This window comes from Strongylocentrotus purpuratus, unplaced genomic scaffold, assembly GCF_000002235.5.
Source record: "Strongylocentrotus purpuratus isolate Spur 01 unplaced genomic scaffold, Spur_5.0 spur5_scaffold_2, whole genome shotgun sequence".
Lineage (NCBI taxonomy): Eukaryota > Metazoa > Echinodermata > Echinoidea > Camarodonta > Strongylocentrotidae > Strongylocentrotus > Strongylocentrotus purpuratus.
The window spans coordinates 998,181-1,070,269 of NW_022145605.1; the positions used below are offsets into that span (position 1 = coordinate 998,181).

Here is a 72,089-nt window from a genome sequence, read left to right on the forward strand (position 1 = left end):
GGAAGGGGCATTTCTTACAAAGTAAAAGAAACACTTTTGGAGTACTTGAAAAAGTGGGGGCACTTTCCCCTTCACCCCTGCCGCCCTCCCCATCATCCAAAAATCCAAAATAATGTGCCCTTTTCAAATTTCTCACCAAAGAGTGATGACCTTTGTAGCGCAGGGGCTGTTTTAACGTTTAACTTCGAATCCGCGGCTCGGGATTTTATGCACTAATGTCTCCCAAGCCTTCAGGAATGACCCCAAATCTCCCGATTACAATTCCGCTCTTCTCAGTTGTAGGGGCCGGGGGCGGCTGTATCGTGAGTGCTTTTACGTGAACCTCTTTAAAAATATAATTATGCTGGATTCCGACCCAGATTGCACACCCTAAAATGATAGGATGATCATCCCCAATACGCTTGCAGTTTACATGTGCACCCCTTCCTCTTTAACCATCGTTACCGTCACAGCCATTTACGTGTAGCCGGCCCCCTCTTCAATAACGGCTCCCAAGCCTTCGGGAATGACCCTAACATTTCCTTACTATACCATTCTGCCGCTCTTTGGAGGGGCCGCGGGTGGGTGCGGTGCGGCCTTTTAAGAATTGTTTTTACACTAACCTTTTCAGGCACTAAGGCTTAACATAAACAAGCTTGCTTAGAATTTTTGAAAAATAAGCTGAATTCCGACTCTATTTAAATCGATTTGCACAACCTAAAAATTAGAACACGATCAGTCATCCCCCTTCCTTGCGCGCGCATTTCACAAGCATTTCACAATGCACTTCTCAACACGAAATATTTCACTAAATATGTTTTGTTATTTTCACTCAAAATTAATTCAGCCATGCTCATTTTTAATCACTTCACTTATATCTTATCTAACATTGAATACAATGCAGTTGCATGGGTTGTTCTTTTATTTTGTTAACTCGGCAGAGGCCACGGTCATCTTCAAGCATTTACGCTTACGACATGTGGTCTCCTGCTTTTTCCTTTTGTATGAAACTTTTATTTTAACTGGAAACAAATTTACATGTTATTTCATTATATTTATTTGTATGTTTCTTTGTATTGATATGAAAAAGTGGAAATAAAACAAAACAAACAAACAAACAAGCGCATACCCCCTCCCCCCCCCCCCCCGAGTCCCAGTTTTTCCTTTAATCGTTGTTACACTGTCACTTAGTGCCATTTCCTTGTCTTTTACGCTTTTTCAACCGGCTTCTCTCTTCTCTTTCTTTTCTCGTTTTCTCTCTCTCTCTTTTTTTTCTTTTCTCCTCTCCGATTTTCTTTTCTCTTCTCCTTTCTTTTATCTTCTCCTTTTTTCTCTTCTTTTCTTCCTCTTTTCTCCTTCTCCTTTTTTTTAGCCGCCAAAAGAGGGGGCCGCGGCCGTTCCCCCCCCCCCCCCCCTCGGATCCGCCACTCACTTATCTATCCGAAGGGCAGTTCTATAGAAACGAACGAAGACGTGCCTCGATCATCAAAAGTAACAAAGAGAACATTTCATATTTGAGAGTTGCACTTATAATTATTAGCAAGTGGAAGGGCACTTATTATATAAATAAGAAAAGGGGCACTCATCAGGGTAACTATATGAGACGGGGCACTAGTAGAAAGAATGGGGGCACTGATTATATGAATTAATTAAAGGGGTTTTCGATCCTACAAAAGTTTCACTTTTAGGGTATTTGAAAAAGTATGGGGAACTCTGTGTCTGGCTCAAAATAATAAATGAAAATAGATATAGATATTCTCAACAAATAAAATGAACTACCCAGACGGGGATTTTTTTTTGTCTATCTGTCTACCCATTATAAGCATGCCACCTATACTATATAATATATACAGCTTGTCCTTGAAAGAGACTATAAACTTGTACCACATTTTTTAGGAGAGGAACTTCTGATTTTCTTCAAAATGCCTCGAATTTCCGAGTACTTCACCCCTCTAACAGTTAATGTATTGTTTAGTATGGGAGCTGGAGTCCTTATGGGATGGTTTATTAGAGGTAAATTCCAAAGACAACATGTTCTGAGAGCTCAGGAAGCTGCCAGATCGTCAATGGAGGTATGTACAGTCCCGTGTGTTGGGCTTCGTGTAATTCTACTAGACTAGTAGATCTAGTAGAGGTCTAACGTTAGTAATGGAAATCGAAATCCACTGTGACAATGTTAGTTACATATAATATTACTGTGCTGTTGACAAGTCTTTAGGGTTATGTGATAATCACTCCTTAAATGCATGAGGTCTAACCGTAAACGGTATGGACCTCACACCTGCATTAGTTTTTAAATGTATGGACGTTTCACACGTACAATGCCATGGCCATGATCCGATCTCTCTCTCTCTCTCTTGTATCCTTCCTCCGCTCAGGTCGGAGATCGTCGGCACTGTGAGTCTGCGAAGTTACATAAATGCTTTCTATAGGTCGTTAAAGATGATGTGTGAAGGTTGCGTAAAAATAAAATAAGGGTATGCAGCTGTGTTAGAACTTGAAATACTTTTATGAAATGTTTTGCAAAAAAAGTTTGGCATAACAATTGCTCATGGGATAGAGCCTGCTCTTTAGCAATTGTGTGCCATGTTACAAGAAACCAGACAAAGTGTGATTAGACTAGAGTCTAGGCCCTAGTCCTAGAGGCTAGATCTAGATCTAGAGTAAAGGAGGGGGTTTTCGGACACTTAAGACAAAATCCTATTTTTTGGACCCTTTACTTCCTATTTATTATCATTTCTTGTTCAAATCATGAAGCAAATATTATTATTATTTAAACAAAAAAAGAATCCCAGAAGAAAATCACGAATTGCCATGACAATATTCATTTCAATTTTCACTGTTTCGGAGTCAGTTATCGGCACAGCGAACTAGTTTTCGGCCGCATGTACAAAGTCAATAGGAAGCGCGCACGCACGCTGTGCGTTTCCGCGCTGATCTATAGTACTAGCTGGCGGAGCAGGTATCCCAGGCCGGAGCTCGCCAGGCCGAAAACTAGTACTGCAGTGATCGGAAATTGGAATCTGAATTAGACAGAGATATCGTGTGTGCGTTGCGGAGTCCGGCTGCATTGATTTAATACATGCGGTGAGATACTTTTGAGCTTGCGACTAGCACAAAATCGGGCTCTTTATCTGAAAAATACTTGAAATAAAGCTCATTTTATGGTACCCATATTTCTTACAGACACGCGTAAGATACTTGATTTTTCAGATTCGGGTAGCGGGACCGCCGATTACATCGCTAAAATGTGATATTTTAGGATATATTTTTCATTGGAAATGTGGTTCTTCAGTGAATCTGGCATGGTATGGTATGTGTGGGATATGTGATATGCTATTATGCGATGTATTTTAAGGGATTTTACCATGCATCCAACAAATCGGCCGAAAACTGAAGCTGGTCGATTACCCCCTCCTTTACTCTAGATCTATATTTTTTTTAGTACATTTTTTTTAAAGAATTTACTCAATCACGAATGGTTTAAATTAACTTTGGTTTGTAGCCCCATTCATAAGTTGTAAATGTCTTGCACAAACTTAAATAGTAAAGATCTTAAAGGGATGAAAATTATAGAGGCTTCCCCCTGTTTTATTTTATCCTGACAAAACGCAATCTCAAAAGAGTAAATTTTGTGAAAGTAATCTTGCATTTGTTTCTAATTGTTTTCCTACCTGCAGGGTACCCCTAGTGTCATGTCTGACAGCGGTGAATACAAGCTTGTTCTAGTTGTAAGAAACGATCTCAAAATGGGAAAAGGAAAAGTAGCTGCACAGGTAAGTAGGTTTATAGACCGAGCCAATCACTCTTTTACTTAGGCTGTATAAATGTGTCATTGTGGGTGAGAAAGCTAGAGGATGGATGGATGTTATACTTCCTACAGACTGTTGACCATGTTCTGAATGAGTTTGATGTAGTATGCCAGCCACCCCCCCCCCCCCTCCCTCACTGATTTAGAAAACACGCAACTAGTGTCATATTGTCAGTTTTAAATAGCTCTGGTTGATATATGAAATTATGATAATCCTACATTATTTAGTTCTATCATTTGGAACCTGTTCTGCCTTTTATATTTTCAGTCATTAGCTCTTACACTCAAATACAAAGGCCTCTCAAAAGGAAATTTTTAAAAAAAGTGCTCACCATCTATTGCTAGCTGGTCTTCATTTACAGGTGGTCACAAGCTCAATGACTTGCCCAAGGCCAGGCATAGTGAAATTGAGTAGGCTAGTTATAGAATAATGTATTTGGGATAATGGTATATATGTTTTCTGAATTACATATTCATAAAGTAACAATCATCACACATACATTATTCTATAATTAGAGATTTTTTCTTCTTAAAAGATCTCAATTTAGATCAGTGATTTAAATAACCATAATTTTCTGTTAATAGCCATCACTTTACCTCATGTATGACTTGTTGTTTGTATCCTGACAGTGTAGTCATGCAACACTTGGATGCTTTAAAAAGGGAACCAGAATCAGACCAGAATGGTTGAAGAATTGGGAGGTGGATGGCCAACCTAAGGTGGTCCTAAAAGTACAAGATGAACAGTCATTGTAAGTATACCAATATTTACATTCTATTTTGAAAACACAAAGGGTATATGTGAATAAAGCATTTTTCTATTTCATTATACTTTATGTCAATTTGATTTATGATAATTCAGTAAGTTATCGTTTTGATCAGGTACAGAATTCTGAAGTCATCAGCAATGTAGTCAATCATTTTCCACATTATTCTCACAGTAATAATCTTGCCTTCAACAGTACAAACCATCCAGGTTTCACTAATTGGTCACCCACCCCCCCCCCCCAAAAAAAAGTCTGACATCAATAGTGCACAGGAAGGGTACAGACTGTAAAGGTATCAGTAAATGATGCCGGTGGGGGGGGGGGGGGGGGGGGAGGTGGGGGCTAAAGTAGGAAAAAGGGTTTTGTGTGCAAACAAAAAAAAATATTTGAGGGTCTTGTGAGCGTACATGCAAAAAAATCCCTTTTGGCAGTTCAGAATTCTTTCAGGTTTCTTTGGAGGGTTTTGTGTGAAAACTTGCTACATAATTTGGTTTGACCCTGCCCACCCTCTTTTTTTTTCTTCAAGTGGTGAAATAACAATTCAAGGTATAATCCATCTCTTTTACAAAGATAAAGACTTGCTTTCATTCAAGTCAGAAACAGCAGTAATACTCCAACCGACTTTACAGCAGAGCTTTAAAGATTTACTCTATGAAATCCATTCGTTCTGTTGTATCTACAGATTAGTGTTATCTGGACAGGCCACAAGAAAAGGTCTTCCAACATCCATCATCCAAGATGCAGGAAGGACTCAGATAGCTCCAGGATCAAAGACGGTGCTAGGTATCGGACCAGGTAAAGCTAAAACATTCACGACAAGTTTTCTTTTTGAAAAGTATATCTTGTAAATTAGGGGTTCTCAAACTTTTTCCTGGATGGTCTAAATGTAATTTCTGTGAAAGCTAAAAGGTCTGAAACATTGGGCAAAATTACTTCTTTCAGTGTGGTAACGTGGTTAAGACAGTCATAAGTGGGAGTTCTGATACCTTACGCATGTCAGTGCTGTTCAAATCAGGGAAAAAATACACGGGGGCTCGGGGCAATTTAGCCCCCGAAAGTCTTTAAGGTATTACAAAGTTTTGGTAAATTTTGAACAATGGGTGGATAATGATTCTTTACAATTTTGATATATTTGGATGCCCCTGTGAATGTATTAAATACACTAGAAATTTTAGCCCCTAAAACACTTCTGCTTTCGAGAAAAACTAAATATAAACATTTACAGGTGCTCCCGGTAAATTTTGATAAATTTCAAATAGCTCCTATATGGCCGTACAATGGTAGCTGCGACCATAAAAATCTCAGAATATGTAGTTGTGCTATATAAATTCCAAACGGGAATAGCTAATCGGTCGATTTTAGTCAAGATACATTGTTTCATAGCTTAATTAATATCTTGACCTTGAGAGGGAGCTATACAACATAAAGTGTTAATTTTTACAATTTCATAAATTTAGAGTCGATTTCGACCTCGACAACGATCACTGAATATTGTAGGATTGCATATGCTTCCAATATGTTCATTTGAACCAAATTCATGACCCCATACCAAAACTTTGTATTACCTTTAAAAGAGCCCCCAAATCGTGCATAAAGTTCAATGCAAAACAAATTAAAGAGTATTATTTTCATGCAAGCAAGCTTGAAAAGTAGCCCCCGAAACGTTTAAAGTAATTTTTCCCTGGTTCAAATGTGCAATATCGATAATGCACTTGCCCTGCAGGTGCCTACATTATCACTATGGGCACTGATTAAACTTTGTGCACTGGCCCTGCCCTAACACACTCGCAACAGTGCATTATTATTTAATGTTGATAAGTCTGCATAGTAATGACTGCATTATCTACTCCTATTTTTCTGTATCTAGGGCCAGCAGAACTCATTGATGAAGTGACTGGAGATTTGAAGCTGTTTTGATGAGAACCTGATCATTCCATGAATAGTTTTATACTTCATCCACTCACTGGGCCTGACTGACTGGGGGTGATGTGACATGTGCAAGGGAAGATGTAATAGTCAAACGTTCAGGCTGACATTTTCAGTACCAAAATTACTATGTTCAGTTAGAAACCTGAGAAAGCTATTGGAAATGTGTGTTAACTGAAAGTGGACAGAAAGTCTAATCATGTTATGTGCATTTTTACCCTCCCCTCCAAAAATAATGAAATATTAGACCTTTGTAATGACCTGAATTGAAAGTGTTTATCTCTACATTCTTTGTTTTGGCAACACTTCTAATATTTCTATGTGAATGTTATTTAACGGTATGTCCATCTTCATTTAGACAATTGCTTCTAAAATATTTGATGTGAAGCCCAGTTTTAAATCACAGTAAAAATAGATGGATCTTTTAAATAACAACACACATTAGTCCATTACATCAATTTCAATGTTCAAGTTCCCTTTTTTAAATTGCCTTTTTTTTCTTCATGTACACCCCGAGTTTAAATAATGGATGTTTCAAATGTTTAAACAAATTAGGACCAGGAAATTTGTAAATGAACCAGTGCAAAAACGAAATGATGCACGAAATGATGCTGCTACAATTGTGTATGTAACTACTCTTTATAATGGGTGAATAAATGTGCACATCACTTCAATATGGATATGGAAGACAAGAAAGAAAACAGATTTTGTTTAGTGTCTTTTTAATAAATCATGGTAAAAACATCTACCTCATTTGTTCAATGATTCTTCAATTCAAAATAAGTAACATTCATTTTGAAAGTTGTTTCCTTACAACCTTTCCCTACGTCCATATGACCACATGTCATCATTGGTATGCCAGCACATGAATGTCAGCACAGCTTTGACATAAGAATGATGTACATCTAAATTGATGCCATACTCTGAATAAGGAAATAAATAAAGGTTATTCAATATTCATTGTAGGCATTTCACATGTATATGAATCATAGTTGCTGCATTCCTCAAAAACACATGTATATATATAATGTATTGTTCTGTGATTCATACATTCTTCCAATACTGCACCTTTCAAAACCCTTAAGAGTAACGATTCACTGAAATATATGCAAAACTTTTACAGGACTTTGCATTTATAGGAATTATTTTCAAGTCCTTTACTCTTTCACAGCATGTATTGCATTATAGGAACTAAATAAATAAGTTGTTTCTTGTAAATTACTTTTAACTTGACCTGAACAGTTTTATGACTTTGGTGAACTTATTATAACAGGATTTTTCTGTGCATTTCCTTGTACATTCAGTTAGCACAACTTGGAATTTAGGGCCTGCTATGTAAAGCTACGGTCACAAAGGTTTGTACGAACGATGGGTTCGTACAAATCTTCCCGAATTTCCATTGTCAAAATCGTTCGTACGTGGTTCGTTGCAGTTCGTAATGGCATTTGTGACCGAGGCTTTATACATACGATCCCATAAATTTTTTAAAAAAACATTCATGTTAAAAAATATAAAATAAAGCACCCGTTTCTTGAACTGGTAAAGCCATCTTTTCTTGGTGTGCATGTATGATGTTGTCAGGTGTTTGATGTTGGATGGTATTTTGTTTTGTTTTCAAAGTTCAAGTGACAAACTGCAATTAAACACAAGTCTAATTGTGTGCAATGAAGATTGGTTAAACTCAAGTTGGCATTTAATCACAACTTTCTATGCAAAAGACCATTTGACTTTCTTATCAAAAGAAGTACAAAATTATCAGTAAACACAGATTTGAATTGTACCTCAACATTCTAGTCAATTAATACATGTACATACTATAAAACAATAGACCAAGGCCCTGTTGCACAAAACTTATCATTGATGGTAACTTTGCCATCAATGGTAACCACCATGGAAACCTTGATTTTGATTGGCTGTTTAGCCCTGTTACCATGGTAGTTGCCATTGATGGCAAAGTTACCATCAATGGTAAGTTTTATGCAACGGGCCCGGTTTACTAATGCATCTAATCTCAGGCAAACTTCTTAATGTATGATGATTACCCAACATAGCAACGATTAGTGAACAGGGTATACAAGATGGATTCTAACAATAGAGATTCTATCACACATGACATGAGAATAGTTAACCCAAATGGATTAAGAGAAGTTGCATCCATAAGCTTGGCTTCAATAGAAGATTGATCTATAAACTCCAATACTGCTACTTCACTCTGCATTACACATGCATAGTATCAATCATAATCCCCTCTACACAAACAAATGATATCTGTAATTCATCCAGACATCTATTCCAATATAACATCCGTTTCAATTTAACTCCTTAAAATATGTTATCTATTCCAATACTAATCCTTATTACGCCACACAGTTTTCAATAAATAATTGTACTGTACCTGTATCACAGAACGCCAGCTCTGTCATTGTTTTAATGTGTGTGTGTGTGTGTGTGTGTTTTAAGTTACATTAAAATGCTTAACCTTTTCCTAGTTGTGTCCTAACTTTTGGTGGATGTATGTCCTGCTAAGGATCATGGAATTTTACCACGATTGGTCTCTGTGCATTCAGTATCTAGTACTAAGCCTTTACACTGTTAAATGCAATAAAGCATAAAATGGTGTTGATCACATCAATGGCTTTGTGAAGAGGTAATACACACCGTGTTCATTTTAGTCATAAGTCACACCTATAACTGAGATATAGCTAACACACAAACACAAATTGTGATGCTCTGGCACTGCCCTTTTCAAATTCATTGGCAAAGCTGGCAGATCTATTTAGCTCTAACATTGTGCTTTCATGTTAAGCATCCTGCCCCTAGACCCGATTTGAGGAATGCCGATACATCTGGACAAAGTTCCTTGTCATAGAAAACTGTAGAACAAAATTACACTGGGGAGATGTTCATATTCAAAGGATACACATAAGTGCTTATATTGTAAGAGCCTAATTCTGAATAATTTCACTTAAATAAGACTTTCAGTAGCAATAAATCTACATAACATTCTTGGATAGTCCACAGGTTGCTTACAGGCTTGTGGGAGTAAAAGTACATCTTCTTGAAGATAGCCCACGTTCAGAATGAATTTGACTGTCTCTCCACCGGAAAATGACACTTACTAACAATAATTGACTGTGCTTACACTAAATACCTACTGTGAGTATCTGAAGTACGATACAAATGACCAATACAGGTCACTCCAATCCCAATCAACCAACCATGGATTACCAATCAACAAAATGTACGCACTCGCACATTTTCTCTGCAGCCACTCTTTCATACAAATAAGTAAATAAAAAAGAAGACACATCTGGAACAGACATTATCTTTCTGATGTTTAAAGCAAAAGACATTGACATCATCCTCAGGTTTAGTTTAAACAATCCATAGCCCCTTTCTTCATAGTCTCACTGCATAAGCACAAAGGTGGAAAACTATGAAATTCTTCATTGAGAAGCCCGTTGCTACAGACAAATCTCCATGTCCATAAGAAGATTATTAAGCTTTCATGTTCAAGAAGAAAGCCTATCATGCCTCTGGTTAACTGGTGTGTAATCCGCATTAGAAGAACACACAACATCCATTCAAAGCAATGTGTCTACAGTTCTATGGCAGGGGATTTCCCCTACAGAGAAAGGGGGGATTCCCCAGAAAGTCCTGGTCTGATGGGGTCCTTCATCATAACTTGAGAGAGACAAAGTACTCTATTTTGCCCTTGAGGGCATCCGACATCTCCTTACAGGATTCTTGGTAGCTCTCTTCAACCTTGGACCAAATGGCTCTCTCTTCTTCTTCTGTGAACTGCAGAGATAGAGGATGAGAGCGAGAGAGAGAGAGAAAGAGAGAGAGGGGAGGCAAGGAAAGAGGGAGAGTGAAAGAGAGGGAGGAAAGAGCAGGAGTCGAGGAAGAAAAGGAAAGAATGAGAAGGAAAGTGAGATGAGAGAATGGGAAACAGAGTGAGAGAGAAAGGGGTGTTGTTAATTGATGCATATCTATAGACTGTCGAGAATCTGATAATATCTGTTATTACAGTCAATTTACCTAAGTGTGCTTGGTGTGAACCAGTCTGTAAAGTGTCTTTGCGTTATTTCACTTGAATTGTCTTGGTACGTAAGTTTGGACATGCACCAATATTACCATCATTATGAACCTTCTCTTTTTTTGTAGTATATAGGTGTTTGGTAAGTAATAACACCAAAAAAAAACTGGTATTGGTGAAAATAAGTGAACATATGTATTACTGACAAGTCAGTGAGACTGAGAGAACGGCGCCTCCATTTCACTGGTCATTGCTGGAGGAGCAAGAGTGAAATAATTTCACAAATGCTCTTCTGGTATTCTTGAAGGCAAACACACCACAGGTCACCCAGCAAAGACTTACATGGATCAGTAAGATAAAAACATTTGTCTATCGAGGCAGGAAATCCCAAAGATCATGAAGTATAGAACTGAATTGTAAAAACTTGTCAAATCAGTGGGAATACGCTCAACCTACCAGACAGATGTTATGTATTGATGTACTTACACACTCATGATCTCCATCAGTGAGCTGCATGTGGTCTAGTTTGAGAGCAAGGAAGACCATATCAGTATCCATGACAGCCATATGAAGACCTTCTAACAGTATATGAAACTCCTCCATGTAGGACTTGAACTGATCTATCACTGCCGGCTGTGGAATGGGGAGAAGAGGGAAGGGAGACATATAGAGATAAAATAGTGAGAGAGATAGAGAAAGTACAGGGAGAATTTAATAAATAAACCTGATTTCAAACAAACATGTGCTGTGGAAACGTCTTATGCTCTTCTACATCAAAGATCAGAAGCTTTTTAACAAGTTGGGGAGGAATATCATGTAACGTATTCAAAAATAGATACAACATCATTCAACTTTCCAATATGCAAACGATCAGTGTGATATACGGGTCATATTTTGTGTTAATTACCAACAAAAAACAAAAAAACAAAAAATTCCCTCTTCCTCACTCTTTCTTATTTAATGCTTTTACAATACTGCTCTGTGTAATCAGTAAACTAGGATGAAAGCTTGTGGACTTACATCTACCACTCAAGGACACTTTAAGAGGCCTAACATCGTTGAGTGATCATGATTATATCACTGCATTTCTATCGTAACAAATATTGATGTGAAAACATAAACCACAGAATAACCCCTGGTCCATATGCAATTGTAACTAGATTAATAGCTTAAAGCTTATCTGTACTAGTTTATAGGAAGGATTAGACCGCCCTGCAAGGTCACTGGACAGGTGGTTATCTCATAAACTCAGCTCTCAATTAACATAAGAAAAAGAGGATCATGGGGGACCAATGGTCACCGATTAGGCATTGTTTTCTATATAGAGGGAGCTAGAAGCTACAAGTAGGACAGTGTGGCTTTAATACAGGTGTAATTATGAATGGACTTTACAAGGTAACATACCAGTGGTTTTGGAGGTGCTCCCTTCTTCTTCTTGCCTCTTTTCTGAGCTGCTTGCTTGACTTTCTTCATCATCTTGAAGCATACACTACTCAACAGGATCATGAAGATGAATGTCTGTGGGATAGAGAGAGTGGATAATAGCACTCGTTTTATTAGCAAGGACTACTCTAACTACTTCATTTGAGATTCCATACATTGTGACCCAACGAAAGATTAATTCAGTATTAGCTCTTCTTCATTTCACATTACCGGCAAAGCAACATCAGCCCCTAATTTTTATTTTCTCTCAAGTACTAGTTTGATCCAAAATATTTTGGATCTTTGAATAGATCTAAATTTCTTTGTTCATTTAAAGAAAGCTCTCAATATAGTTTAATTAGCTAGTTAGCTATTAGCTGTGAAATGAAGCTACTTTCCCCATAAACTTTTTAACTGGGAGGTCAGAAACCTCAATAAAACTAATGCTGCTCATTGTCTATTGAAAAAAATCCTGAACATATTTATTTAAACAAATCTGAATCAAGCAGAAAATTTATTTAAAAAAACATATTCACGCATGACAAATATTTAGCCTTTATGAATGCAATCTTACCTCGACCAATTGGACAGTCTCTGGTAGTATATGTCTGTCAAAGGTCTTCTTACCATCCTTCTCAATGATCAAGCTTCTTCTACTTCTCCTCAACGACTCTGTAAAACAAAAACAATAAATCATTATGTGTCAAAGAAATATTGTCTATCCTTAATTGGTAAAGTTACTGACACAACGAGGCATTGTTTTATATGATAGCTTAGACAGATACCGAGATGTGATTGGTCCAGACCTCGTCACCTGATATCGATTGCGAGGATCGTAATTGTTATATTTTCCTGGCCGGTTATATTTTACCAGCTGGTGAAATTAATATATTTTTAATAAATGCATGTCGCCCTCTTGAGGACTGTATGCATTTTTTTTTTTGATGTTGTTGTTTTTGTTGTAGAAAAAAAATGGAAAAAATATAACAGATATTGATTGGCAGGGGTATATAACGTTCTTCTGACCTGACCTTCGTGAAAATATAACTGCCTTCAGAGTTCCAAAGAATGTTATTTTACACCCCCTGTCAGTCAATTTCTGTATAATAACATGCCCCCAACAGCACTCATTCTTTGCAGTCTAAAAGTAGAGTAAATTGAGATAAATATCTTGAAAAGGCTTCTTCGCGCGTACAGTTAATTGTTCAAACCACTAAACTATGACAACTCTGAATACATGCTGAGTAACATTCAAAGCAGTCATATAATCTTACCTTGTAAGTTTGACAGGATGTCCTTCATTGCTTGTGATATCATAGTCTGTGTCTCCTCATAGGATGAATCGTCTGAGCAAATAAACATGAAACGTCTTTATTAAGAGGTGGTCATAATAACAGTTTGAATTTGTCTTTAACGTAAATTTTCAATTCAGGTAAAAACTAAATAATGAGCCACACTAATGAGAATATTCTGTTAGTTTGTGAAGCCAAAATGAAATAAAGTCCAGCATACAGACCCTGAGGGTAAGGTCAATTTAGACAGTAGGTGGTAAGCTGCCTAGAAAAAGCAGATTTAAATGACATTTGCTTTCTGCGATTTACATGTCTCTATCATTTACAGCACAAATCAGGGATTACACATTGGGGCCAATATTGCGCCTAGCATTGACTTTTCATTTGTTCACATGTTAAGTTTTGCAGTGCTGCTCACCGCTTTCTCCTCGTAGGTGGGGGGAGGGGGGGGGGGGGGGTTACATAGGAATTTTATGCCAGAATGTCTGAATGGGGTTTCAAAGGTATTGGAGAGTTACCTGAGCTGAGATTGGAGAACTCATGAGAACCAAGAACCATCTTTAAGCCTGCCGTTAGAATGACATCATGTTTCCCGGCTAAGTACTCGGACAGATTCGTCTTAGGTGGACCTTGGGTGCAGTACTAAACAGTAGAGAGAAACAAAATAAAAAAGATTTAGTTACTCTGTTTTAACAGCTAACATATCAATATTCTTTAGGCAAATTTCTTGAGTTGAGATTGATTTGGAACTGATAAAAAACTGAAGACTATTTTAAAATTTAATATAGAAATATAATGTAAGGATCGGAAAAAAGACAAACATGAAAAATAACGATTGTCACCACCGTATGATACATCATCATAATAATACATTTGTAGAGTGCAGAAACTATCCAACATTAAGTATATATTCTACTGTGCTACAAGAGCTCCTGATATGCTTAGGTTGAAAAGATCGCTTTCAGTTTTGATTTAAAGATATTCACAGATGGTGATTTCCTGACGTCCAATGTTAAGTTATTCCAGAGTTTGGGGCTGAACAAGCAAATGCTCGATCACCTAGCATTATTTTTGTTTTGATAGATGGGATCTGCAGCAACAAAGTGTCATCATCAATACCCTCATTGCAAGCACTATTATCACAATCAATACCTGTCTAAGAAAATCATAACACTACCCAAAAGCATCATTGGCCTTGAGGTTTTTTTTTAAAGTTAAACTTTCAACTCGTCGGGCGTGTTCCCGATCAGCAAAAACAGCCGGGCAGCCCTCAATAATAATCTTGACTAAAAAAAAAAATCACCTTCTGATCCAGATGTGGGTCTTCTCTGATTGTTCCGACATGGCTAGTAAGATCTTCTAGCAATCGTTTCAATATGTCACTCTTGTCCACAGACTCTCCGTTATTGCTGGCAGCCATGGTATTAGTCTCTGCTTGCTGGGTCTCATTACTGACCTGCTGAGGTGAGAGATGGGCTGCGGCTGCTAGAGATCTCAATGAGAGGCTACGTAACCTCAGCCATGATTTCTCCTGTTGGGACGATATCTCAATGTCTTCATCTGACAGTTGCCTGTGCAAGGGATGAAGAAATAGGCTAAGATTCCTTTCTTTAAAGAGACTTGGTAACATGAGAGAAAATGGTGCTAAGGCAATGTTAGATGTACAATTAAGGATAAACTGAAATAGGCTAAGATTACTTTCTGTAACAGATAGAAAACCGATAATGGGATAATGTTAACCCTATCTGGGTTTTGTTTTGGTTACAAGGGACATTTAATTTCTTGGGATAATGTCAAAATTGTATTTGCTAGTAATGATGGGTTTACAAGTTTATGTACTTGTACTACAGCAAATAAGCACCCTGTTACAACTCTAGTCATTTTTTCCTCTTTTACTTTCACTTTTGTTCCAACTTCAGCCACCTCATCTATCCATGTGTTATCTTCTCTCTCTCTCTCTCTCTCTCTCTCTCTCAACCTCTCTCTGGGTCTCTCTCTCTCTCTCTCTCTCTCTCTCTCTCTCTCTCTCTCTCTGTCTGTCTGTCTATTGCTGTCTCTCATTTCCATATTCTTTATTGTGTTGTTTCCATGTATGAAAATAAACTGAATCCTTACCTTTCCTGAGGAGACCACGTGATGAAAAATTTGAGATCTCTGTTATCACGGAGGTCATCCCAGTCTGTGTCATCTATCGTAAAGAGATCAATTATATGTTTTAAATGGCTTTATTATTATCAAATGAGATGCAGTATATGCAGTATGTCAGTCACACTACCAAAACCACCTCTAAAATGACTGAAGCAATTATTATTTCATATTCACCCTGGTTTTGTCTGCCTTGTCACTGTGACTAAGCTTTAATCGTATATAAGAAGTTATTTATTCAATGATTATATAAACATCCTATTCAGTTGACATTAAATGACTAACAAATAATGAGTAAAGAGCACATTAATCCTCCATAACCTTGCACTTCGCCAATAACAAAGGTCAAGGTAAATCTTTATCTCACACACCGGGCAAGTATCAGAATCACAGAAACGTAGAGCAGCAGAAGTGAGAGCAAGACGTCCTCACACACAGCCTGGCGGAAATCATCGGAATCGATGGATAGCGCTGATAGATTCAACAACAACAACAACGACATATTACATTTTTGAAATGTAAAACAAAAAACTTACCATTTGCAGGAATGATTTCCATGTCTTGAACAATGTCTTCAAATGTTTTGCTATTACTGCAATAAACAAAATAAATGACATGTTCATATTCCTTTCAAAGACACATGTCCACCTTTCAATATCGGCACACATGATTGCATCAACTGATACATCATCCAAACTGTAATTATCACTACCATGCTGGTCAAAATTTACCTGATATAGATATATCCAAGTAAGCATCCTCCTGGATACTATCTACACCTGCCCAGACCCCTTCCTTATAAAGACCCCTTCCCTACCAAGACCCCTTCATACACTAAGCCTGTGCATGCGAGTGTATTTTTGTAGTTGTGTACACGTCTGGACATACGGTCGGAAAACACGGTCATGTTTTGCATTATCAAGACAAAAAATATATATGTAAGAAAGAATAAAACACCCTTTCAATCACACAAACCGCTCTGATACTATTGCCGCAAATGACCGTAATAATTCAGTTCCATAATTTCCAGCTGATTCACAGCTCAAAATCATGTAGAAAAACTTAAGAAACCGCCACTGATCTTATCACAAACTTGCATGCACCCTACCATAACATAAAGACCCTATAAAAACCCATATAACCCTACAATACACCCACATAGATCCTATCACAAAATCACATACACCCAACCATACACATGTAAATACCACTGTCCTTCACCACAAAGACCCTGTCGGGTATCCACAAAGACACTTTCATACTTACTTCTCTGATTCTAGCATGAGATCAAGCAACATCTTCTCCACGGTGACCTGAGCAAAGTGAAGCGAATGCTTTACTCGTTTTCTGAAAGACAGAAACTCAGGGATCTTGTGAAATGATCCAAACTTGTATGCAGCTATGATGTGTTCTGTTGTCTGTAAAAAAAAGCAAGCAATTTGCTCTACTTCAAATTTCCTTGAACTAAATGTCATTCTCCAGCATAGATTGCGATTCTAAAGTATTATTTCAAAAGACATAGGCCCGTATTCTGAAGTCGTGTCTAACTTAGCCACGTCTAAAGTTAAACAACTGTTTAGTTAGACACGACTTAGACACGACTTAGACGCGAGGTCGTGTCTAAGTCCTGTTTAACTAAATTTCGTATTCTGAAGTCGTGTCTAAGTCTCGTCTAACTAAACAACTGTTTAAGTCCTGTCTAAGTGGTGTTTAACTAAACAACTGTTTAAGTTCTGCGCAAGTCGTGTTTAACTCTTAGTCACGACTTCTGGGCATGCCCAGTAGGCGTTAATTCTGACGAAAGACCCAATGCGCATGCGTGCGCGCACCGGATAAATAAATTAACGCGCACAGCTAGCTGTGCGCGTGCTGGTACCATGGTGATGTGATCGTGACGTAATGACTAGACTGCATGTACTTTGTGTACGTACGTACGTAGTACACGTACTGTACACTGAGATTGACAAACACACTACTTATCGGTGCCTCAGTGCTCGGAAGAACCACAAAAGAAACTTCTCCAACAGAATGGTTAGTTTATTATAGATTATGGAATTTCCAAGATGTCACCAGTAGATAAGAATAGTTGATATTATCGAGAAAAAAAATTAGGCTACACGAGAAAAAATCCTGCAAAACGTATTTGAAATTTTGGAGAATGCACGTACCATCGTTCTCCCCCGCAACTTCGGGGTCAGCAAGTACAGTGTACCGTCGACGTTGAAAAGCAGCAGAATCGCGCCCTTAAACAGGACTTAAACAACCCCTCGCAGTTGTCTAAAGTTAAACAGGACTTAGACAGGACTTCGTGTTTAACTTTATGTAAACACGACTTCAGAATACCAAAAAAGTTAGACACGACTTCGTGTCTAAAGTTAGACGGGACTTAGACAAGACTTAGACAACTGTTTAGTTAAACAGGAGTTAGACACGACTTCAGAATACGGGCCAAAATCAATGACATGACGTATACTTTACTCTGATACCCCTGTCAGACCAACAAGACCAAGACCAGACCAAGAAGACCAAGACCAGACCAACACGAGACTGAACAAACAATTACATTACTTACTATGGTCCACTAGAATGGTCCATTATTTAGAGTCGGTGTAGCCATGTGATTAATGCCGAAGTCATATTTAAACAATAAACAGCGACGAGTTCACGATTAGTTCAGGGCATATTTTGGCCCTTTTAGGTCAGTGCCCTAGGGTGACCAGAGGGTGGCCCGGCTGTTTTTGTTGATCGAGAACACGCCCGAAAAATTTTAAGTTTGACTTTTAAGAAAAGGCAAAGTATTTTTTTCATCCTCAAAAAAAAACTGTTTACATTTATCGTGGGGTGGCGCCAACTCATGTCAAATCTGTCGCCTGATTTCTCCCTGACCTGTACAGATCGCACCATGCCCGAAAATTGAGACATAAGGTATTACATCCTTATTCACCAGTTGGACATAATTTGAGTTTGGCGAGAAACATATTTTTCATAGACCCTAACCCAATATACTTAAGGCTTAGCACTCAACATATTAAGATTAAATCATTTTGTCAAATAATCTATCAAATATGAATAGAATGGTTTGAAAATGCTACTCATTGTTTATAATTATGTTATTTCGTGGTAGCATTGTCAGTTACAAAACTGCTTTCCACACTGGTCCAATCAATGCAATCATTCTCAGATAGAATTCAGATACACTAAAAGAAGAAGAAGTTTGATAAATCTTACATCTTTGTGATTTGAAGTGAAGAACCTAAGAGTTGAATTGTATAGTGAGTTGGCCGATGAAAAGTGGCCTAGTGACTTCACAAAGCTAGCTGCATTATATCTATAAAACAAACAGGTAAAAGAAAAGGAGAATGTATTGATTCAAAAGTCACCAGAAATATATAGCAATGTTCAAAGGTCAGTATTATTTAAAAACAAACACATGGTATAGTAATGGGATTAATGGTTTGTCACATAATTCTTGTAATTTATACATTCACAAATAAAATGAAGGCACAAAACTTTTCATTCCACGGATCTAGAAAGTGTTAAATAAAGGTATAAGGGCATAGAGAATTACGTGTTTAGTATCATGTGCTAAATAAATGGAAATTATCATTATTATCATTATTATAACAAGAAGAATGGTCACAATCATCAAGCAGGATGGTTAAGCAAAAAATCCTCTTTTTGTACTTATCCTACGTAAATAGAGACATTCTTTCTATAAAGAAACATAGTTATCATTCATTCATCTACATACAGAAATCCTTTGGTCTACTAGAGACGTGTTATCTAGGATAATGGAAGAATAACCTACATTACGAGGGGTCAGTGACAAAGACGTAACTCCATTTTGAGAAAAAGCGGTGTGTCACTGAGCACTTGGGCCTTAAGGAGTTAAGTCTATGTTTCACTAGCCATTGACTTCAGTGGGATGTTGGGTGGAGTTAAGTCTTTGTGTTTCCTGGAAAGCCCACATTTTTCTGAACATTTTGATATCAAATACTCATTTTGGCAAAATATGGAGTTACGTCTTTGTGTCACTGAACCCTTGATTGGATCTTACCCCAGAGTGTCTTGTTGTATGTGTTTGATATCTAAGCTGGTGAAGAGATCAGGGATGGGACCAAACACACCTGACAAGAAAACAATCAAGTATGAAAAGGTTTAGTCGAGAAGAGGGAATCATATATGTTTATCATTGTCATCATCATCGTCATCATCATTAACATCTCGGTCATCATCATCGTCATCATCATCATCAGTCCCTAATAACTGTAATTCATCATTAATAGGCAATGTGTGCAGCACTGTTTCGTAATTGTAAGAAAAAGGCAGGAAAGCAAATACTAAATTCATTTTGAATTGGAGGGATCAGAAGATATTCATCATTAAATCAAAGATATCAACCCCATCATTTTAGTTCCTCCTTCATATTTGTATCCGCATATCACAGGTACTATTGCTTTTACTCACTTGCTACACAGTAAAGTCTCATGAGAAGTAGTTTCATCTGACTGTTATTCTTGCTGTTTGTAATTCCCATCTCTAACATCATAATCATCTTCCATAGATGCTGGTCATCACCTGAAAAAATATTAAGTATTAATCCATCAGTAATCATAACCCTGAAAGAGAGGATTACCTACAGTAAAATCAAGATTTAAATTCTTGCTTCAGCTTCATCTAAGTGCCTGCAACCCATCATTTCTTGACATCTGTGCATATAAAAAATAATTACAAAACAAGGGATGGTTGTATTCCATGATGTGATAACATTTTGATTAAAAGTGATAGCTGGTAAATGGAGTAACTTAACAGCAATTTACAATTCATCTTGAGTAACACAACTCAAGAGAATTGACTGTTTAGAAGATCTGAAAAACCGTCACTCTTTTCCAACACATTCAATGATACAACAATTGTAAGAGGTAGTCGTCTGCATACTGATGATCAGCCGAGATGTATAACTACTCACTGTACCATGCACATATTAAAGTGACTTGGTAACATTGTTGAAGGTTGATGAAAAACTTGCTTGATTTTTGTATAAAATGTAAAAAAATTCTCAAACCACGAAGATATCTATGGTTTTCTGTGAAGGAGTCGATGTATGACACCCTCTTACAGTGAAAAACAGTAAATTCTCCCAACCATTTTTGAATTTTCCCAACCGTTTTTCCATGAAAAACAGAGACATAAACAAGGGAAACGCTCTCGGCGGTCTCGCCTGCATAACGCAATTCAATATGATAAACCAGAACGTCAATGACGTAGTGCTCATCCGCATCTTGCAACAACAAATATCGTAAATTTTATGTGGTACACTTTTGAACTGGACAAAAAATAAAAATTTGATGCCCTGGAAGGAACATAATTTCATTTCATTTGCATAAAGTACCATAAATAATCAATGGAGCAAAATCTCACAATTCTGTGTAGAAGTTTAGTGTTCCAAATTTAGCTCTACCAGATAAGGCAAACCAAATCAAAATCGGTCAAGAAATGAGGGAAAAGAAGCAATTTTTGTTATTTTTGGAATAAATTTACATAAATTACCATAATTAATTAATGGAGAACAATTTCAAAATTCTGTGTAGAAGTTTAGTGTACCAAAGCTAGCTCTACGATATAAAGCAGACCAAATCAAAATCGGTCGAGAAATGAAGGAGAAGAAGCCTTTTTGTGATTTCGAATAAATTTGCATAAATTAGCATAGATAATGAATTTCACGATTCTGTTTTGAAATTTTAAATCCCCCTCCTAGCCCTATCATATGAAACAATCAGAATCAAAATCGGTTGAAAAATAACGAAGAAGAAGCATTTTGAAAATCTTGATGTTGATGCCACAACAAAGTCTAAGTTTGTTGACCTTAAATGACCTTTGACCTTAACTTAGTGGCCTGAAATTCTACTCACATGATTGGGGAGACTTGATAACTCTATAGTCCAAGTTTCATTGACTAAGAACTTATACTTTCAAAATTATATCAAAAATTCAAAAACTTAACCTTTGGTTAAGTTTTCGATGATGATGCTACAACATAGTCCAAGTCTGTTGACCTTAAATGACCTTTGACCTTGACTTTGTGATCTGAAATTCTACTCACAAGATTGGGGATACTTGATTACCCTATAGTCAAAGTTTCATTGACTAAGAACCTATACTTTAAAAATGATATCAAAAATTCAAAAACTTAACCTTAGGTTAAGTTTTTGATGTTGACGCCGCCGCCGCCGTCGCCGTCACCGGAAAAGCGGCGCCTATGTCTCGCTTTTTGCTACGCAGGCGAGACAAAAAGGCTATAAAAAATCTGTCAACACTTAAATGTCTGGAATGGAATGTAGAGCCATTTTATTGCTTTGTGACGATTTCCATTCACCTAAAATGTAATTAAATTTGTAATAAAATAGTTAGGTGAATTAAGGAATCGATCAGGTCAGTTTTTCTCAATTTGTAACATGAATAATGGTTCTTTTTCACTCAATTTTTCAAATTATCTTTAATTGTACATCTAGCATTGAAGTCACTACCCTAGCACCACTATCTCTCATCTGAACAATGTTACCAAGTCCCTTTAACAAAGAGATGTGATAACTCACCAGTCTCCTCCCATACATCTAACAGTATATGTACAGTTAGTAGGAGGTAGTCATCAGCATACTGATGATCAGCCGAGATGTATAACTACTCACTGTACCATGCACATAATAACAAAGAGATTTGATAACTCACCAGTCTCCTCCCATACATCTAACAGTATATGTACAGCTAGTAAGAGGTAGTCGTCAGCATACTGATGATCAGCCGAGATGTTCCCTGCAGCAAACCGCAGACTCTGCCTGTGAGTTGCAGCCATCTCCATAGCAACGTCTAGTTTCTCTGCCGATGATAGAGTAGATTGGATACCCAATCTTCTGCTCAACTGAATGGTGCTAAGGTGCCTCTGAAGACCTTTGATCTGTAAAGGTAAAGATGACCAGAGTTCTCAAACTGTAAGGAATCCCTTTGATATTGATCAACTACTTTTGACATTATCTATATAATTTGTACAATACAGATAGAATTTTCATTATTGTATTCTAAAATTAATGTCCATTTTTCAATCACTCAATGGCCTTCGCTACTCACACCTTACATTAACTTCATCACAGTGTACGCATCTTTTGTCAATTGTATCTTTTGTCAATTTTCTGTACCATGTTGTTCTTAAATTGTTTATTTCTGCATACATTGTATTTCTAAGAGATGTAAATTAAATAAATTTGAAGACAAATCTCTCACAAGACCAAACAGGAACTTACAGAGGTAGCAATTGAGAGACCCTCCTCCTCATCTAAAGGCAAACGATCTTCCACCAGACTCTGAGTAAAGATAGCTCCATCCTCATCACCTAGGAGATCTGTGTATCTACTCAGATCACTATAGCAACAGAACTTAGCACCAAAGAGAGAGTGGTAATGCCTGATGTGATCTTGAGCTGAACCTGTGAGTCATAGGATTCACAAGTAGAACGGTGAGGGATTGAAAGATCATTAAACTCTCAATATAATGATAACTATCATACTTGAAAAGTTAAACTACAGAGAGAAATATTTCACCTTTCACAAACAGTACATAGTAAACACACCTGTTCCTCTGGTAGGTATATATCATTTAACATATCAGTGCAGAACATTTATCACAAAGCCATTGCAATGGCAAATATAATATCTTTTAAATGACTTACTCACAAGCAGTGTATTATTTTCTTTTTCTTTTTAAACATTTGAAATGAACAGGATTACAATAAAACATTTGCCATTCAAGTACACAGTCTTTCAGTATGAAGTACATCGCAAGCTCACCTATCCTTTCCCTTGCCTCTTCACCTGCCCCTCTCTTTGTAAGCTGTTGAATCAACTCCAGCCTAGCAAGGTAAGGTCCTCGAAGTGACCGGTCCACTCCTGCATCCCCTGAATTCTTAGACTTGGCTTCCTCTGTAACGATCTGCTCCTGGATGAAGCTGACCACCAGATCCAGGGTATGGTCAACCTCACCAAGCTTGGACTTCTCTCTATCAAAGAATAACAAACATATTTTATGAAATTTACAGGCATTGAAAATATCATTGACTAGTTCTAACATTTCTAAATGCTTTACCAGACTATCGTTGTTCCCAGATAGACACTGGGATTCAAGCCCCCATAGCATCAACATGTGTGCACCATCTCTACTCCTTGAAAGTATCCCGCCTTGTGCACACCCTTCAAATACTTGGATACCAAGCAATGGTAAATTGGCAATAAAATGCAATGCAATCAGATTACAGAGCTATCTTAAAGGCATCGTTTAACAATATAAATCTAGTATGCACGGCGCTACGTGTTATCAGTGTCTGTGATATGATGTAATATTGAAGTCCTGAAAGAATTGCGCTTCAAAATGATCATGAAGTGCCTCAAAAATTAAAAATCTTTGAGTGACCGGTTTTACCATACTCATTTTCCCCAATAGACTGTAGTGTTATAAAAACTGTTAGGATAACGAAAAATGGAATTTCAATTTCCAATCATAAATATCTTGATAATCAGACAGGCGATTGTCTTGTAAAATTCATGAGATTCCTGACCTAAAGGTTTATAATTATGAACGCAGCATTTTGTTACTGAATCTGAGGCATTGTTACAGAGTCACTTTAATAGGTTTGTTTTTTCTCAATATCTAGTGGCATATCAGAACTATTTTAGCTACCCGGTAAGTCTTTGGTGCTCTGACTGAAGTTTTAATCTCAAGACAATTTAGTCCATAGTCCTCTGACTTGTTCATTCGACCATAACACCTCGATCAAGAATCATTGAAATTATATCTAGTGGCTTTTTACTGATACCTAGCCCTAAACCAAGACATAACCTTATATATATCTGACAAACCCAAGCCCAAAGCAAACATTACCCAATCATATTTCATTTCCACTCAATGATTGACACAAAATATCTTTTGAACTTACTGTTCATCTTCAGGAGGGGTCCATGATGCATCTAGGAGCTTGAAGGCTGAAGTGAAGTACTGTTCATAGAAAAACCAATTGTCTGGCCTATTGCATAAAACAAAGAAGAACTGTTAGAGAAAACACACCTCCATCTAATAACTCACCGTCATTTGTATATAGTAATGACATACTCCACTCATGGTGAATCAGCCATACAACCAGAACTGTTAATACAAATTCAGAAATTAAAGTTAAACAAAGGAGTCAATACCTTTTTTCTCAACGACAAATGATTTGACGGACATAGACAATATAACTACTACTTAACAGACATACGTAAATAGTCAATTTTGACTGAACGCCAACAATACAAACAACAACAACACCTTTGCTTCTGACTTATAACCCATCAAGAAAGACCAAACTAATAATGTACTTACTGTTTGAGTAGCAATGATCTATAGGCGTTATTAGCCTCAGCACATTTCTCCATCTTGGTGAAGAGCTCTGCCTTGCGGATGAGTACTCCATCAATTTCACTGTTCATCAGCTCTGAAAGAAAGGAAGACAGTCTTACAATAAAATCATCTGTACATCAAACAAGATAATATGAAATATTGGGATCTTAGATCTTTAAGAAAGGGTGATGTTGACTGCCAACATAACTTATTTGCATCAAAAAGGATTACATTTACATACATGCCAACATTTGAAAATCAGAAATCTGTACACTATGTGCGCAAAGCGCACATCACGAGCGCGAAGCGCGAAGTCTTTTTAGCCGGGGTCCAGGGCCCGCTTTAGGGCCCTGGAAGCTCTGGGTTTCCAGATGCTCTCTGGTGCAATCTGAGCCTATTTTAGGGACCATTTCCCCTAAAATTCAACCCAAGTTTATGGGTAATTTTTGTGTCATAGGTCTAGACTAGGTCTAGGCAAATTCATGCAAAAAAATATATTCAAGAAATTGACTTGAAAACACATCAGACAATTAGTCTGAACCGAGTCAGGAGCAAATTTGAAGAAATTATATTTTTAAATGTTGTAAAACCAAAGATATTAGAAGAAAACTGACAAAGTATCTGTACTAAAAATCGTACATTCGACAGCTGAAAATGACGCGCACGGTTGTGGTACGTGCGTTCTCGAATCCAAAGTCGTATCTCACACACACACTCTCGCCATACCGCGAATGGTCCGTCGTGGGGAGCTAGCCGCCCGAGAGTTTGCCAGCGATACCAACGCACCCTCGGAGCTCCGCAGCGCACAATTTTAGCGGAACTCGAAAGGTTCGAGGTGGGAAGGTGGCGGGCTAGCTTTTTGCCATCGTTCCTTGTATTCCTGTTTGTACTTCTGAATTCGTCTTGCTGCTGTTCCGCTCATTTTGACAGATTTTCTTCCGAGACAAATCACAAATCACAAAGTATACGGTACCTCGAAACACGTACTTTGCATGGGGACCCTAGCCGCGATAGCCAATGCATGCTGCTGCGCTGTTATGCGTGCAAACGTATAGAAATTATACTTACGAGATTTGCCAGCGCAAGTATTTACGTACGGAAATGTTACGTACGGAAACATATATCAGAGTGCACGTGGCGCGCAGTAACACGCTGCCACTGTACGTACATATCAGTGCACGCTGCACGCACCTTGCGCAATGCAATCCGTTCAGCAATCGATCGGATCAATACTATGTATGGAAAGCCAAATTCCCCAAAATCGGAACGTTCCGTTTTTTAGGGCTATAAAAACTTCAAAAACGGAACAGTTCCGTTAAAATCGGAACGGTTGGCATGTCTGCATTTAACATATGTTCAGAGAAAAACAGGTATTTAAACGTTGCATTCAGTGATGCCGATGAGCCATTGCAGCCCTAGTCACACATGATGCAGGAAATTACTCTGAGATCAAAAAATAAAAAATAAAAAATGCTGCACAAAACAATGGCCTCACTACATATATAAACTCACTAATCTGTATGTCATACGATATAGAAATATGAAGCACAATGTGCTCTTTTTCATTTCACTTTTCAAGCATTCAACCTAATCATGTCTAAATGGGCTTTGGGTGTTGAAGGGGGTGTAGCACGACGACTACGTGTCTTTCCTTTGGCCTGACTCAGGGCAATCGGGTATAATACGACTATGGACGACGCGACCGCAGTATTCACGTGCGTGCAACATACATGAAACTAAAGTGAAGGAGAACTTCGGTCAAGGATAGAGCTGGGTTTGGGGGAAATGGTTCTCTTTTTTACACAAGCCCTTGGTTCCCAGTAAAACCTACTAACATGATATTGATAGGTTCATTTCAAATGGTAAGCAATCTTTACCATGATCTATTACATTGTACTGCACATGGTCAAGTTATACCTAACTAGCTTGACCACTGATTATTATATTGTACTGTACATGGTCAAGTTATACCTAACTAGCTTGACCACTGATTATTATATTGTACTGTACATGGTCAAGTTATACCTAACTAGCTTGACCACTGATTATTATATTGTACTGTACATGTACATGGTCAAGTTATACCTAACTAGCTTGACCACTGATTATTATATTGCTGTAGTACAAAAAGAGTTTGGTGAACATGTGCTTACTTCCTAATGGTCCATCCAGTATCTCTATGGCCTTGTCATGTTTCCCAAGATAATCTAGCACCATGAGATAGAGAATGACCTCCGCCTCAGCGTCCAGCTTATTCTCCTTGACCATTCTCTCAATCATCTTCTCTGAGAGAGGAAAGTACATAGTGGATGCCAGCTTGGTGTCAACACTCGTTAGACCCTGAGAAAGAAATGGAAGTTTAGATAAACTCAAATGAGTCAAATCGTACCATCAGACATTTTATATTAAGTAATTGATTTGAATACATAGTCATCATTCATAATGTGGAAATCAAACATGAAACTTTGAAAACTTTCAGTCATGATGGTAATTTTAAGAGGTTTGAAGAAAAAAAATTACTTCTGAAGGCATCTACAAAATTCCAGAGATGTATGCAACTCTGTATTTATTTTTCTCAATCATCTCACAATTCATATTAGACTGCAGATTTGTATTGGGTCCAAAATAACTTAATTAGTTGTGTTAATTGTAATATGATGTGGTATCTTTTGTGGTTGTGTTGTTGTTATGTTGTCACATTTGTAAGGTAGCTCGGCTAAAGCTGGGGATCTAATATGATTGCAGGGCCCTCAGGGAGAACAGCATTAATATTGATTAAGGCAGTTCAAAAATTGTATTTTGAAAATCGTATTTTATTGAGGAAAATCGTACTGTCGTATTTGCTTCTAAAAATCGTACTAAATACGACTAAATCGTACTGGTTGGCAGGTCTGTTTAGGGAACCCTGGGTAAACAAGACATATTTATATTATTATTACTATTAGTATTATGCTGATTGTAGCACTTTTCTGTTGCATTACATAGATATTGTTCGGTTGAGCTGTGCTGTATTGTATGTTGTGGCTATGAGCTTGCTTCTAATGGGGACACCAGCTAAGTAAGTCTTGTTCACAGTATCATATGAAACAGATTACTTTAGAAATCCAAATTATACTTCAAATATTTTCTTCATATATTTCTATTGAGATGTACGAAATAATGCTCACCTGCATCACAACACTCATGACACCCCAGAAGTAGTATGGATTCTTGGGAAAAGCTTTGTACAAAGCCATAGCAACCTGCAATGAACAATAAACAATTAAACATATATATTGATATAGGGCACTACAAACAAAAAGGTAAAACAATATAAAACATATCAAACAAATTAAATCAAATTAACTAATAGTAGGAATAATTAGGAACATGTCAATAGACCTTTAGAAGAAAGTGGAATAAGGTACTATGATGCAGTATCCACATACTTACAATGTTTGACAGTTTTAGTAGTTAGGATTAGGAAATGATTAAGTAAAGACATTTTTCACTTAAATCAACTTGATTTTCAACAAACAATTTTTTCTTAATGACTATCATTGATTCCCTTGTAAGATACAAAATCATTAAGGTGGGATATGCATGTGTGCAGCTGTAAACTGGCAACTAGCTGAAGAAGATTATTCTAATGCTGATTCTGTAATAACATAGTAAAGCACTTTGACAAGTTGCTTGGACAGGTGATAAATAACATTTACCAGTACTATGAATATTATTCTCAATAAAAAAAGTACATTTGTAACAAACCTGTTGTTGCCTCTTGCAGTTTCCTATTCTGACTAAGGCCATAAAGAGATAAGTGTGAAACTCTTCATTCTGTGGCTGGTTCTTTAGAGCGCTGCTGTAAATCTCTACTATCAACTCAGCTGTAAAGAAATATGTTATTGAAATGTTGAATCAGTCATTTACAAATCATAAAAAATAAAGTCATAACTGTTATGGGATGTAACATCAGCCTGAATATAACCAATATAATGAAAAATGATATATGTCAGAAGTAGTCAGGCATTTATAGGCATGAACATGTCAGAGATACTTTTTTCAGAATATTTCCTGTCATCTATGTGTATATATTGTAATCAAACTCTATATGCAATGTTGTTAAAATGATATAAAGTAATAAAGTGCCTCGTATGAGGAAAAGAGAAGGAAAAAAATCTCTCACGTTTCTGCATCTCCCTGAAGCAGATAGAAAGGGCTGATAATGTAGCCTCATCCGTTGGCTTGACCTCAATGACATCTTCTGTGATTGCTAGACTCTCTTTCCTACGACCCATGCGAAGGAGAGCTAGTGCCTTCAACACCTACAACATAACAAACATTAACATGAGATATCATGAGAAATATTCAATGAAATTTCATTTCCTTTTCACCATCTAAACTATAGATTATCTTTCATCTGTGACTGTGACAACACTGTGTCTCCCTATGCCTGGTCATGGACAATGATCTATGACACCAGATGACGAAAAAGGATTTTGTAATACTGTATAAGCATTCTTTTCAGAAGGGTTTAATTTTTGTAAAGGGTCGCAAATTTAAGAGCAAGCAACAATAATGCACTCACAAACATCATTGGTATGAAGCCCGTGATGATAATTCTGACAAACTAACAACCCACAAACATGTATGTGCCTGCGCAATTCACAAAAATATCTGATCCTATAGTATGTATACACATTTGTAGTTGAATTTCTCTTGGGAGTTTGGAGAGGTTTGAGGGAACCAATTAGATGTGCTGCAGAAAAGAAGACATGGATTGAAGAATCTGTTGGATACATAGAACTACTGTCTTACCTTAGCACAATGAAGATCCTTGTGTTTCTTGAGCAGTTTATCTGCAGCCTGCAGTGCCATTTTGTAGTTGCCATTATCAAGATTGTCTGCAGGAAAAAAATGAAACACTACAATGCAACATTCTCTTGGTGCAGGTATTTCTGTACAACATGCAGAGTTGATGAATGTAGCACATTCTTTGATAATTTTTCTGGTAACAGAACAAGTATTCATGAATCCAAGCTATTGAATAAAAAAGTAAAATTGCATGCATAGTCTCACCTGTGGCCAACAATATGCATTTTAGAAAAGTGTGCCAAAGATGTTCCAGAACACAACTGGCTGGCCATTTTTATTCTAACAGAGTGGTCCAACCTTAGAATAATCTACCAGAAAAATTTGTGTCTGCACCTACAGTGGTAACTTTTAAGAGTCATTTGAGAGCCCTTCCCTTGGCTAATCTACCAAGTACACCAACTAAGTATAGAATGAAGTTATGAACACTACAAATGGACGGTTCATGACAAAACAAAGTAGCAATCAGCAATTTAAACAATTGACAATGCTTTGAAACAGGTCAAGCTCCTGTCCACTTCCAGCATCTCTTATTTTTCTCCTACAACCTACATTATTTAATGTGGACTGTAATTTACAAGAGACACTTGAAAAAGATGTCCTGCGTCTAGAAACACACAACAAAACCATTATTATTGTATTTCTAGATCTAGACTCTAGATCTATTCGTTAAACTTTATTTAAAGTCAAAATTTAACAATGAAGCGGGAAGAACATAAATTAAAGAAAGAGAGGAGAAAGAGGAGAGTAACGATTATTATAGTTGGAAATCGAGATGAAGAAGAAGAAGAAGAAGAAGAAAAAGAAGTGGATCGCATTTTGGTTTGTCACCGTAGTTACAATGCCTCAAGCATGTTTTATCAATCATCTGCCTACATCTCTACATGAAACTCAATATGTGGGACAACATTGTAAATGTCTGCCTGGAGCACCCACATTCATATCCAAGAAGTCTGAGACAATACTATTTAGCGGCTTCACTAAAATAAAAACACCGTCCACTTAAGAATAGGGTTACGCATTTGGTAATTAATTTCATGAACAAAAATTCATTCTCTTCTCATCTCACTCACTCTCAAAATCCAATTTCGAGTCCCGCCTCTCGGACTCGGGTCGGACTCAGCCAAATTTGGCCTCGCTCTCGCAACTATATAATTCGAGTTCTTGTCATTTTAAACACAAAGAAAGGTCATGGAAAACATTTCATACACATATACCGAATCTCTCAACTATCAACTTTGAAGAAATAGTTCATATTCGTCATATACGCACCGTATAAAGGCTTCAGTCGCCTTTCATTGACGACATCCACATGGCCACTGCGACCCGCCATGTTGAAAACTGAGAGATGAAAGGTAACGCGATGCACGAGATAAATGCAGACGAGAGCCTTACACGAGACTATTTCTTGGTATGCAAATAGGCGTGGCATCGGCATTAGTGCCAATGTATAATGTTATCGTTATTTTTTATGTCACCCTCTCTCGATCCGGCCTCTCCCTCTTTTTCCTCTGTCTCTCATCCATTTCTCTCTTTCCACTCTATTTCCCTTCCTTCTCGATCTCTCTCAGTATTCCCTTTTCTATTTCGATCTCCATAAATAAGTCCCTATTTCCCCCCACTTTTTTCATATCTCTGCAGAGACTACTTTCCCTCCCTGGCATTATAATAATCAAAATTCCCCCAAAATGAAGAGTAATGCGATACATATGACAAACAATTCATCTCAATGTCACTGTTGAGCAATGAGCACCATATTACACTTTCAAATACAAAAATAATACGGTAACAAAATTAAGTGTTGCAGAAACTGTCTCACTTTTCTCGTTACCAATACTCATCATCACTCAGTCAGTCATACTTAAACCATGGACAAACCAACAACAACAACATGGACAAACCAACTGCGACGATGACTGGTCAAAAGAAGAAATATACAAAAACAATTTGAATTCCAATATTAGTTTTATTATATCGCTCGTATTAAATGTCTTAAGTTCATGGATTGGTCAAGAGCTCTGTGGTCATTCATAATTCTACGAGAAGATAAATTCCTTTGCGGGGGATGGGTGTGACGCAGGGGCGTACGCAGAGGGGGGGGGGGTTGGGGGTTCAAACCCCCCCTTTGGTATTTTTATGTGTGTAAACCCCCCTAAAAAAAACTAAACCCCCCCCCCCCCCCCCCCTTGAAAAAATCCTGCGTACGCCCCTGGTGTGACGTCAGTCACGTCACACTCCGTAAGATAATTTTGTTAACTATTTTCTCTTCGACTGCCCCGGTCAGTCCGAAAAAGAAAGTCGAGATTCTGATATTGTGTGGGCCTATACTCTAGTCATTGTATGAATTATAATCGGGGCGCTAGCAACTAGGGCATTGCGGCAGCAAAGACTACAAAAGAAGTTCCTCCGTTAGGTTTTTCTGGCTTTCATATAGAGGAGCATTATTTGTAGTCTACTGTTTTCGAGCAGGCCGACCTTCTAGTAACACGACCTCATGCAGTGACCTCAAGCTGAGGACAAAGTCTGACCTCAGCTCAGCTCAGGGTCAGCCGCCGCACGCGACTGCGAGTCTATCGAGAACCTGGAGTTATGTAACATGAGTCTATAGACTCGCTCGAGGACGAAAATGGGACGCGCAGACAGTGGCGTACCTGGGGTACTCCGTCAGGGGGGGCAAGCGACCGAAACAAACAAAAAAGGCGATGCTAATTTTCACTTCTGGCGAGCGAGCGAGCGAGCAAAAAAAAATCTTAAAGTAACGTTTGGTATATAAACTGGTATTGTTGCAAGTTGGGGGTGGGAACATTCACTTGTTAGCGACGTTAATTTCATTTTTTTGCAAACTAGTGTAGCGAGCAAGAAAAAAATCACTTATTTTTTAATAATTGCCACTTAAACTTGGTTCAATTGTCCCATGCAGGGCGCGGGAACAATATTGTGTTTACGGTGATTTTATACCCATTTTAGCTAGCGAGCGAAAATACATCTTTCTCTCAATGAATCGCTATATAAAATTTGTTTCATTGTTGCAGGTAGGGGGCGGGCACAATCGTGTTTAAGGCAATGTCAATCCCATTTTGGCGGGCAGGCAACCCCCTACATTTCTCTTTTTAATGATATTGTAGCAGGTTAGTGGTGGGCACATAATTCCACGAGCTAGCGAGCGTAGCGAGCGGAAAAAAATCACTTTTCTTTTATAGGGAAAATATGGTACATAAAACTTGGGTTCATTATTCCATGTCAGGGACGTGATTATTAAAAGCGGTGTTAATTCTATTTTGGCGAGCGAGCGTAGCGAGCGAGCAAAATTTTTGTAATGATAATCGGTTCATAAATTTCAGATTTTTTTGTTGCAGGGCAGGGCTTACACAATCATGTCTAAGGTGATGTTAATTCCGTTTTGGCGAGCACGAGCACACCAAAACTTCTTTGAATAACGTTTCGTACATAATTATTAACTGGTTGTTGCAGGTTGGGGCGGGCACGTAAGCGGTGTCAATTCCATTTTGGCGAGCGAGCATAGCGAGCAAGCAAAAAAAATAATTCTCTTTTAATAGAAATTAATAAATAAACTTGTTTTTATTGGTGCAGGTCAGGATGGACGCAATCGCGTTTAACGCGATTCAATTCCTTTTTGGCGAGAGGGCGAAAAAACTCTTCCATTTTTAATGATATTGTTGCAGGTCAAGGGTGGGCACAATTGTTTCCAAAGCAATGTCTATTCATTTTATTCGCGAGCGAGTGTAGCGAGCGAGAAAAATGAATTAGTCTCTTTTAGTAACATTTGGTACATTGTGTGTTATTGTTGCCATGGTTGCAGGTCGGGGCCCGTCGGGGCAGGCACAATTGTATTCTAGGCAATACTAATCCTTTTCTTTTTTCAGGGGGACGAGGAAGTGAAAACATTTAATACAAAATAGGCTAGCAAGCAGTTCGCGCCAGCGAAGAGTTTCAAATTTGTTATATCAATTATATTTTCCTATTTTCATTTGTTTTAATTTTTCAGGGCCGTATGCGGAATATTTTTCTGATGGGGGAAGGGGGAAAGATGCGTTAAAAGTTTTCGAAGAATCTCAAAAGCAAAAGGAGTGAAGGGAGTTCGAGCGACCTAACTGGTCATGAGGGTACTTTTGCATTTTCAAAAGTAGAATTGAAGGATTTGGTATAGGCCTACACTACATTTTCAGGAAAAAAACTGTACGATTTCAAAATATCTGGGGTCAACTGCCCCCCCCCCCCCTGGTGCTTACGGCCATGTTCTTTTTTTTTTCCCATTTTTATTCCTTTCCTTTTCTTTTCCCTTTTTCTTCCTTTTCTCTTCTTCTTCCTTTTTTCTTTCCCTTTTTTCCTTTTTTCTCTTTCTTTCCTTTTTTCTTTCCTTTTCCTTTTTTCTTTTTCTTTCCTTTCCCTTTCTTTTCTTTTCTTTCCCCTTTTTCTTTTTTCCCCTGGAGCCCGTCAGGGGGGGGGGGCACTCTGCCCCCCTGCCCCCCCCCCCCCCATAGGTACGCCAGTGCGCGCAGACAATAAATACACAGTAGCGAAATACAAGAGTTTGACCTGTTCGTCCGGTCGGGGAGATTGATTATGGGAAAATCAACTATTTCAAATGGAAATCTTTATCAAAATATTTAATACTGCGAATATAGTCATGTTTAAAATTCGTACTAATATATATATAATACAGTATAATTTGGATAAGCCTCCCTCACGGCAATACAAATAATAATTAAAACAATGGAAATATTAGAGGCCACTTATTATTATTTTCATTATATATTGTGTGTGTGTATTCATATTTATATATTGTGTTTTTATATGTTATCTGTATCTGACATTTTTGTGATTGTTCTACCATTATCATACTGAAGGGTTGCCCTAAAAAATGTGATATCGATTCCAATCAAGACTCGTACACTATGAGGTTACTGCTTTTACTTTTGACAAAGAGCTATCATAATCAAAAATGTTTGCCCATTTAATTTCTAACTCAATAATTGAGTATCATTAAGTTACCTAAATACATCACATAACAAACAAACAGTTCATTGTACTTGTAAGCGAGTCATTCGATGAATATGACTAAGATCCTCATCGTATTTATATGACTATAAATTACTGTTAGGCCTATACTCATGAACTATGCACAACTAATCTTCAGTTAGTTTTCTCCATATTACTTTCAATAAATAAAACAGAACCATCAATGTTGTAAGTCAAATGGTCTTCTTATCAGAAAGAAAAGCCATCTACGAACACAATCATATGGCATGTTTTAACTATACTATATGGCGTGTATGAAGATTGTTCATCGCATCAATCAGAATCAGATTGTCTCTGCAGAAGATAATTAGGCACACTGATGAGGTAATCTGGACTAATGGCGGCCAAGTTCCCGTGTCGATTTTTAGTCCCACTCTCCCTCTAGATTGACAGAAATCCTAAGGTTGGTTCAGCTCCCTCCTAACCCAATCAGCTGTGCAGTCTTAGGGTTCGAGACTGGGTAAACACGCTCTTGTGCTACATCGAGCAAATTCAATCTTTTCCTATCCGTGTTCTTGGACTGCTCTTTTACGAAATCGGTGACATCGCGTATGCTAACGATCCACTCCGTGGCGTACTTTCGTAGTGTCTGGGATTTGGATAAAAACAAACAAAACAAAACGTGAAATAATTATATAGAGTGTAGTAGTGCAGCTGCACATCTAGTTGCCAGGAGAATGAGATCCAAAGGTAGCGAGTAATAAGTTATCTTAGCCCCTCCCAACCACATGCAGGTGATGCCAAATAGATAAAAACGAATAAATAAAGGAATAAATAAATAATGATAATGATATTGTTAGTAGTCGTAATAATAGAAATACAAATAACAACAATAACTATAATGATAATACTACTACGAACTAATTCTTCTACTACTATATTTTAGTAATAGTCTACTACTATAGTGTACTACTTAGCCTTTTCCTATTACTGATATTATTAATACTGCCATAAAGAATAATAATAAACAGTGATAATACCAAGTCCGTTCCCACCAAATTGTTTAATTCCCCTTTTTATCTAGCTTTCTTCTTCTTCTTCTCTCTCTCTCTCTCTCTCTCTCTCTTTCTCTATTTCCGATGTCTGTCTACTAGGCTCTTGTTGTGTGACTCAGAACCTGATGAAAGGTAGGGGGTAGGTATTTGATGATGATGATTGTTTTATCTGCCTGCTAAGAAAGCATTTAATATATGCTTGTAAGTAAACAACCAGGGGACCGACGGCTGTGAGTCCTCCAGTAATGAGGATTAATGCCATTCTAAAGAACCGAGCGCATTGCCTTGGTTTCGAACCCCTGACCGCCAGGTTACGAGACCACTCACCACTGAACCTTCGCGCCTCCTTCGAAAAGTAATTAGGTAAGTAAAGTAGGTAAGGTAATCACCTCTCCTTTGAGTCCCATCTGTATAGCTCTCCTGTCCATCTTGTCACCGTTAGGGGCGTGGTCTGGGTCCCATTGTAGTCGCACTTCAATCTCCTCCTTCCCAAGGCCTGCTGTTGCCTGTGTTTGAGGAGTATACGCTTTGGAGAGGATCTCATCAAAACCTTCCCGAGTGATTCGAACAGCCAGGACTCGCTCCTGGTTAGGCTTAGACGCCCAGCCGCAACGATACATCATCCACAGGAAATTCGTCTTGATCCATGACATCCGACTGAACGAAAATTTGTCACCTCCAAACCTTCAAAAGCACACAAGTAAAAAATAAAATAATAATAATAATAATAATAATACATAATGAATGAATTAATTAATAAAATAATGGATATCAACCAATATTTGCTATCTTATCACACATTGTTAAAGCTTATCTGCCATAGTTTACAGGAGGGATTAGACCGCCCTGCAAGGTCACTGGACAGGTGGTTATCTCATCAACTCAGCTCTCAGTTAACATAAGAAAAAGAGGATCATGGGGGACCAATGGTCACCGATTAGGCATTGTTTGTTATATAGAGAGCGCAAGTAGCTACAAGTAGTGCAGTGGGCCTTTAATTCAATAGCCAAAAAGGCAATCAAGGGGCAGGCGGTCCGATCCGACCGAGTCGCGGACAAATAATAATTCAAACATTTTCAGGCATCCAGTGTTTCTGAACTTATCCAAACTGAAGAATGGGTGCGGGAAGAATTAAAGTCTCAAGAACTGAAAATTCTTGGTAATTTTGTTATCTAAAACGAAAATGATGCCAGTCCCTGGTAAGAAACTCTTCAGTGCACGCACCCCCCCCCCCCGACCGTCACAAACACACAATACACACACACACATACAAAAATATGAGTCTCATATATGAGTAGGCAGGTGTACGTTCTTATGTCACGTTAGAACTTAATTATTCAGTATAGTACATCTTTGGCACTTTATGCAACGTGTATACATTACTAAACAATATGGTTTTCTTAATAGATATCGTCACAAAATGCCCTAGCTGACTTGGTTAATAATAATATTTGATAATGATACATCAAGTGTGTAAAGACTTACCGTTGGTGGTCAACAGCGTACTTAGCGATTGCTGGACAAAACGCCTGGTACACGACTACACTATGTTCGTCAAACTGAGCGAGAATATGTTTTCCTGCAATAGGCCAACACACATTATTTTGATCACAATATTTTTCGGTAGCCCACTCCATTGCTTTCTTAGCATTCTGTGAACCGGTCGCCATGACTTGTAATAGTTGTTTTACACAGTCTAACGTTGAACATTTATACTGACTCTCATTCCCTTGTTCCCGAACAGAATGTAGATATATATTGCACGATGACAATGAAAGCAATATGTTTCACTGTATGGTGTAATATGCTATCGGTCATAAGCGGAAGTGTGTCATCTACACGCACGAACGCATTACCAGTACAGCAGCGTAATATCTATCGAGTGAAATTAAGGACTGGTCATCTCCCTGGTCATACGAAGTTTGCAGGCACAAACCCTGTTCAGTCGTAAAAGAGAGTCTGCACTATAAGACTACCATAGGCCATGTACTATAGCTGCTCCTGACACAACCAGTAGGTAGCTGGGCTAGGCTTCTCTCAAGGCACAATGATTTTTTTTGATATAGTGTCAAATTAGGGTCTGTGCTAGCAGACTAGGTCATACGTACGTAGAAATGATCCATTTCCATGTAAGAGGAGCGGTTCTAGGACACCTACCCCTGGACATCCAACCCCCCCCCCCCCCCGGGTAACCACCCCCAGTCAACTACGCCCTAGGACAAATATCCCCGAGGACAACTACCTCCGAGATCAACCACCCTCTAGGACAACTTCCTCCGGGACAACTACCCCCGGACAACTACCCCAGACAACTACCCAATATTACAACTACCCCATAGGACAACTTACCCCCCCCCCCCCCGGACAACTCCCCCATGGACATCTACCCCCGGACAACTACCCCTACGACAACTACCTCCCGGACAACTACCCCTTCGACAACCATCCTCTAGGACAACTACCCCGGGACAACTATCCTTGGTGTAGTTGTCTGGGTGTATTTGTCCGGGGGTAGTTGTCCTAGGGGTTAGTTGTTCGGGGGTAGTTGTCCTAGGGGTAGTTGTCTTGGGGGTAGTTGTCCTAGAGGGTGGTTGCCTTATAGGGGTATTTGTCTTTTGGGGCAGTTGACTGGGGGTGGTTATCCGTGGGTGGATGTCCAGGGGGTAGGTGTCCGGATCAAAGAGGCGCGCAGCGAGGTTCTAGGACAATAATTTTACCCCCTGGGCAATCACTCCAGGAAAATTCCCCTCGAACCCCCCCCCCCCCCCCCAGGACAATAACCCCTCGGAGAATTACCCCCCCCCCCCCCCGAAAAAAATCTCCTTTTATAAAAGCAACTCATTATTAGTCTGGACTTCCCCTTTGACGGTATTATGTCCCATTTGCAGGCCCCCAAAAATGATAAGGTTAAAATATAACGGCACTTGAAAGTTTAAACTAATTTAGAACTTCCCCAAAAAAGGGGGGGGGCTTGAAAATGTCATTAAGTTGAAAAATAACGACTATTAGTTGTCAAATCGACTTAAAAGCTAAAGAGCCAGTAAGTAATAGTCGGATTTTCAGACCATTTACCGAATGGTCGTACGTTTTATGCTGCGCAAAGATTCAATCAGTTTAATTTTGGCCATTACAAGAAGTGGGTTATTGATGTAGACAAATGCTCATGTACCCTTTACAGCTCATTTTATGGAAGTTATTACCAAAGAAGAAAAAAGCCAGTCAGTCACTCAATAGTATCTGGCAGTGAAGTCTAGCAAGTAAACGGGTTTCCTTGCGTAATTTGAATATTAGGACACTGCTAACGATTAAATTTCACAGATAGGATATTTCATGACATTATTTTTGCAAAGTTTTACAGAATTTGATGTTGGCTGCAAAAGGGAAATAGTATCTTTAAAGGGGAAGTCCACCCTGAAATTAAGTTAGTTTTAATAGGAGTAGAAAAATGAGAGAAACAAGTCAGTGAAAGTTTGAGCAAATTCCGATTAAAAATAAGGAAGTTAGGATTTTTGAAGTTGTGATCAATCAAACACAAATTGGCAACTCTATGACGTATCATGCGAGCTCAACTTCCATTTGCTCAGTACTAAAAAAAATCTAAAATTTTCATTTTCCCTCAAGAAAAATTTCAACCATACATGCACCCTAAATACACTGTCGCTCATAAAGGTGGAATATTTTTTTTTAATTCCAATTTATGGAATTATTTTAAAAATAATTTAAAAATAATAGATCTAGATAATAGTATACATTCTCAGATTTTATTGAATAATAACTTGCCAATGTGTATTTTGCGTGACTGCTAAAGCATGTGTATGCTACTATGCTTATCAACTAGGGGACCTATGCCCTTTAGTCATAAATGACAGTAATGAGTATTAATGCCCCACAAAAGGGCACTAATATAGCACATCGACACGGTTTTGATCCTGGGGCCTCACAGTTACGAGGTCATTGCTTTGTCACTGAACCAATTCTGTGTGCCCATGCCTTGAGCCATAATGCATGGCAGACCAGAGGATTTTTTTATGTTGGGGACCGGGGTAAAATGCAATAAATTATTGAAAATTTATTGCATTTTGTGCATTTTTTTTAATTTATGGAAACTGCCCCCTACCCTAGCCCCCGCTGCATACAGTCATGGTTCAGTGACAAAACAATGGCCTCGTAACTGTGAGGCCCCAGGATCAAAACCGTGTCGGTGTGCTATATTACTGTCATTTATGACTTGAGAGCGTAGGTCCCCTAGTTAATAAGCATAGTAGCATACACATGCTTTAGCAGTTCCGCAAAACACACATTGGCAAGTTATTATTCAATAGAATCTAAGAATGTATACTATTATCTATATCTATTATTTTTAAATAATTTTTAAAATAATTCCATAAATTGGGGTTAAACTAAAATATTCCACCTTTATGAGCGACAGTGTATAATAATTGCAAATATGTTTCTATACTCCCCCTGCATAGAACAAATATATATTCCGTCATCAATAACGAAGAAAACATGATTTTATGGAATATTATGCACAAAGCAAATGAAGGAGAGCTCGTATAATAAGTCACAGAGTTGCCAATTTGTATTTGATTGATCACAACTTCAATAATTCATAACTTTCTTATTTTCATTCAGAATTTGCTCAAACTTCCACTCACCTGATTTTCTTATTATTCTGCCTCTATCGAAACAAACTTATTTTGGGGGTGGACTTTCCCTTTAAGGAACAGAAAGGGGGTGATTTTCGGGGGGATTGTCCTTGGTTGTCCTGGGGGTGGGGGTAATTGTCCTAGGGGGTATTTTCAGGGGTGGGGGGTAATTATCTCCGGAGGTCTGTAATTGCCCTCGGGGAGTAATTTTCAGGGGGAATGTCCTTGGGTGTAGTTTTCCGGGGGTAATTTTCCGGGGAATTTAAATTTGAATTTTGAACTTGAATTTGAAATCGAATTTAAAATTCGATGCCCCTAATTATAAGATTTGTTTGGTATCGGAAAGAAAACATTGAAAATAAGCGGGAAAAGTCATGACTTGTAAGTTCTTGCTAATACCTTGACATTATCAAGGTTTGGAGAGCCGGGTAACGTATTTCATGGCATTTATCATTTGACTGGAGGTGACAAGCGAGAATTTGTAATTTATGAATTATATGGAAAAAAAATCATTTCATTCAAAAAATTCATGCGATAATCAACTGCTTCATGTTATTTTATATCAAACTTTTGACCACTTTATCTAATCAATTTATTCATTTATTTATTTATGTATTTATTCAGTATTTTTACTAATTTGTTTTTATTATTCATCTATTCATTCATTTATTCTTTAATTCCTTTGATGTATTTACATATTTGTTCATTTACTAGGTTTTGTTTGCAAAACTATCATAAGAGTAGATTTATTCAAATCACAAAAATGCGTGTGCATACTTTTCATCAAAGCCTTACATGCTTACATTTAAATTGAAGTTGACTGAATGTGTAAATACATAGCATAACAGCACAATGACCCTATGCTTATAAGGTGGCATTATGTAACAAAATGTAACATGTACATTTTCCGGTTTTTAATATTGTTATTTAAATAAAGACAAACAAACCAACAATCATGTATGTCTGAGTACTTAAAGACGGAAATGATATTGCCCCAAGTGGCACAACAACTCTTTTATTTCAAACTCTATTAAACAAACCAACGAAACAAACAAAAAACAAAGAACAAAGCAAAGAGGCCTATCTCATGATATTCGGAACGGTCTCTGTTCTATGATATTCTTTGTATTGAATTTATTAATGAAGTTTGTTTTTTATTTGCCTTATCAGAGGATTTATAAGTTATACATGGTTTACATTCAAAGATACAATAATACAAATCAAACTTACTTAATCACAAAAGCATCATACTTGGCATAACAAAGAAATGAATTAGGTTTTTGCAAAGCATACTGATAATTTTATTCCCCCCCCCTTTTTTTTTAAATAACACGTGACAACTTTTTTGGTAAAAAAACAGGTGCTTTCTGGTCGTATTGATATTTGACTGACCTTCCGACCTTTTTATAATTTCTCTTTGGAAAATTTGTTAGGAAGCAACGATTCTTGTGTCTACTCCTGTGACATTCCGATCGACAATCAATTTGTAAATGGTCCAAAAAGCTATAGATAGGAATAAAGTACAATGATTTTCACAATTAATATGAGCATTAGGTTTGCATTCCATAAATGCGTGATTTATATCATCTTATATATTACATTGTGGGCATACATCGTCATTAGATATTCCCCATTTGAAAAAAATACTTTTTACTGGCAATAGATTATTTAGTAATTTCAAGTTAAAGGTACTTAGTAACATTGTGATGGTTGATTTCACAAATCTGTTGAATCAGGATGCAAAACACGTAAAATTATGTTTGTATGTAAGGATTATCCAACTACGATGCCCCAAATCCGAAATTAATTCACGCAATATGAAGATTTTTAACAAAGTTCAACGGGTTTTCGAACGGGCGTCGATGTGCGGCGCTTCTGAATCTAAATTCTCCCAACCATTTTTGAATTTTCCCAACCGTTTTTCCATGAAAAAAAGACATAAAAACAGACTATAAAAAATCTGTCAACACCATTCACGTAAAATGTAATTAAATTGTTATAATATAGTTGGGAGAATTAAGGAATCGATCGGATCAGTTTTTCCCAATTTGTACCATGAATAATGGTCCGTTTTCGCTCAAATTTCAGATAATCTTTAATTGTACATCTAGCATTGAAGTCACTACCTTAGCACCACTATCTCTCATCTGAACAATGTTACAAAGTCCCTTTAAACTCCCGCTTTGCACCCTTGTAGGAGTTGTGAGTCACACGAGTAGAACCCCATCCCACCCCCCCCCCCCGCGTGCTATTTCTCTCTCTCTCCCTCTATCTCTTTCTCTCTCTCTCTCTTTCTCTCTCTCTCTTCTCTCTCTGGTTTCGATACTACCATGCACGTTTTGTAGAAAACCCAAAAGTCCTATACCTACTACAACAAGTTTTTGTTTTTTGTTCTATAAACTTCTTATCCCAAGGTCCTTTGGTATACAGTATACAAGTCCACAACCTTGATGTCATGGTACTTTGGTCATCTGGAAAGTTAAGATCTGAGTAGGGGCTTTTTAAAGTAATTTTAACTGATCCATATCGAACATTAATTCATCCGATCCGAGTAGATTAGGAGACCATCAGTGACCTGAATAACCTCAGTACCATGTTCGTCGATTTGCTACCCGGGTTCAAAGGTCTATTAATCCGATGGCTTCCTCGTCGAACAGGAGATGATCCATGACTTGACACACCTGTCTCGGTTCTGATACCCTCCGATTATCTCATCCTGCGTCAATTGAAAGACTAACTTCCTCGCATGAACCTCGCCACCATGTTTTCCAATCTGGTGATTGCATCGGGACATGGGTCCCTTTAGCTCTGGCCTCCTCATCAACCAGAAGACGATCCACTATTTGGCACATCTGTCTTGGTTGTAACAGCCAATCTTCTTTGGTGGCAACCACAAACCCTTGCTTTTTCCACTCAAAGTATTGGTTATACAGCTCATCGTTCTCGTCTAACTTATGAAGGTAAAGCGCTAGATCTTTGATGGACGCGAAATCCCCTACATGTATAAAAGAATTGGGAGGGGCTACAGCTTCATAATCTATGCGAGGTGGTCCAAACACGACCGGGATCAAGTCGTTCAGGTAAGCATTATTCCAGAGTTTCTCTGAGATATAGTGTCTGCAAGGTGAATTCTCAAGGGCCAGGTAGAACTTGTGCTTTCGTAGGGTCTCCGCACAGAGATCTGAATTAGGTATTAGCGTACAGACAGAAGTATCTCCACATTTACCATAGATGTTGACTGGAATATGATCTGAGAGCACTGATACAAAATCATATCGCATCCAATGTAAACTATCTGTATTAAAACAGTTAGAGGCTAGCCAGACCACCTTATTAGTTTTACCCGAAGCCCAGTTCTTTCCTTCAAGTGCAACAGCACTCGGAGCACTTGTGTCATACACACCGTAGGTCCCATAAAGCTGTGATAAGTCCTTTCGGTAAGTCATGATGTAATCATATGTATTAGAATATCTATCTAAAGGAGGAATGGCTCCAGTCCGAGTGTTTAACGGACTTTCATGTGAATAGAATATCCACTTCTGGTTTTCAGGTCTATGGGAATACATCTCATCCCAGTCCCACTCCGTCCGATGGAACAAGAGAACTGCATCACTGTCCTGCATTGTTTTGAAACTAGTATCCTGTACCGACCTAATCCCACACGGAAGACCTGGACAGGAGTAGTTTCCTACGTGCCTGTAACCTTCGGCCCATATATGCACCTGTCGATAGCACCCCTGTGAGTAGAATGTTGTCCCATCGTCTTTCCATAGCAGTGGTATTCTCCAGGATGTCCGAGATGCACCTATCTGACCTGGCTGGGAAAGCCTACCATCTCGTACATAATCCTGCAACTCACAAGTACCTAACACGTGACAAGGAAATTGTTTCCGTTTATGAACCAAATGCTCATCTTCCTCTACCATGATAACGCCATCCCATTCTTTAAGCTCATAGATTTGGTACTCAACGACTACGCAAAGTATCACCCAGCCAATGATAAATATCACCAGGACCTGAAGGAGGTTTGCACGATAAATCAAACCATGAATGATCGGGAGACGTCTTCGGCCAGCTGTCTGATGCATCGTGAATCTGGAAGAAAAAAACGGCGAATGAACGTAGAGATTAAACACAAGTATAACTAAATAATTTGCTGTATATTCTATTCTGAGTTTTTATATTGTCTGTAATATGCTTGATTTCCATGCTCATCCTGAAAAATAACCAATAGGACACTTTTTCACTTTAATTATCACCTATATTATTATGGTTCCTTTCAGTGAAAACAGTCTTTGATACTTGTATTTAAATAACGCTGACACAGAGTCCATATGCTTAATATTATTCTTTTATTACATGTTTACTTTTATAGGCCGCAACCATGGCATTGGAATTGTTAGTTGTTTAGGTACTAAACTCGGTTTCACTTTAGTTTATTTTTCATATATCAATATGATATCATAACCATTTAAATACAATTTAAATGATTTGACATACACATTCAACAACAAAACATAGATAGATCTCAAGAAAATAATCTTTGTAATGTTTACAATATCAATTAGCAAATGAATAACTGCAGAGATAAGGCATGGAGAACTCTATGTTTCATTTTATATTTGCTATATTTACATCAGATAATGATTTTAAAAGGACCCCGTAGACTACAATAATGCTCCCTGTGTAGGCGTATCCCCCTTCTGTGTGTGTGCGTCTTTCTCACTGTCTCTCTCTCCCTCTCTCTCTCTCTCTCTCTCTCTCTCACTGAAACACACCTCCTCCCCCTCCCCCTCTCTCTCTCTCTCGCACACGCGAGCGCACACCTCCCTCTCTCTCTCTCTCTCTCTCTCTCTCTCTCTATCTCTCTCTCAAACACCTAAACCACACACGCGAGCGCACCTCTCTCTCTCTCTCTCTCTATCCATCTCTCTCTCAAACACCTAAACGACTGACCTCTACACACATGCGAGCGCACACACCCCCACCCCCTCCCTTTATACCCCCCCCCCCTTCTAGCTTGTCACCATGCTTTTTACTGAAATGGTCTCGACCCTATTCCCCATGTTGAACATTATGCTGATAAGCCTTTGTATAGGCCTGCTACTTAGTTTTCAGTATTAATGGCCAACTAGCCTATAATCCCCATTAGCCGAGACTCATAATAATCATACATGCCTCTTACCACTAAAATAATGAATACGATCAATGATATAAATAAGTAAATCATAACTAAGAAATACATGTAGAACGTACATACCTGGGCAACTGTAGACACACATGTGAACGTTATACATGTACCATGGACTTTACCGGTTATATAAATGCATATGCAGATATATGTCATGGCCTTTCCGCATGTATATACACCAGCTGCGAGTTATATATTCAAACACAGACTTTACGGTATAGTATATGAAAAAGACACGTGTATAATTCATACACGGAAATATGTAACAATATTCTTCATTGGAATAGCGAATGCTTTGCCACGAATCGAGATGTGTTCATTATGTTTGCGGGGCAGGCCTCAAGCAGGCAGCGCAGTCATGCATGGCCATCCGTTCACACTGACACCGGACGTATATAGGTGTAGAAACAGCAGGAGTTGTAGTATCGATGTAGTATCGATTAATTTTTTAGGGGGATACACATACATGCATGTAAATCACAGGATAATGAGGGTTTTGTTTAGTTCTTCTGTGCCGTCCCATTACTACAGCTGAATTTTTGAAACTTACATAATGGAATATAATGGTTATGCTTGAAGGTAAAGACCAGTTTTGGAAACGCCCCCCTCTCAAAAAAATGAAATGGAAGCTCTTATTACCAATCATGTGAAAGAATATGTTTTGACTAATACGTGATACAAATTTTGCCGGGAAACCGCCTACTAAGTTTGGTAAATTATTATATCTATTCGGACTGGATAGATATAGGGTAGTCCCATATACATCTTTCTGTGTACAGGTGCTTGTAACTTTACCAAGACTGGGCCAAATTTCTTATCATTTTGATGATTCCGGAACCTGCACAGTACACACCAATACTTATATGCTAAATGATCAACCTTTTCTGATCGATTTCACAACGTTTCTTTCACAATGCAATCGCATGACCAGAGCTGGTCTATATACCTTTAAATTTAATAGAGGAGGAAAAAGCGTCACACTCCCGACCCCCCCCCCCCCCCCTTATAAGCGCCAAAATCAATCGCAGGCTAGTATGGGCCTAGATATAAGTATCGTAATATTACAAGAAATGTGTAAATGAGGGTAAATGCGATCGCATGAAGGAGAATGACACGAGAGGACAAGAGGGCTCCCAGGGAGTGATATTCCATTATTTTTCAATTTCCCTGCAATTTCGCTGCTTCCCTCTCATGGGAAGCCTTTTCGGAAGCTCTTCTTCAAGTGCGTGTATCCCGTATCACTATCATGATCATCTCTAGCCCTTTTACGATACCTCTGCCTGCCAGTGGGTGGACATTCAAAGCCAGTGTACTTTTTAACCCCGTTTGCTACCCCTCATGCAAGGAGAATGTTATATCATTCTACAAATCCGTATATCATCAATCCGATACTTGTCTTTCCCTTTGTCATGTGTGTCAAGGGAGAACAGTCCCTTCATACACTCCTAGAACATACCAGCTATGGCATAACAATTTCAGATTTGAAACGTAAAATGTGAATTAAAAACGTAAGCCAATATGATAGAAAGGACAGCAAATTAAATCTCTTTCGTGCCTCATTCATCTTTGGATGGATAGGTTTAAGACATAATGAAACGAATCATCCAAAAGCTTATCAAGAACCCTACTTTAAAAAAATATCTTAAAATCCAAAGATGCAGTTTCGGTATAGACTACACCTTGATTGACTTAGTATTTTTTAATCCTGAAACAGATGTAGGAGTTTATACAGCTTTTAGGAAAATTGTAAAATCTGGAGGTTTTCTTGTCAGCGAAATCAGTTTATAGAGAGCTTCCACATTCAAAATATTTGCGCATGGATCGTGGTCGCGACCTTCGTGGTCTGCGCATGTGTACTAGGGATCTTCAATGAATGATTGCTTATGAATTATACAACACAGAGTATTCCGTTTTAAGCAAATTTGTCACGCTTTGCAGCAATTATGGCGAAAAGTACATCTATACTAACTTTTAACTACCCGTATCTGAGCATAAAAGGATCTCAAAATAACAAAATTGGCAAGATTTCCATGAATAATTAGCACGAAATCTCTTATTCTAGTCTCTCGGGACAGTGTCTTATCGTGTCAAAGTACTTTTGTTGTATTTTTTCTCTTATAAACTAGATAATAATGCTTCTTAGCTTTGAATATTTTTTTGTTCGGTCTATATTGCGTTATAACATACTTCTAAATTGGGAGGATAACTTAAGTAAAATGAAGACAAGCATTTACAGACGCTTTAATAATAATGGTCTTTTAGTCTAGAAAAAACGAGAAACCAGGGCTGTCGTATTGCTTGCCCGCCTAATAATGATAGTTGGGAACACTTTTCGTATATAAGTACAGAGCAGAGCTGTAATGGGTAGGTACATGTATTCATGAAAAAACGGATAATGTCATCTAATCATTGGGAAGAGAATTGTTCTCGGATTAAAGTCAACTGCAAAGGAGAGATTGAGAGAGAAAAGCTAGAGCGACTGTCGTCTGGTGTGGCACCGAGTGTACATACAGAAACAAACGGGGTATTAGAAAGAGGGAAGAGAGGGAGAGAAAGGGTGAAGCAACATTAAACACAAAAAAATAGGCTTATAAGAGAAGATCAATATAACCGACATGCAATTAAAGTTTTTAAAAAATTGAGAATGAGGAAATGGAAGCGTAAAACAGAAATAAAATCTCCCGTTCCTTAAAGGAAATCACGGCAAAGTTAAAATAGGTATAACCAAACTAAGCAATTTCGAAGGAAAGAAAATCAAGATAATATACATCGCAAGGGAGGAAGTCCCCTTTCCTCCGAACCAGCATGCGATACAGAAGAGATGCCACAGCCCTCTGTGCAGGCAGGAGACAAGGGGAGAAAATGACACCTCGTATGGTCCCCCACAGCGCTCCTCAATTTTGGGCATAATTTGTGAATGTCCGTCGCGTTTGACAAAAATTCGTGTTTATGAGTTGCAGACGGTAGCAGAAAATACATCATGGGATTATATCTTCAACAGTTAAAAACGCTTTGCAGATGTAAGAAATTCTAGCAATAACCTCCCCTTTTCCCTGGTAGCACAAACAACATAATCTAATGTATTCATCGGCATTTAAAAAGATCACATTGCCCTGGGAGGAATGATGTTTTTGCTGGAAACATTAGTTTCCTGTCAACAATCAAGTACCTCCATAATCATAATAATAATGATAATAAAATAATAAGAATAATAACTATTTAAAAAAATAATAATGATAGGCCTATATATATATATATATATATATATATATATATATGCGTCCCAGAAAAAACGAAACCGAGAACTACCGATGTTTTATCATAACTTAATCACAATTATAATTAATAAATGACACATATTTGGAAAGCTTAGATCCTCCTCTTTCATTTGATGCAACTCATATGATGCATATTTCACGCAGTGATTAAAAGCATTTGAAGAGAGGAAACCAAAAAGTCATTTGGCGGGTGGTATCTGAATTTCAAGGAGAAAAGTACATTTCAGCCATGCACAAAGACGACGAAAGGTCTTCCGTCTTCTTTGTGCATGGCTGATCGTCAACGAAACAGAGTTAAGTCTTTTGTCAACTCTGTTTGTTGCAACGGCAGGTAGCCAGTGAAAACGAACTCGTTTGACTAAATTAGGGAAATGCAAGCATTACTTTAAAAAAACAGAACTCTGTTATTCCTGGCTCATTTTTCCTGATTGAGGTGTCATATATCAAAGAGCAGAAATTGAAATTTCTAGAAATGTAATTTTCTCCTTGAAATTCTGATACCGCCCGCCAAATGACTTTTTGGTTTCCTCTCTTCAAATTGCTTTTAATCACGCATGCGTCATATGCATCATATGAGTTGCATCAAATGAAAGAGGAGGATCTAAGCTTTCCAAATATGTGTCATTTATTAATTATAATTGTGATTAAGTTATGATAAAACATCAATAGTTCTCGGTTTCGTTTTTTCTGGGACGCACTGTAATATATGTCAGAGTTGAGAATTCTCGCACTTTTATATATATATATATATATATATATATATATATATATATATATATATATATATATATATATGTATATATATGTATATATATATATATATATATGTATATATATATATATATATATATATACATAATATATATATATCTCAGTCACTGTACATGACTGTGAGCGCTTAGGTCGGTTGGAATTGATTAAAACGCTTTGTAAGAAACAGTTGCTGTTATATCAGGAACGGGAACAATAATAATCACAAACTAATTTGCTCTGTGAGAAATTATCGTTTACTGACTCAAATCATCGTTTCATAAGCATGTCCCTTTGGTCTTACCCTCCCCTGAATATATTATATTAATATCATTCTTTCTGAAGTGTTTGTAAAATAATATCTCTTGTGATAACGATATTCATAGTAATAAGAGTACAGCTACCCGGTGTATATGGATGTCCATGTGGAATAGCAATGAGATACTCGCAATATTAAATCGTGAATGCCCTGTTTCTATACCGCTCACATTTCGTGCTAGCTTACATCATTCTGTGTGCATCCTACATCTCGCTAATGTGCAAATGATTGACAAACAGTCGTTTAATGGGAGAGTCTCCCCTCCCCCTTAACAAATAAGAGAAGGATGATAGTGTGCTGTCATGCACAAGCGCGTAGCTAGGATTTTATTTTAGGGGGGTGGTAGTGAGCACGGTAGTGTGAATCACTTACAGAGCGCGCGAAGTGCGGAAGCTTTGACGTTTTATTAAATTATTAGAGTAAGAAGACGATTAGTTGTACCATTCTCGCCTCTTAATCCTTGTCTGAATTCAGTTTCCCCAACTCATCCCGCGCGAAGCGCAGAAGCTTTGACGTTTCATTTAATTATTAGAGAAAGAAGACGATTCCTTGTCCGAAGTTTCAAAAATGTTTCTTTGTCTGCTCCTTTTTCTTTTCTCTCTCCCCCCCTCTCTCTCTCTCTCTCTCTCTCTCTCTCTCTCTCTCTCTCTCTCTCTCTCTCTCTCTCTTTGGCCGGCGTTTTTTTTTTAGGGGCGATCGTCCCACCCCCCCCCCCCCTGGCTACGCGCTGGTCATACAGAGTTAATTACATTAAATGATTGCAAACCTGTATCAAGAAGTTGTGAGTACCGTACATTATGTATCATACATTTTTGAGAATTTGCTGACATTATTGAGGTTTCAAATTCTTAATTTCACAAAAGCATTCGATGTTCCTTTGATTTATTGAATGTCTGGAATTAATCCAACATTGAGTATTTGGTCCTATTTTCGATTAGGCATTAATTAATTTCTAAAACCATTTTTCGAGTCCATTATATACTTACTCTACCTCTTATATTTATTTGGTCTCTCTTTACACGTCAGCTCTTTACAAGCTTTCATTCAGAAGACATGATTTACAATTTTACCTTGGTGTGTACATCCAATGAGCTCTTTGCTAATGACATGGCGCTTTGTACTGCTCGAACCCCCCCCCCCCCCCGTTACCCATGCTGATATGCCATTATTTACAAACTCCACAGTGTCTCGTCTTTTTGGCGGCACCTCTAACTTCGACTCCGGAAAAAAAAGAAATTTAACTCCCATAAAAAAATTGTTGAGCGAAATATCTAGTAGGCCTAATATAAGACATGAAGCACCTGCTGGTGTTTTCATTTCCAATTTGACTCATCTTTCGCTTATGGTGGTACAAGAAAGGGGGAAGGGGGAGGGGGAAGGGGAGAATGAGGAGGTTCGAGGTCGAGAGAGAGGGGGGAGAGAGAGAGAGAGAGAGAGAGAGAGAGAGAGGTAGGATTGGATGAGAGACTGTGTTAATAGTCTGGGGATGGGCAATGAAAACATATCATACCCGTTCAAATGAACTAGCTTTGATCAGTATTATTTCTGAAAGTTATTCACGCTGAATTTTAGTAGTTTCGTTAAAGAATGTAAATGTACACTGAAATTGACATTTTAAGTAATACTCTGAGATCTTTACATCGTCACGTCAAACCTGACAGTCCTACCTGGAAGAAAATAACGGAAATGAAAGATGTTAACATTCGACACAGTGAATAGAGGATGAAAGCCGAGACCATGCAAAGGCTTAAAAGAGAAATGACCCGTCGGAGATAAATACACTTTTCTAAGCACCCCCCCCCCCTCCCCACCACCTTACCACATGCCAAAATAGTAGCCTGTTTACTCTTTCAAAGTGTTCATGTCTGAAATTACCTATTAAAATGCTAATTTTAGTTCTAAGGCGTATATCCTACACAAGCCTATATGCTTTTAGGAAGTACGCCGTTTTTCTTGTTTTAAAATTGTTATGCTCTGATAAATTGCTAATGTCGTTTACAATAAGTAAAACATGTCTTACTTGAGTATTATGTGAAAATGGCAAATGAAATTTAAAAAAACAACTATTGCTTTGAATTGAAGGAAAAAAATGGGGAAAATAGTTAAATAAAATCGCTCTTTTTAAGGAGCACCTCATTTTCTATATCATGTATGCCTGTTTCCCTCATTTATAAATAATTATGTGTGCCAATCCAGATCCATTCAAATACAATCATGTATTTGTGATTGCATTCAAGACGCCATATGTCACCTAATAACATGGCATCGTTCTTTTTCACACCATTCCAAGATCTTTAACCGATAGAGAGGATGAAAAGGGAAACCAACAAAGGTCTGATACATATATCTCGCAAGCCTGAGCTACCCTCCCTCCATCCCTCCTTTATTTTGACAATACTGAGTGGCGCCTTTATGAGAGAGCGGAAAGCAAGGGACGGATCGCCGGAGATGTCGGCAGGTGATGCTGTCGGTGGGTGTTCTATGCCGCAGGATGTGGGCTGTTCTTCTCAGACAGTAGGTCGATTTGTACGACATGGCCTTTTACATGCGCTCTAACAAAAGGAATTGGTTATCCCGATCGATAAAACGGAGCGTTGGTTTCGCGTGGAAGATATTAATGCAATTCTTCATTTTATTTCTAATAATCATAACCGCCATTCTGTTAATTTTCATTCACATAGCCTTTCTAATTGAACACATTTTGTTAAAACTAATTTTGTGTGAGGTATAGGCTTGTGTTTCATTTGCTTCTTCCACGAAGAGGTATTTAAGTCCACCTAATTATTTGTCTCATTATACATATACAATTGAATAAATAATATAATGAATACATTTCATCTGAAGTAACGTTGATGAGTGATATCACTGCCGCAAATAGATGCATGGTGGCGCCATTCAGTTAATGTTATACGATCCAATCAACGATTTGACTTGTACATTTGCCCGTATTTGATCCAAACACATTATTAGCATCGTTTGCAATTAAATGGGTTTGTACAGTACGTTGGGCTACCCAGTAACAATCGTAATACATGAAAGTGAATAGAGCAAGGACAATAATACACGTTTTATACATTCGTATATACTTCTGCCAAGTGTGATTAACCGAAAGATCAAATCAAAAGATCAAATCGGTCAACGACTGTTTCAACTACCATTAAAATATAAAGAGTGAAAATCAAAGAACACATTCGAAAGACACTGGGAATACTGTGTGTAAAGCACACAGTTCAAACTATTTATTTAGAGATATAGTATACAAATCAGAGGCTGAAGTTGTAAGAGAATTCATTTACGGTTAAATAATTTACAATAGGGATAACAAAGTTCTCAAAAGGTAAAAAGTAAAAGTGGCATCATGAATGACCAGACAGATGGAGTGATCAGAAAGAAGATAACTTGTTTACAAGTGTGATAATTGCCAAGGAGACGAGAGGGTCGGAATACAATCTATACCAAGACACGAGCTACCACAAGGAGAGAAAGCCAATTAATGACTGACCAACAAAACATTGTCCTCGGACAATTCATTTGACAAGATTCAAAATTAGACATCGATTTTCTTCCATATAACACATCAAATTGGCATTCTAAACGAAAGCTAAAATATAATCAAATCAGTGATTTATTTTCTCGTCCCGTATATCTATTGTAGAGATGTGCACAATGTAAACAACACTTGTTATACCGTTATGGACAGAAGTAATAAAAATAGCCCTGAGATTGAAGAATTACTGCGTGTTAATATCAAAGATATACAAAGAAAGCATAGGAGTACGCCTAAAGCAGCTTAACGCTGACAAAATGTTTAGCAGGTGGTTGTACCGGAACCGACCAGGCTAGCTGCCGGGAGCTCGCAGCCCCGCCCGCCCGCTTGCCCGGCTTTCTCATCTCGCTATCTCGCTTGCCACGTACGTCTGCCTCTCTCATTTTGAAAATAAATTTAATGACAGTATTGTCAGTAAAAATAGAGATTTCCTAGCAGTGTCAGCGAGTTAGCCACTGGCAATGTGTGCGTGGTTTGAACAATATTCAAGGTTAGCACTCTCTGGAACAACCTTGATATCAAACGGCATGTTATGAACTAACGCAATCAACATTCTGTATGACAGTACAATAATGGCATTCATCATAATTAGTATTATTGTGTGACTCGTTAGATTGGGATGAGCGATTCTCCGTTGGATAAAATGTAATAAGAGAATGTATACTGTTTAACAGAACCCGTATGAGATAACAATCGTTAACTCAGCTTCTATTATAAATAGAGAGAACGTTATACTGTTTACTGAGAGTCAAAAGAGCATTAAAGAGCGAAAAGTATAACGTCTTTCTGCTTCACAACTAACAATATGTAGACCCGATAGGAGAGAAATGTATATGCAATCCTTAATTCATAACAGAAACCATAATAATTGTAAAGATGTGCAGTAGCAGTACGTAAAATAATGTTGGGACTGACATCTCTCGATTATCAGCATTCCGATTTCTTAATGAGCTGAAATGATTTACACAATAATGTTAGTGCATAAAGTATCAATATGCTGCCATTATATTTAGTGCAGTTACTAAAATATACTAAATAAGACCCTCAACAATAAACTATCCGTCAAATGCCTCAATTTCTTGATACTTGAAACAGAGAAAGTTTTAATTACAATAGAGACTATCGAGCCACAATTCTTGTCCTAAAACTGCTTCTTGTCCTCCATTATTTTGTTGGTCTCTCTAAGTAGCATTCGTCCATCATTTTAGGGGGATTCAGTCCCCAAAGGCCCCCCCCCCCATCCCCCCTGGACACGCTAGTGTTAGACATGTACATATTATGACATAGGATAGATCTGTTTGAATGGTTAATTATGCCGATCACAGTGACATAGGACAGGAGGGATGTTTTAAATGGTCCTGCATCCTACACCATGCGATCTTTAAGTGACGCCACTACAGTATACACGCAACGTGTAGGGTCGGTCCATGGTGTGAGTAAACGACGCCGCTGTTTAGAGATATCTTATGACGATGTAAAGCTATGGGGAAGGAGTGGCGACACACTTGAGCGAAGATGCGTGGGTACATGAGTGCACACGTGTGTACTCTTGCTATACGCGTGTCTGATTGGGATAGATGAGATATGGTGGACTTGACGTTAGATCCGAGAAGATGGGTAGAGAACGTGGAGGAAACGAATGAGAGGGGGAAAGAAGCATAAATTGTGAAAGGAAAAGGTTAAATAAAGTGAATAACAGGTAATATAGGCATTAATAAATAGAGGGAAGGGAGATGGGGAAATACAGAGAGAGAGAGAGAGAGGGGGAAGAGAAGGAGAAGACAAAACAACAAGAAGAAGAAGACGAAGAAGAAGAAGAAGAAGAAGAAGAAGGGAGAGAGAGGGGAGGAACAATACTGTTGGTGTCTCCATAATAAAATCATTCAACATGAAAAGTACGCGGTACTTGATGTTTTGAGGGCGATATCAAATGGCATCCGAAAAGAGAGGTTGCACATTACCGTGAAAGAGAATTTGATAGGACGCTGTTTGCATCTTTCTAAAATCGACTGCTTATCAACGATGGACTTATAAGGCAACATAAAAATTATTTTGCAGTTACACGCTCAATGAATTTGCATAATGGATCTCAAGAGAATATAAGTGCCATAAACCATAAATGGAGGGTAGAATAAGAGTTCCATTTGTTTTCTGTGACGGCGAGATACACCGAGCACGTGACTCAAACGTGTGTCGTAACAGTGATCAATGCTGATTGTGAATGAATACCACAAAAAATACGAACGTAATTTACATGGTAATAGGCTGTTGTCTCAGAAGAGGAAAAGTGCATAATAGGTCATTTTCCCCTTGTTTTTTCTCATTCTCCATTGCTCAATTCATTACTACTCTTTCCCTTTTCTTTTACTCTCTCTCTCTCTCTCTCTCTCTCTCTCTCTCTCTTGTTATGTCTTCACCACTGCATTAGCCCCCTCTCTCCTTCTCTCTTTCTCTCTCCATCTCTCTTCTCTCCACCTCTCTCTCTCTCTCTCTCTCTCTCTCTCTCTCCATCTCTCTTTTCTCCACCTCTCTCTTTCTCTGCCACCTTTCCTCTCATTCTCTCTCTCTTCTCTCTCTCTCTCTCTCTCTCTCTCTCTCCTATCATGTTCGTTAGTTCGTTATCTTGAAATTGGAGCAAGTAATACCCCGATCATCATGATCATATCCTGCCTGATGTCAAGATGTCAGATGACCTTGGCTCAATGACACCTCTTCACAACTCGTTCCCTGTCCATTACAACCTCCAACAAAATGGTCGCAAATAACAAAATGGTCAGCAGAGCCTATACAGAGTAGTAATAGTATGACATTACATTGATGGACAAAATTATTAGAAAAAGGGAAGGAGAAAATAAGATTTTAACAATGAAAGAAGCAGGAAAATAATGAATATCAAAGCATCAAATAACACTGCCAAGTAAAATTGCATTATCCCTTTGTTTGTTTGATTAGTTGTTTTTTTTGCGTTCAGTAACGTAATAAAAATTAATTTCATATTACAGAAAAACATATAAGCACATTTTCAGACAATTCACTTTTCAACACATGAAAAAGATATGCATACAGGAAATTAACATTTTACCATTAACATAATTTGTGAATACTGGAGACCGCAATCATGAGCAAGTTGCCGATATCGATGGCGGATAGCATACTGTTAGTTTTAATAAATCAAGAAAATATATTTCTCTTTTGTGTTCCTTCTTTATCTTTTCCCAAACTTGTTAACCGAATATCAAATTCAGATACAATTCAGTGTCAAGAATTTTGCAGGAAGTAATGTACAAATGCAAACATGGATCAGGAGACCTGGATCAGTTCTGGAACTACTAAAATGATACAAATGTTGTTTTGAATTGAATTGAAGAAATTAAAAATTTTCCGTAGATCCGTAGATCATCGACAAGACATGACTAAAGATTCATACTTCGCAACAATGTATGTATTATAATGAGAATGTATTATATCGCAGCACTCACAACATTCATGTTCTCTTTGGTCACGTGGCACACTCAGCATGACAGGTCGTCAATTTGAAGGCGCCATCTTTGCGTAGCTTAATTGGAGGGGCGAGCTATACCGTTTGTCCGTAGAGGTACTTAATGAAGATGATGGTCAATTATTATTCGAATTTTTTACCATTGGCACTAACATTTATCCGGTAATGTATACATTTAGTGCTTGACAGCCCCAATATAACAAACCTTTGGGGTAAATGCCCCGAGGAGATAAAAACGTTAATATCCATGGGCATGTATTAAGAACAATTTCAAAATACATGCCAATTAGATAATGATAAAATACATAACATTGAAAAAGGAAAATGGCAGAGAATCTCAGAGAATAGGTGAAGGTAATGGGCTAATGTAAAGAAGAGTGGTAACATTTAAGAAGAGAAAATGAAAACTGGAAGAAAGTGATACAATACTGTAGTGAACAAGAATGAAAATGAGAGAAAAGGAGACGGACAAAGAGAGAAAGTCAGAAAGATTGTGGATTGGATAGAGCGGGGTTCTAGAGGGTCAAGAGATGAAGAGTAAGATACAGACAGAGACACGATGAGAGAGGGGGAGAGAGAGAGAGAGAGATGGGGAGACAGCGACAGAGAGTAATAGGGGATGGAGAGGTTTTTTAGCGAGTCAAGGAGGTGAAGAGTAAGATACAGACATAGAGAGAGAGAGGGGAGAGAGAGAGAGAGAGAGAGAGAGAGAGAGAGGGGGGGGGGGGAGGGAGAGTGAGAGATGTCATTTCGAGCGTAAGTTTTGTTCTGGCAATATTTCATTGTTATCTACTTCAACATCCAACCCAACCCTTGAGTGTTGATTGCTTTCCTGTACTGGCACTATGGCCTTTTCCGACGTTTCCTCTTCAACAAGCTCATGGCAACGAAATACACAAAAAACTCATTATTTCACAGTTCCAGGGCATAAACGTTTATCATTATTGAATAATGTGTCTTTCATCCGAGATTACAAGTGAGTATAAGAAAATTGAGGCAATTATTAAACATGTTAGGGCGTTGTGTTAATAGTTGTATTCTACATCGATTTGCCCCCAAAGTACTCATTATGCCATTGACCATTATCATAATAGTGATCACTTTTGTGATCTCATAATAATTAGATGAACATGTCATTTATTGTCAATAGCATAGTGCCTGACCACTAAAGTAAAGCCCTCAAAAGAGTTCTGAAACTCAAGCTCTGTTATCATGGCATAATCATCGCTTTGAGTATTATAATCAGAAAGGGTGTTTATTCCTCTGTAAAATGAAATGATATTTGTTATGATTTGGTAGCCATGGAGTGAGCGTTACATCAGAATCAGAACTTGAGTTTCCATCAACAACAAATTGAGGGATTTAGTTAAGAGCTATGCCTGAAACCGTGTCATCAGTTTGAACTTTACATCATTTGTGTTAGGATCTCGATCTAAAACAAAACAAAAAACATACAGTCATATAGATAGAATCCTCATGACAATGCAACGCAGTCCGTGTACATCGTCATCGCTAACCGCGACACTGTGTGTACTGTGTGTACAACTTGCAAATTTGAGCATGATAACGGTTCTATTTTACTGCAGTTTTGGGTAAATCGATGAACTTTGGATCACACACACCGATGGAAATCAAGTGCATCATTTCTTTTACACACTAACATTTCATACTATACTTTGAAATGTTCAGATCTGGCTTTAAATTTCGAAGAATTCTTGAAAATAGCGATATTCGAGAGACAGATTAATTTATTCAAGTTGAAGGTTGGTGTTACGTTAAAAAAACAACCATGCATTTTGTTTCATATCAAATTCTCTTTCTTTCTACAAAAAAATTACACTATCTGAAGTTACTAGAGAAATTTCTTAATTTCTCATTCTTTCTGAATGAGTCAGGTTGAAAAGCCTTTATCAGACCGTAAATTAAATGCATAAGAAACCCTACATCTCTAATAATTAGCGTTGGTTAGCTGACCCAGTCGATGCACCTGTGCTACACCTAGATTCAATACTGTCTGATCGAGTGTAAGGTGAAGTGAAGCATTCGAACCCCATCCTGGCCAGCCACATTTCACGGGGATGAAAATCTACCTCCAGGCTCCAATCTTCGATCATCCTTCCGGGAAAGAGAAGAGAAGATAAATAAGAAGACAATGTCAAAAAAGAAGAGAAATGTTAAACAAGGAGTTTTAGGAAGAGGAAAGTAGATGAGAAGGGAGAAGATGAGAAGGGAGAAGAAGAAGAAGGATGATGATCGAGGAAGGGGAAAATTAGATTATAAAGAATAAGGAGGGATAGAAGACGAAGAGAAACGGGAGAGGAAAAAAAATCTTATGCGGGTGAGTGAACTTTTGGGCTCCCTCATAATGAAAGAGCGCCCTGAATTAATGCATAGCTATTAGAGCTACCAATCCTAAGAATAGACTAATGTTAGGCCATATGGAAACTCATTCCTTGCTTCCAAAACATCACCAACGTCACCACATCACTCCGTAATTGCAATGCTAAAAATATGGAAATTGAAGAAGAAAAAAATATTTTAAGATAATTTTCTGGGCTAGATTTGGACCAACAGTTCCACCTAAATGTATAATGGTTATAATGACGCCCTCAATTTAACATGACTTTCATCTCGTGATAAACCTTTTATATTCCTCAGAGCAACTCAAATATTTGCAATGATATCGATATTTTGCAGTCATATTTGTTCAAATAAAATCACCGATATTCAAACAAAATCATCAATACTTTTTAATCAGTATCGTCACCTGTCATCTTTGTTTGATTCCGTCAGTTGGACACTCTCGTTTTACTCTAGACAGTTGAGATCATCTTCACCATCACCACCATCATCATCATCTTCTTCATCACTGTCTCGAGAATTACTTTCAGGTGTTTTTGAAAACATTAATGCAAAATCAATGACATTTTCATTTATTCTGCATGCAGTTTTTAGTTTTTAATTATCACATTCTCTTTGAAATAACTACCATTATCGTTTCAAAAGGAAATCACCTTACCATATTTGCTTTATATAATGCTATGATTCAAACGTGTCCAATAGAATTGATTGAGTACAGGGTTAATGAATGTGGAGGGGTTATGCCCCTATTTTGTCTTCTCCTACTAAATTCCCTTATCATTTGTTCGCTGGTGGGACACACGTAAGAGCCACGGCGCCACCAATTATAGTCTCTAGCTACATGCTGTAGGATAACGATGGGCTGCGTTCTTCCTACCACGAAATTGGCGAGTAGGACACGGGTGAGGTACGGGTCGATACTCGCTCGAGTTACCCCAAGCGAACTAACACACAACCACCTGCCCTTCCCCTCTTCAATCGCGTCCGTCCTGAGCCAGTCAACCAACAAGAAAACCTTCTCGCTCGCTCTCCTAAAAGCTTCAAAAAAGAACAGACATCCAGAAGAAAATCAAAACAACAAGGAATATGCCCATATTCGAGAAGGAAAAAACCTCGACGTGATTGATTATCATGTAAATCAATAATTTTCTCTTTTTTAAGGTTCTCACGGTTCGTGCTGTCAGCATGGCAAAGTTGTATGCTCATGGAAGGGAGAAAAAAAAAGATCATCGATGATCGGGACGTCTGAATGTTTGCTTTTCTTGCAGATTATTAGATAGTTCCTACATTTAGCCGTCTGTGTTTTATTTGTTGATGCCAAGGGTCGAGATCATTAATATTTGATGATCAAACACCAGTCTTCTGTCACTCGTACAAACTCACTAAGGTGATCGTGAGCTAAATAATGACCTTGATATGGACAAAACGAACAAGATGGATGCAACTATGAAAATCAGTCGTGGTAATGCTTTTATGGGTTAGTGTCAACTTTGAATCGTTATTCAAAGAACCCATTCGCACGTTTTCTTTCATAAGATTTCAAACCTTAAAAGGTTTGATGTGTGAGATAGAGAGAATGAGGCAGAGAGAAAGACAAAGACAAAGACAGACATTAGAAAAACAGAGGCATCGTGTAGAGGGAGAGGGCAGAGAGAGGGGGACAGAGAGATGGACAGAAATCAACACAAAGGAAAAGAGACATCGGTATATTAGGACATTTTAAACATTGAAGAGAGAAATACATGTAGATAGATACTGTAGGTAGAGATAGAGGGATAGAGAGTGAGAGAGGAGGAGTAGGGAGAGAATGCAGTCAGGGAGAGGGATGGAGAGGTGGAGAGGGATGGAGAGGTAGAGAGGGAGAAAGAGCGAGAGAGAGAGAGAGAGAGAGAGAGAGAGAGACCACTAGACTGTGCCAGAGAGAAATGTTTGAAGTGTCGGTGTAAGACAGAACGATAGAGACGGAAAGAGAAGGAGACACTACCATGGCATGAGAGGAGAGAGAGAGAGAGAGAGAGGTGAAGAAGCACAATGTATATGTATCAAGATCAAACATGAAGCTGCTTCGAGCAAGAAAGTATCAGTCAAGAAGGTCGAACGAGGCAGATGTCTTTTTATTTCACAATGAATCCCTGTATGAAGCTGACATGGATCTCTTACACCCCTTTAACGCGACATCTCATGGAGGAAGGAAGGTACAAAAAAAGCTTCGTGTTCAATGAATTTCAGGCGAAAAGAAATCGAAAAGTAATTTCACGGTGATCTGAGCGTTCATACCATCCAACAGTGATTCTCCTCTGCCCGCCTCGTCACCATTCCCATACCCCAACATCTCTCCACCTCTCTCTCTCTCTCTCTCTCTCTCTCTCTTCTCTTTTCTTTCTCAATCTCTCCTCTCTTCCTCTCTCTCGCGCTCTCTCTCTCCTCTCTCTCTATATCCCTCTCCCCCTCTCTCTCCTCTCTTCTTTTCTGTATCTCTCCTCTCTCTCTTTCTCTATCTCTCCTCTCCTTCTCTCTCTACCTCTCTCTCTCTCTCTCTCTCTCTCTCTCTCTCTCTCTCTATGTCTATCCCTTATCCTCTCCTTCTCGTTTTTTCTCTTTATAACTATATACTAGCATTGCCATTGAGATGCTGTATTTTGCGAACATTACTCCGAGGTATTACGTAATCCGAACACATTTCAGGTAATAATATTTCTCGTAAGCTGATTTCTCGAAAGACTTTGCGATCGTTTCAGAAACAAAAAGATAATAGACAAATATTAAAGAAAAAACAGCTCTCTTTGATTTTGGGCAAGGCCATTCCAAGATACTTATTTAATTTGCACTCTTTTTTATCGGTACAATAGCCTATCTCAATATTAACATTACAGCGTACGCTCATTTCATACGTATTCACGACTTCTCCGTCACTCTCTCCCTGTATGTGTAGTCTTTTATACTTTCATTCATTCTCTGATATTCTCTCGATATCATACCCCAAAAATTACATTTACTAAACAAAGCAGGTAAATGAACAAGTCAGGTAACTTTAATCATTTAAATTAAATAATCATACAAAGTCAAATAGTACATACAAATCTGTCTCACAAAAACATGACAATACTGAGAGAGCGATAGAAAGAAAGAAAAAGAGAGAACAGCGATAAATTTTATCGAAACATTTCAAATAAGGAAATATAAATACATTTCTTAATTCTTTATCTTCGTCCAATTACATGTATGTTTATTATTCTCAATAATTAAAGACAAAAATCAAGTGATTCACTTGTCCTTGCGTAAGTAAAAACCATCCAAAATGTGTAATGAAAGAAGAATTTCACTCTTCATTCATTATTTACATCGTTTAAAATTTGACTGCTATTAAAGCGAGTTGAGCGTAATTATGAAAGAACTGAAGAATAACAGTATACTTATGGTTTTAAAAAAGATCAGGGTATCTGATTGTACAGGAAGAAAAAAAAACTATCGTTCTTATCTTTTTTAGAAAAACTATAAATAATATTGAAAGTTCGATGACCCTCACAATGGTCAATAGAACTGCGCCCCTGGCATTATCCAATCAGGGGTTAGCTAGAAATGAGTTACAGTCTAATATCTGATGCTCATTGGCTAATACAAGGAAGTTCGCATTCAATGTGTATCGTAGCCGAATAAATAGATAATAGAGCTCTTGCCATGTTTTATTTCGTGTTTATATTACAATTGTTCCAAGAAATGTCCCAATATCTCCATATTGACATTTAAAAGTCTTCCTTAATCAGAATCAGAGTACTGAGTAATTCTGTTGATCCTGGTGTATTTTAATCAGATACCCTTTTCAAACAAACTACCAGAAAACGGAAATCGTCTTGTCTCATTCCATATCTTACTCGATTGTGTGATGGACCTTGAAGTGAACGCTTGTTACCATAGAAACAGTACTGGTACTATGTTCACATTTCATCGATTGCATCTAATACTATGAACAGACAATTAAACCAGAGATATGGTATACACCAATCTTCAGTCATGAATACAAGAACCAGCATATTACATGAATACCTACAATATTTTTGTTCGAAAGCTCGCGTCAATCTTTTCAGAGATATAACCTTATCTCACTTAAAGATGAATGTTTTGATCATTTACGTCACAATACGAATAAACTAATCTTAATAGTGTTGTTCGCTGATACATCTGAATACAACATTTGTTCGAAAGCTCGCTTGAAAGTGAATGAATAGTGTGAATACATTACCCCTTTCAATAATTTGAATTTCTCTTCCTCTACATTGTTTCATTATTCAACATTCTTCCACGACTCTTAAGTCAAATTTCAATAAGATTATACTGCATTTATATGATCTTTCTTTTAAACAGGATCGCAAAAACTCTCAATAAATCAATTAAAGGACACTTTCAATTTTCTTTAGAAAGCGTTTGCGGATTATATTACAAGTATTAAATTACGTACATTTCAAAGAAATGACGCGCATTCAAGGCTTCTAAAATAAGCTTAGGTTAATTTTCCGAAAGTTTCTGTGATCGTGTTAATTTTGGCATTTAAAGAAAAATTATAGTAGGTGAAAGTAATTGTCACAAAATTTTAAACATATTTGGCACCATATATTCATTCCCAAATGGGTTTTTAGCAACAACAAAAAATGGCATTTTGTATTATTAGGTTATCTCACGTATAATTTCATGCATAACTCGATTAGAAGTTCATAAAGGATATTTTAGTAACGATAGATAGATTCAGAAAGAAGGGAGAAAGAGAGAAAACAAACATATCGAAAACACTTCTCAATATTCGTCACTTCAATGATACAATTACCCTGTAACTCATACAAAGTTTGGCTTTTAACCTTCAAAGAAAACATGTTTCCCTCTCGTTTAAAGGAAAAGAGTAAAAAAAAAAAAAAAAAAAAAAAAAAAAAAAAAAAATGTTGATGCATTTCTTCGAAACACGTCAATACAAAAATGGTTGAAAAGGAATCTTATCAGAAGTTAAAAGCTGTACTTTTGCTTGTCATATTGCATAGCAAAAATGGGTTTTCATTTAACATGTACATTTTGTCATGGAAAAGACTTTTTAAACAAATAAATAAACAGCAACGCGTAATCGCATTTTAGCATTGATTAAATCAAAATGTAATCTGATACTAAAAATCTTAAAACAGGACAGATATTCAGAGATGGTATTTCGTAATAATTGCGATCGTGAAACATTCATTCATGCGGTTCTTAAACTAACGTACTACCTCTAATATTAATTCAGTACTCCTTTTATACCTCTAGTTATATCAGTTACATGATGAAATAAAAAGAGAGGCACGGGAGGGAGGGAGGGAGGGAGGGAGGGAGAAAGAGAGGCACGGGAGGGAGGGAGGGAGGGAGGGAGAAAGAGAGGCACGGGAGGGAGGGAGAACATAATTAAGAGAGACAGATAGAGAGGTGAGAGGAGAGGGGAAGGAGAGGGAGAGAGAGGGGGATAGAGAGAGAGAGAGAGAGAGAGAGAGAGAGAGAGAGAAGGAATAAGAGGCATAGATAGCGAGGGGAGAGAAAAAAAGAGAGAGAAAATATAAGAGTGGGTGCTCTTTCTTTCCTACATCAAACTTTTGGGAACAACTGGAAGAAATTATTCTATGAACTTCATGACATCATACTTAAGTTAACTTTACAAATTGCACATTTTCATCAAAAAGATAAATCGCAAGCTCACTAAGTCATGTTTTGTTTATTATAACTATATATATCTTCAAATCGAATTCCACACATCGATGTAACTTTTTTTCTTCATGAATATAACTGGATGTTGAGAATCATTGTTTTATTATATTATTGGTATTAATCCAATTATGGCATGAAATACACAAACCTGGGCTCACCTTACAACATAATCATTGAGTGAATTTAGATGGGTCTAGAGGCAAGAATACATCAATTAATGTGTTTCAATCCCTTGAATCCCTTTAGTAGTATTTTGTAGAAATACAAAAGGTCATCGCACTTGTTACACGAAACGACATTACATGTTTGTAACTATTAACATGGCGTCTTGAACTGATAATGTGAACGCTCTCAGTTGAAATGTTAAGCAGTGAAGCATGTTCATGATGTCATGATGACCTCATAACAAAACACTATAGATGACTTTACGAAATTGAGCAGTATTGAGATTCTTATGTCTATATGTTTGGCAATAATCCCATTTTCCTGCTCGTTTTATCAAGTTCATTTGTCAAAGTCGCGTCACGCCTGTTAAGTGAACTATAACATTACAAATAACAATAATAATAAGACTTATAATACTGCTGTTTTGATGTCAGCCGAAATCCATACATAGTACGAAGAATCTACTCAGCCTCGATGTCCAAAAACACATTCGCAAAAGTGAAAAATATCCAATACTAGTGAAAGTGACATAAATTATGACATGATGAAAAACATTTTCAGTTCTTTACAAGAGTCTATGTAGACGATCCACAACGATGTCCATAACGATATATATTCTTATAAATCAATTCTCTATATCCAGAATGAAAGAATTTCAGCGGGACCTCTGATAGAGTCCTCGGTGAAGAGTCTATGAGAGAGAGCGTCACCAGACCCCTTCTACTAGCTCTTGGTGAGGAGGCGGTACACCACGGTAACCGTTCACATGAGGCGGATGAGCGCCCCCTCTCGGTGGACCAAACCTCTCTCCCATCGGGTGTGGATGATGAGGATGAGGGTGATACATGTCTCCGTTGGGTGTGACGGGTGGTAGATGCTGCATAGGCTCGGGGCTGGCGTTCATATCCTTACCCGAGAGGTACTCGCTCCCATCTGGTGGTATCCCTCCACCAAGCACCGTCTGTGATACAGGGATATGATGGTCCATAGGATGGTTACCCTGTGAGACTGGAGGGTGCATGTAAGGGTTCATGTCTCCGACCGTTGGCTGGACAGGAGCCTCTGATGACGGAGGACCATTCGGATGACCAGGGTGGAAGTAATCAAAGTAACCAGCAGGTCCATAGTAATCGGGGTTACCATCTGAATAACGGAAGAAACGGAAATAGAAAAGAACATACATTAATACTCATGAAGTCATGCAAGACGAAAAATGTTGTTTTAGAACTAATGCAATTTATGAAGATATAATACCTTTATGTCATTCTCTTCCTTTCTTAGCAATACAATCACTTGTGTAATTCCTATGTTCCCAACAAGAATACACACTCTATACTCAAGCACAGTTTCACACACACTCGAAATAGTGGAAAGTAGATACTATTCTTGGAATGTGTCATACTTGAGGTACTTAATAAGATGCGAGGAAAGTGTCTAGGGATCTGTTTGCAAATAGACACCAAATATAGCCGCCAAAAGTTCCATACACTAAGGAGAGTGCTTCCAGCCCCGAGATAGTTCCCCAGCGCATGATACGAGTAAGAATTGATGCCATGATGGGCCCATATGGGTTAAGAGAAGTGAGTGGGTATCATTCTAAGAAGGCTGTAGCGAGGAGGGGATTGCGGCGAGTCTTAACACCTCCTTGCGCCCAATCCCCTCACGTATCTGGGCCTAAAACAGATTTACACCTCCCCGCTTCTAAAGCCCGATCCGGTGTTGTCTTACAGCGCGCCAGCCTCTTGCTACCTACTACCCCACCCCTATTTGCGATGAGAGCGAGGCCCTAGATCCGCCACGGCTCCACTCAGCGAGTATCTCCATCTTACCCAATCATATCCAGTCTCTCCTCTTTTTATAGACAATTTGGAACCAAAAATGAATCGAAATTAATGAACTTAACATAATTATCCTTTCTTTATATATCAGAGTTACTACTTCCAAAGATTTGACTTGAATACTAAAAGATCATGAACATCAAGACAATAATGCAAGCAAAGCTGTAGAATGTTTGCTGATACGTTGTAACATGAGAATAGCTGATTTACATGAAGAAGGTATCAAATACATGCACTTAATTTTAGTCAATCCATTTGTTGAATGGATAGAGAAACATTTTGTTTTTCAGTCTTCATTTCGTTGATGATGATGATGATTATAATGGTGGAGTTGGTGATTTTGATAATGAATATATTGATTACGGAGAGGATAGTGGTATTCAGACTATTTGTATGGATCCATATTTCGACTAAACATTGTTTAAATTATTGCATTACTTGTACTCAAAAAGCACTTCTGCGCTTGCTCTTATGGAACTTAAATTAAATAATAACTGACATTTGCAAGCATTCATTTGAGATAGCCAGAATTGTGATAGCTATAAATGTTCAGAGAAAAAAAAAAAAACTGTGGATGGATGAAATCCAACTCAAATGACGGCAAGGACACACATTATCTGAGGTCCACCCACTGTGGTAAGTGGTGCAGTCAGGACTTGAAGAAACTTCATAGGCGAAACAAAATTACTGAAAATTGCCATTTAAATGCCTGGATAGGGGGCATCATGTCGTTTAAGTGATGTTAGCTGCATGTGTCTGAGAGCGTGATACTAATGCGGGAACCTGGAAGCAGCGAAAGGATTCTCAGAAGTCTCACAGCAAGGGATGTCTTCGTAAATTGTCGTTATCTTTTTATATTGTCGGGTTTGCGATTGGACTTTTTTCTGCTAATGATTATTCTTGTATGGAATTAAAATAAACGACAAAACTCATGATTTCATTCCAAACTACGATAATAACTATCCTAGTTGATACAATATTAGTATTTCATGTAACCCCGCTCGCAAATTGAAAATGAAGAATAGATATAAAATAAGTTCTTCATTAAAGAACATAGCAATCCAGATGGAATAAGATGGTATTCTGAATGAGAACAAAGTGTGCACACTGCACAATAATAATGTCCTGACGACAGAATCTTTACCAGATTCTTCATACACACGATGTTACTATACGGAAAGTCCGAAAATATGAATATCTAAAAGCGTCTTTTACCCCTAAGATTCAATATCATCATTTGTTTCCATATACATGCATGGCTAGGTTTATCAAGAAGGGGGCGGGCGGGGGGGGGGGGCTTCTCGCCGCCCATCCACTAAGAATTTAGCCTCATGACGTTCCATAGTAGCTACGCCATCGCTTCATATACAGAGCGGAATAAATCACCCTAGACAGGACACCAGGGTGCAGAGAACGCTTGAGAGATAGCAGCCCAGCCCAGCGAGAGCTATACGGGAACTGAACAAACATCCACGGGAGAGGTCTTGGGGTTGAGTTTGTTCTCCGTGCGCTGTGCATACCGACTAAAGCTTATCGTTCATGTCATCTGCACAGCATTTGTCATGGAGAATTCCGGTCATTTTATTTCAGGTTAGGCATACATAATAAGGTGCGTTTACATCCTTGCTGCCTTCGGATACTAGTCATGCACAAACATTTTCATTTTTAAATAGGCCTTTATACTTGAATTTTTTAAATAAAGAAATAAGCGTAGAACTCGGCCACTTACAAGCGACGTTTTTAAATCTTAATTTAAAAAAATATATATCAACGAAAGTAAGAACAACCTTACATGACTACATTTTTGGTCTGATTTCTTTTCCAAAAAATGACGTACAAAATACAAATAAAACCAAAACAAAGAAGCTCCGAAATATCATTAAGAATAGAAAAATCCATCTAGAATGCAACTCTAAACCAAACTGACGGGCAAGTATAACCCACAGTCGATGATGTTTAAAAGCATACCATCTGAACACCTCCATGTTCAGTGGCACACGACGAGCAAGCTATTTAGAGAACGTACTAACCCTGGAGCCATACGATTCCCCGAGCAGAGAGCGAGCGAGCTACGTAACACGGCTCTCTCCCGCCCGCCCGCCCGCCCGCCCGTCATAGCCAGAGGCTTCCAAACCCAACATGTACGCCACCCAATGAGGGTATTCCACTACGCAAGGTTCATATCGTACCCTGATGTAGCAAAAATAGGCCATCAGCTTTTCTTTGTACTAATTTGATGGTAACCCATTCTGGGTCATGGCATTCATCTTTTGTGCAAATGAAATGAAGAGATATTCCTCTTTAAAGATTAGACATTTTTCTTGAAAATGGTATTTCGTAAAGTGAACAATTTTTTATTGTTATGGTATATATAGAATTTGTAGGTCTTCAAGATAAAGTAATTTCGTAGAAAAAGGAGTAGCGTATTTATGGTGATAATATAAGCAGTAAAGTATGTATTTTAAACGGCCACCTAGCAGAAATCTTCAACATGCATACCTATTCCAATTAAAACATCCGCACAAATTCAACTCTTTGAAACCGACGCATGCCAACGATGTAATTAATCCATGATCAACCCCATAAAATAATGATAAATATACCAAATTCAATAATATATATACTTGATATGCACTACTCAACATCTCTCCCAACCTATTTCACTGTATTGTCTGCGGGACATTATGTTATATTCTGGTCTCTTGTCAACTGAGAATCTGAGCCATGCATGTTATGGCTGAAACCGAAACAAACCGGAACAAAACACTGCACCATGGTCGTCTATTGAGTTCAGCGCCTCTTGGAGACGACTCAGATTTCAAGAATTCACGCGTGCCAGTTGCCGAAAACAGTCATGAACACGAATGTTCAGCTAAAGGTTGAACCAAGCGAGTTCATCGTCACCAAAAAAAAATCAAGTCGATGGAAATGTGGATCATCCGATTGGATAGTGTGTCATGTCGGAAGGTGACTTCAGTCGTATATCCAACAATCACAACCACAGACCATTTTTTTTTCAAAACGAGATTTTAATCTCAAACTAGCTATGGACCAGTTAGCCACGGTATTCCTATTTTTCTTGGGTCACTCTGTACTATTCTCAATAATTATTTAGCCCTCTCGAGTCTGAAGTGGGCACTTTTCGCTACTGAGCAGTGCACTTTCTAGGCTCTCGTTTGCGGTTTACTATGTCACATCGCGTAACGCGAGACGGTCGCAGCAAACAACACCACTCGACAGTCTTCAACAGAACTGGAGAGCCGTCTCTAAATATCCGGTCAATTTGGTAAGACAAAAAGGTGAGAAAAACGTCTCCCTTTGGTGAGATAGAGAGAGGGGGGCTCTCCACCTCATTAGGGAGAGTAATGGGGTAGGGTCATGAGACGTCGAGGTGATAGTCCATGACGAAGAGGGGAGGGGAGTAGGGGTCCATTTCCAAAATGATTTTGTCGAATATGTGAGTACTCCAGTAACATAAAATGTGCAAAGGCTGGAATAAGCTCATGACCAATGGACTTCAAGCCAAGGCTACCATTAAAAAGTATACCAATGCAAAAATGTAAGGAAGTAGTGCATGTGAGACTATCGAATGCTTTTATTCTATTCTAAAGTCAAATGCGGGATTCTACATGAAATATCCTTTACAATAGTATTATAACAAAATATCTATTAATTTTATTTTTGGTTCATTTTCTGTAATTCCGACTGAGAGAATGAAAAAACGTATTAGAGATTTATTATAAAACATACATAACACGATCAATGTCTTGTAACCACTCCCCCGCAGTCAAGCACAACCCACAATGGCGTGAGTAGGAATATCAAACATTAGATTAGCAGGCAAAGTAAACCAACACAACCGTCCAGAGCTGGCCACGCCTTGCTTCAGATTGTAAATACTGGTTATGGTCTACCAATTTCAGATCCATTTCTATTCCTTCTCCGATCAATGTATTCACATATCTTTAGCTGTAATTATCTTCTTCCCCTCCATTATTCTCTGCTCTGCTCGTTTAAATAATGTCCTAATATTTCACTATGTTTAAAAATGTAGTAATTAAGCTGTATAAGTTGGAAACCTATTGGAAGGACATGCCAAATAAAAATGTTGGTTTACTGATTTGAAACGTTCCGATAATTAAGTTGAAACAACAAAAGGACAGAAAAGAGCGCCCCTTTGTAAACAGAGGACTATATTCATGATATTGGTCAATGTTCATGTAGGGTAATATATTATATGGAATTTCTTCCATGCTATATTGCAGTTATCAACCAGCCAAATGCATCTGATTTTAGCGAAGAAAGTCGCAGTCATAATAAGCAACTTGGCAATATTAATACATTTCACTGTTGATAACCAGCCACCCCCCCCCCCCCCTCCCCCACTCCGGGGTCGGAATGACCGCATGCGTGTTACCAAAATGTCCGGTAAAGGGGTACTTTTCACGCACCAAAGTCCGGCTCGTACATAAACAAAATTGAATTTACACACCGGACTTAACACTGAGTGGGGGGGGGGGGGGGGGGGGGGCGGGGTTGATAAAGACCAGTGCTGTAAAATGTGAAATTATATATCCAGACGTGAGATTGTTCTCCCACAGAGTTAGTAATACAAAGTCAAATTACCAGAAAATTAAAAAAACAAAGAGGGAGATTTGTTAAAATCTGCTTATTCTAATCGCATGAACACAAACGTGTAAAGTTGTCTAATCGGATTCCCGCCAATTATAATCTTATCGTAATCGGTTGAAATCGTCTACACACGAGCAAAGACGAAGTTTTCAATTGGGGCGCATGAGATTGAGAAAGAAAAAAAGGGAAAGATTTGTCAAGATGTTGTGTCTAATGTAACTTCAAATCACATAGAATACCAACAATCTTTAAAAAGCGATTTGACATGCAGCAAGTAATTCATACACCCGATAACAATTATGAGAATAAGTAATTATGTGGGATTTATTATATAGAAACATAAGAATCAAATTGGAAGGCATAACGCAAAAAGTCAAGAAAAGTATTCTACTGCCACCGCCATTGCACCCCCCCCCCAAGAACGCCCATCATGCCCATGTAATATTGATGTAAAT

The 72,089-nt window shown here is 38.0% G+C and overlaps 4 protein-coding genes across 5 annotated transcripts; 1 reads left to right on the forward strand and 3 right to left on the reverse strand.

Moving 5' to 3' along the window:
- Window positions 1–1,823: 1,823 nt before the first annotated feature.
- Window positions 1,824–7,231, forward strand: LOC575194 (peptidyl-tRNA hydrolase 2, mitochondrial). Of its 2 annotated transcripts, none has more exons than XM_011664744.2 (5): window positions 1,824–2,051; window positions 3,645–3,755; window positions 4,421–4,542; window positions 5,240–5,352; window positions 6,425–7,231. In XM_011664744.2, exons 1-5 carry the CDS (start codon window positions 1,902–1,904, stop codon window positions 6,472–6,474), a joined length of 546 nt encoding a protein of 181 aa, XP_011663046.1. In that variant the 5' UTR covers window positions 1,824–1,901; the 3' UTR covers window positions 6,475–7,231. The 2 variants fall into 2 exon arrangements, with proteins under 2 accessions (XP_011663046.1, XP_780704.2); XM_775611.4 differs by having other exon boundaries at window positions 1,826–2,051; window positions 3,660–3,755.
- A 907-nt stretch (window positions 7,232–8,138) lies between these two features.
- LOC755896 (N-alpha-acetyltransferase 25, NatB auxiliary subunit) lies at window positions 8,139–31,024 on the reverse strand. Its single transcript, XM_030991386.1, has 24 exons — window positions 30,928–31,024; window positions 29,602–29,687; window positions 28,970–29,108; window positions 28,552–28,670; window positions 27,972–28,046; window positions 26,958–27,144; window positions 24,787–24,898; window positions 24,365–24,451; window positions 23,223–23,431; window positions 22,680–22,861; window positions 22,111–22,336; window positions 19,849–19,959; window positions 19,439–19,508; window positions 18,610–18,709; window positions 16,648–16,799; window positions 15,918–15,973; window positions 15,352–15,424; window positions 14,540–14,807; window positions 13,755–13,878; window positions 13,219–13,290; window positions 12,519–12,616; window positions 11,927–12,040; window positions 11,009–11,155; window positions 8,139–10,284 (listed from the first exon to the last, which is right to left on the reverse strand). The coding sequence occupies exons 1-24, from the start codon at window positions 30,986–30,988 to the stop codon at window positions 10,162–10,164; spliced, it is 2,991 nt and encodes a 996-aa protein (XP_030847246.1). The 5' UTR covers window positions 30,989–31,024; the 3' UTR covers window positions 8,139–10,161.
- A 3,557-nt stretch (window positions 31,025–34,581) lies between these two features.
- LOC575340 lies at window positions 34,582–37,628 on the reverse strand. Its single transcript, XM_775747.5, has 3 exons — window positions 37,176–37,628; window positions 36,080–36,374; window positions 34,582–35,284 (listed from the first exon to the last, which is right to left on the reverse strand). Exons 1-3 carry the CDS (start codon window positions 37,358–37,360, stop codon window positions 35,105–35,107), a joined length of 660 nt encoding a protein of 219 aa, XP_780840.1. The 5' UTR covers window positions 37,361–37,628; the 3' UTR covers window positions 34,582–35,104.
- A 4,978-nt stretch (window positions 37,629–42,606) lies between these two features.
- On the reverse strand, window positions 42,607–45,854 carry LOC105437757 (alpha-(1,3)-fucosyltransferase fut-1-like). Its single transcript, XM_011664741.2, has 2 exons — window positions 45,600–45,854; window positions 42,607–44,434 (listed from the first exon to the last, which is right to left on the reverse strand). Exon 2 carries the CDS (start codon window positions 44,425–44,427, stop codon window positions 43,051–43,053), a length of 1,377 nt encoding a protein of 458 aa, XP_011663043.2. The 5' UTR covers window positions 44,428–44,434; window positions 45,600–45,854; the 3' UTR covers window positions 42,607–43,050.
- Window positions 45,855–72,089: the final 26,235 nt, after the last annotated feature.

Coding starts and splice junctions, on each gene's coding strand:
- LOC575194 (XM_011664744.2), top strand. CDS start 1,902: ATGCCTCGAATTTCCGAGTACTTCACCCCTCTAACAGTTAATGTATTG. Junction 4,543..5,239: donor GTACAAGATGAACAGTCATT/GTAAGTATACCA, acceptor TTGTATCTACAG/ATTAGTGTTATCTGGACAGG. Junction 5,353..6,424: donor GGTGCTAGGTATCGGACCAG/GTAAAGCTAAAA, acceptor TTCTGTATCTAG/GGCCAGCAGAACTCATTGAT.
- LOC105437757 (XM_011664741.2), bottom strand. CDS start 44,427: ATGCATCAGACAGCTGGCCGAAGACGTCTCCCGATCATTCATGGTTTG.
- LOC755896 (XM_030991386.1), bottom strand. CDS start 30,988: ATGGCGGGTCGCAGTGGCCATGTGGATGTCGTCAATGAAAGGCGACTG. Junction 27,145..27,971: donor TCATGAGTGTTGTGATGCAG/GTGAGCATTATT, acceptor TTTCTTTCTCAG/GGTCTAACGAGTGTTGACAC. Junction 18,710..19,438: donor ATACAACAAGACACTCTGGG/GTAAGATCCAAT, acceptor TTTGTTTTATAG/ATATAATGCAGCTAGCTTTG.
- LOC575340 (XM_775747.5), bottom strand. CDS start 37,360: ATGGCGACCGGTTCACAGAATGCTAAGAAAGCAATGGAGTGGGCTACC. Junction 36,375..37,175: donor TACGCTGTTGACCACCAACG/GTAAGTCTTTAC, acceptor GTGCTTTTGAAG/GTTTGGAGGTGACAAATTTT. Junction 35,285..36,079: donor AGATGGGACTCAAAGGAGAG/GTGATTACCTTA, acceptor TCCAAATCCCAG/ACACTACGAAAGTACGCCAC.